At 46.2% G+C, this 72,089-nt stretch overlaps 2 protein-coding genes across 2 annotated transcripts; both read left to right on the top strand.

Annotated features, from left to right (window-relative positions):
* Positions 1-36,963: 36,963 nt before the first annotated feature.
* Positions 36,964-38,954, top strand: LOC139833719 (uncharacterized). The gene is made up of 4 exons (XM_071824065.1): positions 36,964-38,026; positions 38,129-38,372; positions 38,649-38,800; positions 38,941-38,954. Exons 1-4 carry the CDS (start codon positions 36,964-36,966, stop codon positions 38,952-38,954), a joined length of 1,473 nt encoding a protein of 490 aa, XP_071680166.1.
* A 181-nt stretch (positions 38,955-39,135) lies between these two features.
* On the top strand, positions 39,136-40,827 carry LOC127318617 (uncharacterized). The gene is made up of 3 exons (XM_071823480.1): positions 39,136-39,572; positions 39,660-39,747; positions 39,839-40,827. The coding sequence occupies exons 1-3, from the start codon at positions 39,151-39,153 to the stop codon at positions 40,349-40,351; spliced, it is 1,023 nt and encodes a 340-aa protein (XP_071679581.1). The 5' UTR covers positions 39,136-39,150; the 3' UTR covers positions 40,352-40,827.
* The last annotated feature ends 31,262 nt before the right edge of the window (positions 40,828-72,089 follow it).

The following is a 72,089-nucleotide window of genomic DNA, read 5'->3' as shown; positions in this document are numbered from 1 at the left end:
AACTCATACTAGGAGCTGGAGTGAGGTATACACATCATCATGAACAAACCAGATGGTTTTGTTCATAAATTGCACAGGCATGATCACAAGCACACAAAGGGTGAGGTGTGGTGACCCTGCATACCACTGCATGTTGTAGTATGCCAGTCGTTGATATAACATTCGCGAAGTACCATTCCACAAATATCACATCCCTCAGAGTAGTACAACAGAACATAGCAAGGTCCATAACTCATTCACATATTATTACAATACACATACACAAGTCGTCTCGAAGCTCCTCTTGGGTCCTAAGAGGATATCTCCTGGGTTCGAGGTGAACCCAACTTAACTTACAATACCATTGTCTCATTAAACAAAACATTTATTTAATCGAGCAGCTACATGGTAAGAGTTTGTGCTGCTCGGCTACTACTACTCCTCAGATATCTCTAGGCTTGTTCTTCTCCGGAAGCCTCCCCGGATCCGTAGACGATGATGTAGTCTACACCTTCAACTCCTCCTGAGAGGTCAGGTGCATCATAGCCGATAACCTCGGCTCCTTCATTGTTGTCGTAGTCCTCCTCCAGACGGTTCAGACAATCTAAGCATGGGATTTAAGAGTGGTATGAGTACGAGCGTACTCAACAAGTTCATTATAGATAAGAGGTGTTTAATGCACTAGCTACGATATTAGACCAGAAAATCTAATACCAATGCAAGTTTTAATAAACATTTCTTCAAGAGATTGCTTTTATTTCAAAGAGCTATGTCCGTCAGCCTTCACCGGTTTACTAGAACTTCATGGAGCTCCTTTCCGGCCGCGTTCGCAGTTCCTCAATCCCGGAACAGGGAGTGACAGGTCACAGTTCTTTACACTCTGCAGAGGTGTGTTGCTTTACCCATCAGAGATCTGAACCTTCGTGCCAACCGGGCAGCTTTCCCGTCCACACTTCCTTTGGTGTGAGGCCCGGTATAAGGTCTAGCCAATCATGTTCCTCCGCTACCTCGCACACCCACCCTTTGTTGCATACCCCGACCCTGGGTCCTCGTCGGTCCTCTTATACCACTTAAGGATGGACCCCGACCACGACAACAGTTTGGGACTCGTTAACCAAACTCCTTCGCCGGTAGCTGCAACCCATCATAGACCACTTACCGTGGGGAATTAGAATGGGATCCCCACCCCACCGCTTGCCCAACCTGGGTCAAGTGTCTACGGTAAGCGCATCCGTTGATGTACGAGAGGTGGAAACACTTTTGACTACTCCGTCCCACTCCAGATCTTATGGTTAACACGGGTATTACGGCACAAGAATCACTGGCGACATTTGTTGTTTAATCCAAGATGGATATAAACCCTTGCAATGGAACCTCCACCATATCAACACAATCCATGGTTCCATTGCCCACCACATAGTCATATTCATAGTTATGAAAATAGTGGTTTTGGTTTTTTATGCAATAGTGATAAACATAATACTTTGCAAGTAATTTGGTAAAAATACTCAAATGACATGAGCAAGTGATGAACTTGCCTGAACACTGCAAAGTTCTGCAGTTGGAAGGTATGGACTGACCCTTGTCCTCTTGTTCTGAAAAATAACATCATTGTCCGATAAGGGCAATGGTTAAAGAAGCAATTATGCATGATTCCATTTTTAGGGTTTGTTCCCCCCTTCCGATGTCGTTATTATTTCATGTAAGAGGTTAATACTAAGAATGATTTGGGAATACTTGATTTAGGGTAAAATACAACCTTGAAATGTTGTCAAGGTGTTTTTAAAGTCCAAATGCATTATTGGACTATTTTCATTATTGAAATTAATATGTGTGATTTAAATCAGTATTTTAAGTCATCAAATTAAGACTTATTCTTCATTGTCTCTCTGATATTTTATTTGGATAGAGAATTTTATGTTGATCTATTTTCATATTTTTAATGATTTTTTTAGAGCTATTTAACATTTCTTACATAATTTCAAAGTTTCTGTATTTTTTTGGAATTAGGAAATGACCTAAATGCCCTTGGGCCCCACCTGTCAGGGTGGCCCAACGGGTTAGGTCGCACCCGAGCCACCCTTTGGGCTCGGTCGGCCCATTCGTTCTCTCCCCTCTCCTCGCGCAGAAACCCTAATCTCTCTCTTGCTCTCGCGACACCGTGGTCGCCTCGCCGTCGCCGAATTATTCCGACCGCCACCGGCCGTCCCCGCCGGCGAGATCGGACGCAATCGAACGGCCGCACGACGGCGCGTCGATTGGTCCGCGCCGATCCGTGTTTCCTCGCCGCCACCGCTCTTCCCCAACATCTCTGCGACATGGCCGAGGGTTTCCGCGGCCACCTCGTCGCAGCCGTTGATCCTGACGCCGTGGCGTGGCCGTGTGCCCCGCCGTGGTTGCGCTGGAGCCCTGCGCCTCGGCGACCGCCTGGCTTGGCCGCGGCTTGGTGCTGCCGTGGCCGGTCCGTACCGCCGTGCCGCCATGGCAAGCTGTAGTGCTGCTGCTCCAGGTAAGTGTTCCGACACCCTCTTTCTCCTGTGCCTCTCTTCTTCCTCCTCCAGTATCCCTGGCCATGGCTTCCCTCCTTGTGAAGGTGCTGGCAGCTTGTTGTTGATGCTCTGTGCTTGGCTTATCGCTGTCGCCATAGATCCTAGCTTCTTGGGCTGTCTTTGTTCTTGCTCAATTGCTCACTGTGCTTCCTAGCTATTTCTGTTCATTGTAATCTTTGGCTGTGGTCCTCCTGTAATTGCTCATGAGCATCCAGTGATGCTCATGGCCTACTGGCATGCTCCTATTCTTTTTACTGTCACTAGGGCATACTGTGTGTGCTTAATCTTGTCCCTGGCTTGATTGTGGTGGTTAATCCTTGCATACTTGCAAGTGCCAGTGCCGATGGGATAGTTCATGTAGTTCAGATGCATGATTATGCTCAATTGAGCATTCTTGTTGGCTTAGCGGTGTGATCCAGTTGATGAATTGATATGTGCTTTTCTTGTGTATTATGATCCTTTGGTTCATCCAGCCTTTGATGTGCTTATACGGATACAATTATAAAGCCTGATGCCCTTATCTGTGATGCAATTGTTCAGTTATTTAATTATCTGTTCATGTGTTAATTGCTTAGAATGAGTTCTAGCATGCAGTAGCATGCTCTAACAAGCTTCTGGTGTTCATATGATCACCAGTTGCTTGTAACAATTTGCCCTTTGGTGTCCGTGCCTCACTTGTTGCTCACTTGTGAATCACACAGGCCTGGCATGATGTGTGCTGTTGCTTGCTTAAGCATCAATTGATGCCTGTCATGATCCATTTGATCATTTGCAAGACCCTGGTGCATCAATTGCTTGTCTCTTTTATTTATCTGTTTAACCTTGCTTGATTAAATGGATAAATAATGTGAACTGAGATTCAGTGATGATCATTTCAATGAATTTGTTAGGGCTAGCAGGATGCCAACCACTGGTTGGGTACCCTAGCCCCCTTTTGAACCCTACTGGGTGATGATATCTGTGCATGGTTTCTTTGTTGGAATTGGTTAAGTGGTTGAGGTGATCCTGGCAGTATTTATGTGCTGCCCTGGGATGGCTCCCCTGTTTGGTGGCTTTCTGTGATGGGTAGATGCTCACCGGCTTGATCCAATCTTTGGACTTCCAGTGGCTTTTGATGTTGAGAAATTCTATAGACAAGAATTTGTCTATAGTCTGATGGCCTAGCTAGCTGTAGGTGATTAGTGAGTGGGTTAGGCTAGCTATGGTTGCATTCTTGGCTGGATTCCCCTAGTTATGCATGGATTTGCATAACTGTTGTTCCCCTAGGATGTTTACCTAGTGGTCTTACCCATCTATGCTTGCACCAAATGGCCTGGTAGCCAGATGATGACACACACAGGGTATTCTACCCTTCTGTGCTCCAGTGATGCATTGTATGCTTATTTATGAGCAAGATATGATCTTGCTCAGGCTTTTGTGTGGTATACCTCACTCCAGCTCCTAGAATTAAGTGTTGTTGTAGAGGATTGCTTCTGTGATGCTTGGTTTGCTTGCCCTTCTCCTCCTTACAAGCTTGTGGTGCTTTACTCCATCTGGTATTTGCTCACAGTTGACAGTTCTTGGTGAAACTGTCCCTGGATGGTTTCTGGTGGCTTATTGTTCTTCCTGTTCTAAGTGTTCTTGGTGTTCTTGGTGTTCTTGGTGAACTTACCACTGCTGCCTGTCGATGGATGAACAAATGGCTAGGGTTTGGCTCTGTAAAGGTTATATATGGTGCTCTCTTGCATCCCTGGTCGACAGCTCCTGCTTGTCACTTTGGTGACTCACTGATGATGTGTGAGTGTGTTGTGCCGCATGCACACCCAGTGACTGGGTGTTGAGCATGCACACATGATGTGTGTGCTGCTTGTGTGTCTGTGTGAACCAGATACTTTGCACTTGGCTTGGTGTGGATCAGCTCGGCAGAGCTGTGATATTATCCACCATTTCCATTTGATTTTTAACCTGCCAAGTGGCTATGTGTCAACACCTGGATTTTTAAGTCCAGATGCCTATTATGCCGTACATCGCAATCCCAGGAATAATGTTTTTGCGAGACATAATAGTAAGTAGCATAGAGTCATCATTTATTACAACACATATTGTCTTACAACCATAGATCACATGATCCAATATTACACGAATATATTGTTCAACATCACAAACAGTAGCGGAAGCGAAGTAGTAGTGGACGATCTATTCCACAGGCAACGCTTGACGTTAGAAGACGATCCTAGTTATCGTAGACGTCCTGTTGTCCGTCATCCTGATACTGGTGCTCTCCTTCATAGTCTGGCATTTGAATAGCCAGGGCAAAGCCATGAGTACTTTTAAAGTACTCGCAAACTAATTCTAAGATAAAAACTCATTAAGTGTAAGGGGGTGCTAAGCTCTAGGTTGATTTGCATAAAGCCAAGTTTTAGTTTCATAAATCTTTGGTAAAGCCTAAATCCTGTGCTAGACTAACTCAAGTGGGAACATTAGTGTCATTCCCACAACTCATTATGGATCACCATAACGTCACCTTTCAAACCACCATTCCTTCCTCGAACCAAAACATTTTAAAGATAACGGAGATAGTATGGCCTTTCCAAGCGTCCGTAACCGTGGACACGGCTATTCGAATAGGTTTAACACTCTGCAGAGGTTGTACTCTTGTGCCACAACTTTTGATTACATCCGTCGAGGGTAACCTCGAATTATCGTAACACAGTACGCGGATCATCAATCGAAACCTTTCACTTATATATGCTAGTATGAGCACCTCTCCCCATGAGCTTGGCCTCCCGGTGGAAACCGCAGTCAACCCGGGAACTGCACAGGGCTTGGGCCGTATTTTCACCTCATTTCAACATCAATCCACAAGTAACGGAGGCAGCCGCAGCGTAACCCCTATGATGTTTGTTCAGAGGGAACCCATACTAAAATACACAAGTTTCTAGTTAAGCCCTACCCATAATCAGGTATTGTGGGGGTACTTGTATCATTGGAAAGGTATCGCATTCAAACTCAATCATCTATTTTGTCAAAAATCACCATCTTCTCTTGGTCATATTCACCTTCAAAATCTTTCACTTCAAACCATTTCACATATGTTCCCATCTAGAGTAGTCAATTTTAATTGCTTAGCACTAGCCACTATGTGAAGGGGGTGCTATCCCTAGCTTTATTTGCTTAGGCTAACTTTGATACTCTTGTTCTAATCTAGACAAGGGAATCATAAATAAAAAGGGTACTTTGAAAGAAATAAGCAAAAGCAATTGTAAGTAAAAAAAAACATGGGATAGGTAATACATAAAAGTAAAGTGTGATGGTGCCTTTGCTCTTGTAGAGTTAAGCACTTGTGTTTAGCAAGGGTTAGCTTGCCTTGAGCTGGGTAGTTATCGAAGTTCTCTTCTTCTTCCTGAGAGTAGCCCTCCTCTTCTTGGTATTCCTCGTTACTAGGGTCTATATACGAATACGAGGTATAAATACTAAACCAAGCTCACATGCTAAACTAGAGGCACTCAAAAATAGTTCACACACTAGTCCTATCATCAATCAAACATGGCATGGTGGATTATAGGATTGGTCTTCATTAGAAAGAAAAGTAATTTCCTCTCATTATTCCTATTTCTTAGATTTGATATGTAGGTCTTTAAAGGATTCCATTTCTTTGCATTACTTAATATTAAGATTTAATCTCTCCATATAATAATAGGGTATGAAATATAGGTTGACCCCAAAGTCAACATTTCATATCTATTACATGTGAGTTCAATTTAATAGAAGTGTTACACTTCACATAGTTTTAAAAACTTAGCATTTAAATGAATTAAAATCTCTAAGTATAATTCTCAAGGGTTCATTAGCCTAAGTCATTCCCCCTGGTTATTAGTACTTAGGATCAAAATTTAAATGAGAGGTAATTCTCATATTGGGGTTGAGTTTGAATTCCACTTAAAATGCTCTAGAAATGACTACATAGCCATTTTATTTGATCTAGTCCATGATCATACAAACAACAGGGCTATGTTATTGCATAATCAATTAGAGGACATCATTTGTGATTTATTAGAGTTGGAATTACTTCAAAATCTATTCTGGTTGATTTTTAAATAAAGTTTGAAGGTGTAAAAGTCCCTGTCTTGTCTTTTTTGTCAAATTAAAACTATAACGAAAATGGAGATGGGGCCAGTGGCATTGGATGGGTAATTTTATGGGCTTTCCAACGGTATAAAACTTGCTAGATTTGGTTTGGTAGAATTTAAACTATTTAAGTTTTACTAAACATTCAGCAGAGCAATTTGAATTAAAGAATAAACCAGATTTGAATTTTTGGGCTGGGCGGGAAAAGTAAATGGGCCGAAACGAAATTCGGCAGCACTTCGCAGCCCAACACGCGGCTGGCGCGCTCGGGCCGCGCTGACAGGGTGGGGGCCACCTGTCGGCGCCTATTTAAACGCCGAACCGGTATGCGAAAGAATGGCCGTAGGATTAGAACAGAGATCTACGGCTGGGGAGCGTCGTCGTCACCGACGGGATTCCGATGAGGGCACGGCGGCGGTAGGGGGTCGGGGAGCCTACCAGGCCGATGCAGGACTCAGGCAGTATGCGCGGTGAAGGTGTAGTCGATGAGGAAGAGGTTGGGAGCAGCGGCGGCGCTTGGGGTGGCGCCAATCGTCGACGGTGAGCTGCGTCCCCCGGCGGCTCCGATCTTGAAATTGCTCCTCCTCCGGCGGCAATCGAACGAGCTAAGGTGGTGAGGATGATCAGTGGTGAGAGGGGAGTCGAGTGGTGTGAGAGGAGCTTGCTGGGAGGGCCTCTATTTATAGCGGCGAGGGTGCCGTGGGGTGCGGCAAGGGCGCGACCATGGCGTGGCGGTTCCAGCGAGCGAAAGGGCAAGCGAAGGACAGGAGCGTGTAGGCCTTGTCCTGGGGATGCTCAAAGAGTAGCTGGCGCGGCAAAAGGGGGATGGGATCGCTCGGGCGAGTGCAATGTCCATCACTGGGCGCGCGGCATCATTTCGTCTCGGGCGACGGCGACGGTGCAGGGCAGGCACGGGCGTTCGTCTAGCTTGTAGAGGGTGCAGAGGCGATGCTCGACGCGGCGGTAGGGATGCAGGGCGAGGACGAGGGCGTGCAAGTGGACGACGTCCTTGCGCGTCCAGGGCGTGATCACCACGCCGGCTGGCACGTCCTGGAGCGTTTTGGACACGGGCGTTCTGGGCAGGGCCGTGCAATGGCGATCGATCCAGTGGTACGGGCGTGATCCTTATGTATCATAGATGCTCAAGGACACGAAGAAACGACGAGGGAGTGGCCAGGGAGAGGAGTGCCAAAGGTGGCCGGCATGGCATTGTTTGGCATGGTTTAGTGTTTCTCCTCCACTTTTATCAGCCATGCAAGTACTGGGCTAGAGGCAGGGGGTGTAGGGGAGGCTGATGATCACTTTGCCAAAGTGGTTTAGGGTCAAAACTGCTGGATAATAGCATGTATCACTTAGTCTAGAGGCTGCCTGCCACCTGTTCGACCAAATGCCCGCATGAACTTTTATTTTGAAATTTGAAATTCTCTTTGGTGAATCTCATTTATATAAACATTGTGATGTATTGGTGGTGGTGGCACTCAATTTGGGATTGATTTGCAAGTTTTCAAAATTTGGGGTGATCTTCTTCTCTCTCTCGGGTTCCTTCTTTGCCCTCTTATTCTGGTCAACCTAGTCAACTTTAGGGAGGGTGGTCAACACCAAGTTACTCACCTTGACATGGTCTTGGATGACCTGGCTTTAGTTGACCTTGCTTAGTTCAAGATTTGAGAAATACAGAGGGGTGAAGAGGTGAAGAAAATATTTTTGTGAGATGTGACCATTATCACATGTGTGAAGAAAATTTGATTTCTTTTGGTTTGATTCTTGATCCAAGGATGCAAAAGGGTTAGTTTATCACATTGAAGCATTTTAGAAGCAATGGGGCAAGCAAACTTGGCCCTGGGTGGAGGATTGGTTATTTTACATAGAGGGTATGTGAGTGAGAGAGGGGTTTTTCCCAATTTCTTTATTTCTCCCCAAATTAGGGTTTAGTGAACTTTGTTAGGGTTCACAAGGCAAGGTTTACACATACTAACACTCAATTTGGCAATTGCACAAAAGAAATCACTCATATGCATTTATCTATATGTGGCCCTAGATGCATAGAAAAAGTTTTTGTTAAATGCAAAATTTGAGTTTGGGGAGTTTCTCTTTCTTGTTTAATATTGTTGAAACTTGAGATGTTACAAACCCTTCCCCCTTACAAAAGATCTCGTCCCGAGATCTGAGAAAACTAGGTACTAAAGAGATCTGGGTACTCAGTCCTCATAAAGTCTTCTCTCTCCCAAGTGGCTTCTTCTTCGGTGTGGTTACTCCATTGGATCTTCAGAAACTTGATACTTCGAGTACGGGTGGTTCTGAAAGCTTCTTCCAAGATGCGAATAGGTACTTCGCGGTATGTCAGATCTGAGTTGATATCGACAGCTCGATGGTCGATGTTCTTGAAAACCTCGGTCTTCTCAGGCACTTCTAAACACTTCCGGAGTAGCGAGATGTGAAACACATTGTGCACCGCTGACATTTCTTCCGGCAACTCCAGCTGATAGGATACTTCTCCTCGGCGACTCAGGACCTTGAAAGGTCCGACATATCGGGGTGCGAGCTTTCCTCTGAGTTGAAATCTCTGCATTCCCTTAAGAGGGGACACTTTGAGATATACGAAATCTCCGATCTCGAAGGTCATCTCTTGGCGTCTCTTGTCGGCGTAGCTCTTCTGTCTTGATTGGGCTGTCTTGAGGTACTCACGAATCTTGTGAACCTTTTCTTCGGCTTCTCGGAGGATATCTGGTCCAAAGATTTGACTCTCTCCTACTTCCGACCAATTCAGAGGGGTACGGCACTTCCTTCCGTACAGTGCTTCGAAGGGGGCCATCTGCAAGCTGGCTTGGTAGCTGTTGTTGTACGAGAATTCGGCGTACGGCAAGCAGTCTTCCCACTTAGATCCATACTCTAGCACACATGCTCTCAACATATCTTCTAATATCTGGTTGACTCTTTCGGTCTGTCCATCCGTCTGCGGGTGATAGGCTGTGCTGAAATTCAGGCGAGTTCCGAGTCCTTCATGGACTTTCTGCCAGAATCGGGAGGTGAATTGGGATCCTCTGTCGGATACTATCGACTTCGGGGTTCCGTGCAGGCTGACTATCCTTGAGATATATAGCTCTGCGAGTCTCGGTCCTTGATAGGTGGTCTTGACGGGGATGAAGTGGGCGACTTTGGTCAGTCTGTCGACCACTACCCAGATGGAATCATTTCCTTTACTAGACTTGGGCAGTCCGGTGATGAAATCCATTCCTACGGAATCCCACTTCCATTCGGGGATCTGTAGGGGTTGCAACAGTCCGGCGGGGCGTTGGTGTTCTGCTTTGACTCTTTGACAGATGTCACACTTGGCGATGTAGCTTCCAATTTCTCTCTTCATTCCATGCCACCAGAATTGTTCCTTCAAATCCTGGTACATCTTGGTTCCTCCGGGGTGAATGGAGTATAGGGTGTCGTGAGCTTCCTTCAGGATAACTTGCTTCAATTCTGAGTCTGACGGTACGCAAAGGCGCTTGTTATACCATAGCACTCCTTCTTCATTTACGGTGAATCCGGGTGCCTTTCCGGCGGCTATTTGGTTCTTGATTCCGTCAATGCTAGCATTTCCTTTCTGAGCTTCTTTGATCTGACTAATCAGGGTGGGTTGGAGTTCAATGCTGGCGAGGTATCCTTCGCTAACCAGTTCAAGTCTAAACTGTTCAAACTCTTCAAACAGGCTAGGTTGCTCAATTGCTAACATGGAGTTCAACTGACACGGCAGTCTACTCAGAGCATCCGCTACCACGTTGGCCTTGCCGGGGTGATAGTGGATTTCCATGTCGTAATCCTTGATTAACTCTATCCATCTGCGCTGTCTCATATTCAGCTCCTTCTGCGTGAAGATATATTTCAGGCTCTTGTGATCCGAATAAACCTCGCATCGATTACCCATGAGGTAATGACGCCATACTTTCAGCGCTAACACCACCGCTGCTAGCTCTAAGTCATGGGTTGGGTAGTTCTGTTCATGCGGCTTCAACTGTCTTGATAGGTAAGATATCACTTTGCGTTCTTGCATCAGCACACATCCAAGAGCAATCTTGGAGGCGTCACAGTACACATCAAAGGGCTTGGTAATGTCCGGCATAACCAGTATTGGGGCTGTTGTCAATCTTAATTTGAGCTGTTGAAAGCTCTCTTCACACTTATCGGTCCATTCGAACTTCCGGTCCTTCTTCAACAATTGGGTCATTGGTCTTGCTATACTCGAGAATCCTTCAACGAATCGGCGGTAGTATCCCGCCAATCCGAGAAAGGCACGGACCTCGGTCTGAGTGGTTGGGGCCTTCCATTCTTCAACAGTCTTGATTTTTGCGGGGTCAACGGCAATTCCTCCGGCTGACAAGATGTGACCCAAGAATCCTACTTCCTTCAACCAGAACTCACACTTGCTGAACTTGGCATACAACTGATGTTCCCGAAGGGTATCTAGGACCACTTCCAAATGTTGCTCATGCTCTTCCTCGGACTTGGAGTATATGAGGATGTCGTCGATGAAGACAACCACAAACTTGTCCAGGAAGTTCATAAAGATCTTATTCATGAGATTCATGAAGTAAGCGGGGGCATTGGTCAATCCAAATGACATGACATTGTACTCATACAATCCATATCGGGTGGTAAAGGCAGTTTTGGGGATATCGGTGGCACGAATCTTCAACTGATGGTATCCTGTCCGCAGATCAATCTTTGAGAAAACTCGGGCTCCGGTCAGCTGGTCAAACAGATCTTCTATCTTGGGCAACGGATACTTATTCTTAATGGTGACATCGTTAAGCTTACGATAGTCCGTAACCAAACGAGTGGCACCGTCCTTTTTATCCACAAACAAAACTGGTGATCTCCAGGGTGACGCACTTGGTTGAATCAGACCTTTGAATAGCATATCATCCAGCTGTTTCTTCAGTTCCACTAACTCTGCAGGGTTCATGCTGTAGGCTCTCTGGGCTATAGGTCCGGTTCCGGGGATTAACTCGATGATAAACTCGATATCCCGATCTGGGGGCATACCGGGTAGATCATCCGGGAACACATCAGGATATCGACAAACGACCCTGATCTGATCCAAGGTGGGTTTGGCTAGGCTTTGGTTACAGGTAAAATTTCGGGGCATCTTTTCAGATATGTGTTCGACTATTATTCCGGTGCTACTAGTCATGGTGATGGCCTTCTTGGCACAATCAATCAGTCCATGATGTTTCGCCATCCAGTCCATTCCCAGGACTACTTCCATTCCTTTGGCTCCCAGAACAATCAAATTTGCATAGAAATCTATTTCATGTATTCTGATGGGCACATCTTTGCAAATTTTTCTAGCTTTAGTTGTTGATCCCGGTATTTGAACTATCATGACATGCTTCAAACTGATGGGTTGAATCTTACTAGTGCATGCAAAATCTTCGGTAATGAATGAATGCGATGCTCCAGAATCAAACAGCACTCTTGCGGGTATTGAGTTAACAGAGAACATACCCAGCACAACGTCTGGGGCTTCCTGAGCTTCTTCTGCATTCATGTGGTAGAGGCGGCCGTTGCGGTTGTTCGGGTTGTTGGGGGCGAACTTCTTGTTGGTGGTGACACGACGCTGCTGCTGCGCAGGGCCTGAGGTGTTGGCGGCAGTCTTGGCGAGCTTCTTGGGGCACTCATAGGAAAAGTGCCCAGCTACTCCGCACTCGTAGCAGTTGTAGGTAGACTTGTCCTTGGGGGTGATGGGAACAGCGTTGCTCCCAGTCCTTGGAGCAGTGTTGGGGTTATTGTTGGGGGCGCGAGGTGGGGCGCGGTTGAAGTTGCTGTTGTTGTTGTTGTAGTTGTTGTGTCCTCCAGACCTGGGGTTTCCTCCACTCCTGTTCTGATAACTCGGACGTGGATTCTGCATCGGGGGCTTGTTGTTTCTTGGGGCGAACCCTCCACCTGAGTTGGGACGATACTTTTGGTGGTTGCTGGGCCCACTCTGGTTCATCATACGTCGCTTGCGGTTCTCATTGGCTTGGTGTATCTTCCCCTCCATCTGAATGGCGGAGTCAACGAGTGCTTCTAAGTCAGCAAAGGGGATGTTGATCAGCACAGTCTGCATCTCATCATGCAGTCCATTCAGAAACCTCTCCTTCCTCTTCTCGACGGTGTCCGTCTCATCCGGGGCGTACCTTGACAAAGTGAGGAACTTGTCGCGGTATTCCACCACGGTCATTCTGCCTTGCTTCAGTTCCCTGAACTCATCCCTCATCTTCTTAATCAAACCCGGGGGCACATGATACTTGCTAAACTTGAGTTTGAAGTCTTCCCAAGTCATCAGGTTCCCCGCATGTAAGGCGCGGGTACTTGTCCACCAGGCACGTGCAGGTCCAGCCAGATAGTGGGTGGCGAACAACACCTTCTCGTTGTCCTCCACTCCGGCAACCTCGAGATTGTTCTCCATAGTCTGGAGCCAATCATCAGCATCGAGGGGTTCCTCTGTCTTGTTGAACACAGGTGGGTTAGTGTTCTGGAAGTTTTTCAGCTTTGACCCTGGGTGGTCGTGGTTGCCGTGGCCTTGGTTGCCCTGAGCAAGTTGTTGAAGTGCAGCTAGGTTGGCTTGCCGTTCAGCTCTCTCAACTTCTCTATCAGCCAACATCTGTTGCAACATCAGCATCATTGCCTCCTGAGTCATGTTGCGAGTTGGGGGTGCCATCTGAACAGTGATAGGGATCATGAGATAAGAGGGAAATGTCTATGGCTCATTTTGGGGTAAAATACAACTTAAACTTGATTCATAAATATAATAATATTACACACACACAAACATAGTCATGGAGGTAGCACATATTACAAGCCAATTGTTCAGGAGGGTTTTAAGAACCCTTTCAACAATCTACGATACATGGGGCGGGTACAAAGGACCAATACATAACACGGGGCGCAAGTGCTCAGACGGGACTACTCGCCATCGACGTTGATAGGGTAGACATTGTCCATCCCGGCATCGAGGTGCTCGTGGCCATCCTCGTAAGGGTGGAACTCCAGGTCGTCGTCTTCCTCCTCCTCGTAGTCGTCGTCGTTGCTGACGTAGGAGTAGCCGTCCCCCTGGATGTTCTCCCCTTCTTCTTCACCCTCCAGCTCCTGGATCTGCTCAGCTTGGGCAGCGATGGTCGCCTTAAGAGTGGCGATCCTGGCCTTCAGGCGGTTGATGGCGTGATCCTTCTTCTGGTTGGCACGGCGGAGTGCCCTGCGTTCTCCGGCGATGACCTTGATGGTCTCCGCCTGCTGCGCCAACTGGATGTGAGTGTGGTTGGCGTATTCGCGGGAGTTGTCGAGGTCGATGCGGGTCTCGCTCAGCATGAAGTCCAGATGGTAAACATGGTGGCGAAGCTGCGGGTGTGACGGCAGGTTCATTGGCACTCCGAGTGAGTTGTGCCTTGCATAGTGCACAAAGCGACTGTCGGTGAAGTCCATGAAGTTTTGCCCGCACAGACGTGCGAGTCCTTCCTGAAGTCCCCTTGCGAGACCATCCGCCCAGTTGTTCTCCCTGAAGGAGAACTGGATCCTTGCGCTCATTGGGAGCGTGAACCTCCCACGAAGGTCCACCATGATCACCCACTGAAGTTGACCACCGGGTTGGTCATTCAGCATTCCGCCAAAGACTTCCGGTGGTGGGCGCCCGAGGAACTCGGAGAGGGAGAAGAGGTCCCTCTCGAAGATGATCTCTCCACCGTTCCCCAACTGATAGAACTCAGTCTGGAGAAAGGGCTGCGCGTCCACAACGTGATCCATCTGTAGAGAGAGGAGATGATTAAGTTAGATAAGTGCAAGTGTTCCCAATTTTAATTCTATTAGAAGAAGGGCATGATTTTAAAGTTTGTAAAAGACTCTTCAAGGTAAGGAGGTGAATAAGATTTTCATAATTAGTCAATTCATGGAATTTGAAACTAAGTTTTTGAGCGTCCATTCTAACTAGGGTCTCCTAAGGTCAAACAATGGCTCTGATACCAACTTGTCAACACCTGGATTTTTAAGTCCAGATGCCTATTATGCCGTACATCGCAATCCCAGGAATAATGTTTTTGCGAGACATAATAGTAAGTAGCATAGAGTCATCATTTATTACAACACATATTGTCTTACAACCATAGATCACATGATCCAATATTACACGAATATATTGTTCAACATCACAAACAGTAGCGGAAGCGAAGTAGTAGTGGACGATCTATTCCACAGGCAACGCTTGACGTTAGAAGACGATCCTAGTTATCGTAGACGTCCCGTTGTCCGTCATCCCGATATCGGTGCTCTCCTTCATAGTCTGGCATTTGAATAGCCAGGGCAAAGCCATGAGTACTTTTAAAGTACTCGCAAACTAATTCTAAGATAAAAACTCATTAAGTGTAAGGGGGTGCTAAGCTCTAGGTTGATTTGCATAAAGCCAAGTTTTAGTTTCATAAATCTTTGGTAAAGCCTAAATCCTGTGCTAGACTAACTCAAGTGGGAACATTAGTGTCATTCCCACAACTCATTATGGATCACCATAACGTCACCTTTCAAACCACCATTCCTTCCTCGAACCAAAACATTTTAAAGATAACGGAGATAGTATGGCCTTTCCAAGCGTCCGTAACCGTGGACACGGCTATTCGAATAGGTTTAACACTCTGCAGAGGTTGTACTCTTGTGCCACAACTTTTGATTACATCCGTCGAGGGTAACCTCGAATTATCGTAACACGACGCGGATCATCAATCGAAACCTTTCACTTATATATGCTAGTATGAGCACCTCTCCCCATGAGCTTGGCCTCCCGGTGGAAACCGCGATCAACCCGGGAACTGCACAGGGCTTGGGCCGTATTTTCACCTCATTTCAACATCAATCCACAAGTAACGGAGGCAGCCGCAGCGTAACCCCTATGATGTTTGTTCAGAGGGAACCCATACTAAAATACACAAGTTTCTAGTTAAGCCCTACCCATAATCAGGTATTGTGGGGGTACTTGTATCATTGGAAAGGTATCGCATTCAAACTCAATCATCTATTTTGTCAAAAATCACCATCTTCTCTTGGTCATATTCACCTTCAAAATCTTTCACTTCAAACCATTTCACATATGTTCCCATCTAGAGTAGTCAATTTTAATTGCTTAGCACTAGCCACTATGTGAAGGGGGTGCTATCCCTAGCTTTATTTGCTTAGGCTAACTTTGATACTCTTGTTCTAATCTAGACAAGGGAATCATAAATAAAAAGGGTACTTTGAAAGAAATAAGCAAAAGCAATTGTAAGTAAAAAACATGGGATAGGTAATACATAAAAGTAAAGTGTGATGGTGCCTTTGCTCTTGTAGAGTTAAGCACTTGTGTTTAGCAAGGGTTAGCTTGCCTTGAGCTGGGTAGTTATCGAAGTTCTCTTCTTCTTCCTGAGAGTAGCCCTCCTCTTCTTGGTATTCCTCGTTACTAGCGTCTATATACGAATACGAGGTATAAATACTAAACCAAGCTCACATGCTAAACTAGAGGCACTCAAAAATAGTTCACACACTAGTCCTATCATCAATCAAACATGGCATGGTGGATTATAGGATTGGTCTTCATTAGAAAGAAAAGTAATTTCCTCTCATTATTCCTATTTCTTAGATTTGATATGTAGGTCTTTAAAGGATTCCATTTCTTTGCATTACTTAATATTAAGATTTAATCTCTCCATATAATAATAGGGTATGAAATATAGGTTGACCCCAAAGTCAACATTTCATATCTATTACATGTGAGTTCAATTTAATAGAAGTGTTACACTTCACATAGTTTTAAAAACTTAGCATTTAAATGAATTAAAATCTCTAAGTATAATTCTCAAGGGTTCATTAGCCTAAGTCATTCCCCCTGGTTATTAGTACTTAGGATCAAAATTTAAATAAGAGGTAATTCTCATATTGGGGTTGAGTTTGAATTCCACTTAAAATGCTCTAGAAATGACTACATAGCCATTTTATTTGATCTAGTCCATGATCATACAAACAACAGGGCTATGTTATTGCATAATCAATTAGAGGACATCATTTGTGATTTATTAGAGTTGGAATTACTTCAAAATCTATTCTGGTTGATTTTTAAATAAAGTTTGAAGGTGTAAAAGTCCCTGTCTTGTCTTTTTTGTCAAATTAAAACTATAACGAAAATGGAGATGGGGCCAGTGGCATTGGATGGGTAATTTTATGGGCTTTCCAACGGTATAAAACTTGCTAGATTTGGTTTGGTAGAATTTAAACTATTTAAGTTTTACTAAACATTCAGCAGAGCAATTTGAATTAAAGAATAAACCAGATTTGAATTTTTGGGCTGGGCGGGAAAAGTAAATGGGCCGAAACGAAATTCGGCAGCACTTCGCAGCCCAACACGCGGCTGGCGCGCTCGGGCCGCGCTGACAGGGTGGGGGCCACCTGTCGGCGCCTATTTAAACGCCGAACCGGTATGCGAAAGAATGGCCGTAGGATTAGAACAGAGATCTATGGCTGGGGAGCGTCGTCGTCACCGACGGGATTCCGACGAGGGCACGGCGGCGGTAGGGGGTCGGGGAGCCTACCAGGCCGATGCAGGACTCAGGCAGTATGCGCGGTGAAGGTGTAGTCGATGAGGAAGAGGTTGGGAGCAGCGGCGGCGCTTGGGGTGGCGCCAATCGTCGACGGTGAGCTGCGTCCCCCGGCGGCTCCGATCTTGAAATTGCTCCTCCTCCGGCGGCAATCGAACGAGCTAAGGTGGTGAGGATGATCAGTGGTGAGAGGGGAGTCGAGTGGTGTGAGAGGAGCTTGCTGGGAGGGCCTCTATTTATAGCGGCGAGGGTGCCGTGGGGTGCGGCAAGGGCGCGGCCATGGCGTGGCGGTTCCAGCGAGCGAAAGGGCAAGCGAAGGACGGGAGCGTGTAGGCCTTGTCCTGGGGATGCTCAAAGAGTAGCTGGCGCGGCAAAAGGGGGATGGGATCGCTCGGGCGAGTGCAATGTCCATCACTGGGCGCGCGGCATCATTTCGTCTCGGGCGACGGCGACGGTGCAGGGCAGGCACGGGCGTTCGTCTAGCTTGTAGAGGGTGCAGAGGCGATGCTCGACGCGGCGGTAGGGATGCAGGGCGAGGACGAGGGCGTGCAAGTGGACGACGTCCTTGCGCGTCCAGGGCGTGATCACCACGCCGGCTGGCACGTCCTGGAGCGTTTTGGACACGGGCGTTCTGGGCAGGGCCGTGCAATGGCGATCGATCCAGTGGTACGGGCGTGATCCTTATGTATCATAGATGCTCAAGGACACAAAGAAACGACGAGGGAGTGGCCAGGGAGAGGAGTGCCAAAGGTGGCCGGCATGGCATTGTTTGGCATGGTTTAGTGTTTCTCCTCCACTTTTATCAGCCATGCAAGTACTGGGCTAGAGGCAGGGGGTGTAGGGGAGGCTGATGATCACTTTGCCAAAGTGGTTTAGGGTCAAAACTGCTGGATAATAGCATGTATCACTTAGTCTAGAGGCTGCCTGCCACCTGTTCGACCAAATGCCCGCATGAACTTTTATTTTGAAATTTGAAATTCTCTTTGGTGAATCTCATTTATATAAACATTGTGATGTATTGGTGGTGGTGGCACTCAATTTGGGATTGATTTGCAAGTTTTCAAAATTTGGGGTGATTTTCTTCTCTCTCTCGGGTTCCTTCTTTGCCCTCTTATTCTGGTCAACCTAGTCAACTTTAGGGAGGGTGGTCAACACCAAGTTACTCACCTTGACATGGTCTTGGATGACCTGGCTTTAGTTGACCTTGCTTAGTTCAAGATTTGAGAAATACAGAGGGGTGAAGAGGTGAAGAAAATATTTTTGTGAGATGTGACCATTATCACATGTGTGAAGAAAATTTGATTTCTTTTGGTTTGATTCTTGATCCAAGGATGCAAAAGGGTTAGTTTATCACATTGAAGCATTTTAGAAGCAATGGGGCAAGCAAACTTGGCCCTGGGTGGAGGATTGGTTATTTTACATAGAGGGTATGTGAGTGAGAGAGGGGTTTTTCCCAATTTCTTTATTTCTCCCCAAATTAGGGTTTAGTGAACTTTGTTAGGGTTCACAAGGCAAGGTTTACACATACTAACACTCAATTTGGCAATTGCACAAAAGAAATCACTCATATGCATTTATCTATATGTGGCCCTAGATGCATAGAAAAAGTTTTTGTTAAATGCAAAATTTGAGTTTGGGGAGTTTCTCTTTCTTGTTTAATATTGTTGAAACTTGAGATGTTACACTATGCCACTTGGCATAACTTCTCTTTGTTGTGATTTTTGTGCAGGGATCAAGAATGGATCAAAATGGATTTGGAATTCATCACAACCAAGATCAAATGAAGATGATCTAGTGGATTTTAGACTAGGATCATTAACTTGTAATTTTTCCTATTTTCCTTTTATTATTTTGAATTTCACCAATTCTTGTAATGAGTTGTAATATTCATCTATTTCCATTATGAATATTGTAAAGACAATGTATCTTGTGTGATGATCAATAAAGCTCAAAGTTTTCCCTAATGAGCTTTACTTTATTATTATTGTTCATCTTGTTTATTATTGATCATTTACTTAATGAATTTCTTCATTTGAATTATTTAAGTAATTATTTAATGTTTGAATTTGAAATTCAAATTCAACCTTGGTTTGAATTCAACCATGTCATATCATTTAGAATTCAATCAAGTAAACTCTCCCCTCTCTTCTCAAAACCCTAAACTAGTGAAGTGAGATGCAAGTTTGTCGCACTCTCGAAACCCTAACCCTGTAAGGTGTCGAGAGAGAAACTTGTCCCCCTTCGATGCAGTTTTTGTTTAAAAGCGCGAAATTTCCCCAGAATTTACTATGCAATGCACATCCCTTTCTAAAATCTACCCCTCGATCGTCTCTAAACCTGGGACATTACAGCCTTTCCCCCTTAAAGAAAACTTCGTCCCGAAGTTGTGGTTGTAATACCTGAACAGCTCGGGGTATGTTTTCCTCAGGTCTTCCTCTTTTTCCCAGGTGGCCTCCCTCTCGGGATGATGCTTCCATTGTATCTTGCAATACTTGATCGCCTTATTTCTGAGTTGTTTCCAGCTCTCTTCGAGAATCTTGGCTGGCTTCTCAATGTACGTCAGGTCTGGTTGTAACTCAAGCTCCTCATGTGATATTGGTTCATCTGGGGTCTTCAAACATTTCCGAAGTTGTGACACATGGAATACATTATGAACTTGAGCTAACCTTCCCGGTAAATCCAACTCAAAGGCTAAACCTCGATTCTGACTCAGTATCTTGAAAGGTCCTATATATCTAGGACTGAGTTTCCCTTTAACTCCAAATCTCTGGAGTCCTTTCATCGGGCTTACCTTAAGATAAACCATATCTCCAACTTGTGGCTCCCATGTCCTTCTCTTTTGATCGGCATAACTCTTTTGCCGACTCTGGGCTATCTTGAGCCTGTCTCTGATAATGTCAATGATTTGTTGTTTTTCCTTGACATAGTCAGGGTTGAACTCTTTGCTTGCTCCGACTTCATACCAACATATTGGTGATCTACACTTCCTCCCATACAGAGCTTCAAATGGTGCCATCTTGATGCTGCTTTGATAACTATTGTTGTATGAAAACACTGCTAAAGGTAGATGCTCCTCCCATGATCCTCCGAAGTCTAGGGCACAAGCCCTAAGCATATCTTCTAAGATCTGATTGGTTCTCTCAGTTTGTCCACCTGTTTGTGGATGATACGCGGTACTATAATCCAACTTGGATCCTAAAGCTTCGTGAAGCTGCTTCCAGAATGCTGATGTGAACACGGATCCTCGATCCGATACTATCTTCTTAGGCACTCCATGCTTACTCACGATCTCTTTGATGTAAAGATCGATAAGTTTCTCTCCTTTATCCTGCTGGTTTACCGCTAAAAAGTGTGCACTTTTCGTCAACCGGTCCACGATTACCCATATCATGTCCTTCTTTTTATTAGTCATGGGTAGTCCGGTGATGAAATCCATCCCTATTTCCTCCCATTTCCACTCTAGAATAGGTAGAGGTTGTAACTTCCCTGCCGGACTCTGATGTTCAGCCTTCACTCGCTGGCAGGTATGGCATTCTGCCACATATTGTGCTATCTCCCTCTTCATGTTATTCCACCAGAATAATTCCTTTAAGTCCATGTACATCTTTGTACTTCCCGGATGTATTGAATATGGTGTTTGATGAGCTTCCCGGAGTATTACTTCCTTAATTTCAGCAATATCCGGAACGCAAATTCTTTTCTGGAACCATAAGGATCCAGATTCTCCTCGGTGAAATTCTGATGGCCTCCCCTCATCTATTCTTCTCATCTCTTCTACAATGAATGGATCGTCCATCTGACCCATCATTATCTCATTCTTCAAGTTGACATTCAACTCATCGGCTACTTGCAACGCCGATAATCCTTCATGGGCTTCCTTCTCCCGAAGTTGTATTTGGGCTTGGCTTATTTCCTTCCTCAACTCCGGTGATATTTCTTGTTCCACTCCTCCGGTGCTTTTCCTACTCAGGGCGTCTGCTACTACATTAGCCTTCCCTGGTGTGTAATTGATTGTCAGATCATAATCCTTGATCAATTCTAACCATATTTTCTGCCTCATGTTGAGTTCCTTCTGAGTGAAGAAATATTTGAGGCTTTTATGATCTGTATAGAGCTCACACTTAGCTCCATAGAGAAAATGTCTCCAAGTTTTTAATGCAAACACGACAGCTGCTAATTCCAAGTCATGTGTTGGATAGTTCACTTCATGAGGTCTGAGTTGCCTCGATCCATAGGATATCACTTTCCGATCTTGCATGAGTACGCAACCCAATCCATGTTTGGATGCGTCACAGTACACGGTGTAATCCTTGCCAACTTCCGGAACTGCTAACACCGGTGCCGTGGTGAGTTTCTCCTTCAGAGTTTGAAAACTCTTCTCACACTCCTCTGACCACACGAATGGTGTATTCTTCCTTAGTAACTTTGTCATAGGTCCTGCTATCTTAGAGAATCCTTCAATGAATCTCCGATAGTATCCTGCCATTCCTAGGAATCCTCGGATTTCCTTGACAGTCTTGGGTGCTTCCCATTCTAGAACTGCTGCTACCTTACTCGGGTTGACAGCGATTCCATCCTTGCTAATGACATGACCAAGAAATTCCACTTGATCTAGCCAAAATTCACACTTACTGAATTTGGCATAAAGTTGGTGTTCCCTTAGTGTTTGCAACACTAACCTCAAATGTTCGGCATGTTCCGCCTTGTTCTTGGAATATATCAAGATATCATCGATGAATACGATGACAAACTTGTCAAGATATGGCATGAAAATCTTATTCATGAGATTCATGAATATTGCTGGGGCATTGGTCAATCCAAAAGGTACTACAAGGTATTCATGGTGTCCATACCTTGAGACAAAGGCAGTTTTCGGAACGTCCTCCTTCTTGATCTTTATCTGGTGATAACCCGATCTTAGATCAATTTTGGAAAAGACTCCCGCTCCTCTAACCTGATCAAATAGATCTTGTATTCTTGGAAGTGGATACTTGTTCTTGATTGTGACGTTGTTCAGATTTCTGTAGTCTCCGCACATCCTTCTTCCTCCATCCCTTTTATCCACGAAGATCACAGGTGATCCCCATGGTGAAACACTCTCTTGAATGAATCCCTTTTGTTCCAAGTCATCCAGTTGCTCCTTAAGTTCTTTCAACTCCTTAGGCCCCATTTTATATGGTGCCTTGGCAATCGGAGCTATTCCTGGAATTAGGTCGATAGTGAATTCTATCTCCCTATCTGGTGGCATACCAGGTAATTCCGCAGGAAACACATCCTGGAATTCATTTACTACAGGTATATCTTCTAACTTCACCTCCTTCATGCTATTCAGCTGTAGCTCCACTTCAATCTGTGTATGTTTGTCGCCTTGGTAGATCATTCTACCTCCATCGGGACTTTTCAATGACACCGTCTTGTTCATACAGTCGATCAATGCTCCATTAACTTCCAACCAGTTCATACCAAGAATGACATCAATGTCCTTCATCGGTAAAATGAACAGGTCCGCGTCAAACGCGCACTTATTGATCATAATGACTTGTTTTTGTTTGACATGGTTTACTACTATCGTTCCCCCCGCAGAAAGTATGGTTATGGGTGTATCTAACTTAGTGCAACTAATCCCATGTTTGATGATGAATTGTTGAGAAATGAATGATGTAGTTGCACCAGTATCAAAAAGTACTTTGCCAGGATGAGTGAGTATCTGGAGCGTACCTATCACCGCCTGGTCAGAGTTGACCACCTCCTCCAGACTGGTACAGTTCAGCTTGCCGAAGGGCTTCTTATTCTTCCAGTTGCCTCCGGTATTTCCTCCTCGGCTTCCTCCTCCTCCTGACTGACCTCCTCCACTATTCTTCTTGGGGCAATCCTTCAGCATGTGCCCCTCCTGACGACACCCAAAGCATATGATCTTGGGTTTCTTACAATCCTTCATGACATGTCCTTTGAATCCACAGGAATGGCATATAATCTGATTTGCAGACTGATATCCTTGGTTCCTCCTCTGATTGCTGTTGTTGTTGTTGTTGTTGTTGTTGTTATACCGTGGCTTGAAACTCAAGCTGGTATTGGGCTTGTTACTAACAAACCTCTTAGGCTCATACTTGGCCTTCTTCCTCTTTTCTTCTTGCAGTTGTTTGAAGTCATCTTCAAGAGTGATGGCTGCATCCACCAACTCTTGGAATTCCGTTGCTCTCATCATCCGTAGCTGCACCTTAAACTGGGGACTTAACCCCCTCAGAAATCTCTTTTTCTTCTTGTCCTCGGTGTTGACTTCCTCAACAGCATACCGGGACAGCTTTGAAAACTCCCTGACATAGGTCAGGATTGCCTTGTCCTTCTGCTCGAGACTCTCGAACTCTCGACGCTTCAGTTCCACAATACTTTCAGGGACATTGGATTCCCTGAACTTCCTTGCGAACTCCTCCCAGGTAAATACCTTTCCAGCCGGGTAAACGGCTACAATATTGTCCCACCATGATGCTGCAGGTCCACATAACAGATGGGTAGCATATCGAACCTTCTCTTGGTCATTGCATCCAACAGTGTTGAGCTTGCGCTCAGTATCCATCAGCCAATCTTCCGCATCCATAGGCTCTGGCGCGTATGCGAAAGATATCGGCTTGGTGTTTTGGAAGTCTGCTAATGTGACTCCCTGGTTCTCAGGTCTCTCCACCCTATTCTGCTGCATCAGATCCTGAAGGAATTTGTTCTGCAGCTCCAGTGTTACACGCTGCCTCTCTTCCGCCAGCTGCATGTACTGGATAAAGTTTTGCTGCGTCATGGGTGGTGGTGGTGGTGGAAACTGATCTCTGGCTGCACCCTCAGCCTCTTCCTTTTCCTTTGCTTCGCGCTCCATGCGCTGCGCTTCCGTCTCGTTTCCTAACGTTCCCGACATAATCCCCCTAGTTCTGCAACACAAGATGATACTCATAATTACTCCATGCGCAAGTTTTCTGAGCTCAACTTTGTGCACAGAACTAGTCACGCAATGGAAATCAAGAAGCAAATCCAAATCATACAAAACATATACCCTGTATATACATACATAAGTGGTCTTATTACAATACTCAAGTCGATGTGAGTATGCAAACTCACTTATTAAAGTATATGTACAAATTTATACAAATATTACAAACTATAATACACGTGGTACTTGTGTATTATAGCCACGCCTCCCTTGGTGGACTTCTAATCGGTCTTCACTCCCGGTACATTCCAGGCTTCCATCCGGTCGAACGTGTCGTCCTCCTGATAGACCCTGGAACATAAGGTCTCCCCGTTGGCTTGTAGTCCGAATCCGATGATGACCCTAAGGAGAAATCAGTGTTCACAAACTGATCGTTGAGTGCATCATAGTCCACCCATCGGGTGTACTCTCCTGTAGCCCCACCATAAGGGTTACCAAAACCCATACCCGACTCAACCTGTGTCGGATATCCTCCATCCACTCCTTCATTACTAGGATAACTACGGTTCCGGGGTTGTTGCATCATCGTTCATCTCTCCATCATAATACTCAGTAGTACTATGGGTTCCAGTATCATTTCCCCAACGCCAACCCCTGGAATTCTCGATTGGAGTCTCGGAACGCTGGTTGTTTCCGGATTCCTCTCCGCCTTCGTATCCCCCATAGGAACTACCCAGGTAGTTCCCAGGTGTAGCAGGTGTAGGTTCACGTGCAAGTGGATCAAAGCTGATGTAGTCACCAGCTGAATAAACTGGTGTGTGCACTACATTATCCATAGGTTCTTTCTCCCTACTCTCCTCCTTGGGTTCGGTAAATTCCTCTAGCATCGTATCAATAGCTCCTATCAGATGATGATTCAGCTGAAAGAGTAATGATATGAAGTTACGGCTATTATCCATATATTTTGCCGCTGCTATGGGTTTGCGTTTGGCGTATTTGTAGTGGTTGAGCATGGGATCTTCCTCCTCCTGATTATGAGGAATATGGGAGAACTCGGAATCCATAAGCTCTTTTGTCTTATGTTCCCGTATGTCGGTTATGGCTCTCATAACAGCTATATGATAGGCTGTGTTGGTTGTCCTAGCTTCTCCAGCTGGCATGACTATGCTCATTCCCAAAGATTCGGGAAGTCGCAGTCCTACTCTGCACTTGGCCAACACCGGTCCATCATAGAACATGTACTTCTTTACTGGAATCTGGGGATCACACCCAAATTCCAATAGCATGGCTCGTAGGATATCAGCAAGTCCTCCTTGGTATTCGTTCAATGTGGAATCCATAACTTTCACGTTTCTTCCCGGTCGTGCACTTGCCATGTTGGCTGTAGAAATAGAAAGATTATAAGATTAGTAATAATGCATCATAATAGAGATAATAAAGAATTATCGCACTAAAAGATATGATTGTTGTATTCTCAATTGAATATACACCATATTTTTAGAGAATTCTTTACTAATCCTATTTGACTCCTAACGTTTGGTCCCATTTACTAGGTTCCAACCTAAGGTCAAAGCTTTTGCTCTGATACCAACTGTGGTGACCCTGCATACCACTGCATGTTGTAGTATGCCAGTCGTTGATATAACATTCGCGAAGTACCATTCCGCAAATATCACATCCCTCAGAGTAGTACAACAGAACATAGCAAGGTCCATAACTCATTCACATATTATTACAATACACATACACAAGTCGTCTCGAAGCTCCTCTTGGGTCCTAAGAGGATATCTCCTGGGTTCGAGGTGAACCCAACTTAACTTACAATACCATTGTCTCATTAAACAAAACATTTATTTAATCGAGCAGCTACATGGTAAGAGTTTGTGCTGCTCGGCTACTACTACTCCTCAGATATCTCTAGGCTTGTTCTTCTCCGGAAGCCTCCCCGGATCCGTAGACGATGATGTAGTCTACGCCTTCAACTCCTCCTGAGAGGTCAGGTGCATCATAGCCGATAACCTCGGCTCCTTCATTGTTGTCGTAGTCCTCCTCCAGACGGTTCAGACAATCTAAGCATGGGATTTAAGAGTGGTATGAGTACGAGCGTACTCAACAAGTTCATTATAGATAAGAGGTGTTTAATGCACTAGCTACGATATTAGACCAGAAAATCTAATACCAATGCAAGTTTTAATAAACATTTCTTCAAGAGATTGCTTTTATTTCAAAGAGCTATGTCCGTCAGCCTTCACCGGTTTACTAGAACTTCATGGAGCTCCTTTCTGGCCGCGTTCGCAGTTCCTCAATCCCGGAACAGGGAGTGACAGGTCACAGTTCTTTACACTCTGCAGAGGTGTGTTGCTTTACCCATAAGAGATCTTAACCTTGGTGCCAACCGGGCAGCTTTCCCGTCCACACTTCCTTTGGTGTGAGGCCCGGTATAAGGTCTAGCCAATCATGTTCCCCCGCTACCTCGCACACCCACCCTTTGTTGCATACCCCGACCCTGGGTCCTCGTCGGTCCTCTTATACCACTTAAGGATGGACCCCGGCCACGACAACAGTTTGGGACTCGTTAACCAAACTCCTTCGCCGGTAGCTGCAACCCATCATAGACCACTTACCGTGGGGAATTAGAATGGGATCCCCACCCCACCGCTTGCCCAACCTGGGTCAAGTGTCTACGGTAAGCGCATCCGTTGATGTACGAGAGGTGGAAACACTTTTGACTACTCCGTCCCACTCCAGATCTTATGGTTAACACGGGTATTACGGCACAAGAATCACTGGCGACATTTGTTGTTTAATCCTAGATGGATATAAACCCTTGCAATGGAACCTCCACCATATCAACACAATCCATGGTTCCATTGCCCACCACATAGTCATATTCATAGTTATGAAAATAGTGGTTTTGGTTTTTTATGCAATAGTGATAAACATAATACTTTGCAAGTAATTTGGTAAAAATACTCAAATGACATGAGCAAGTGATGAACTTGCCTGAACACTGCAAAGTTCTGCAGTTGGAAGGTATGGACTGACCCTTGTCCTCTTGTTCTGAAAAATAGCATCATTGTCCGATAAGGGCAATGGTTAAAGAAGCAATTATGCATGATTCCATTTTTAGGGTTTGTTCCCCCCTTCCGATGTCGTTATTATTTCATGTAAGAGGTTAATACTAAGAATGATTTGGGAATACTTGATTTAGGGTAAAATACAACCTTGAAATGTTGTCAAGGTGTTTTTAAAGTCCAAATGCATTATTGGACTATTTTCATTATTGAAATTAATATGTGTGATTTAAATCAGTATTTTAAGTCATCAAATTAAGACTTATTCTTCATTGTCTTCAAAAATTCTCTCTGATATTTTATTTGGATAGAGAATTTTATGTTGATCTATTTTCATATTTTTAATTATTTTTTTAGAGCTATTTAACATTTCTTACATAATTTCAAAGTTTCTGTATTTTTTGGAATTAGGAAATGACCTAAATGCCCTTGGGCCCCACCTGTCAGGGTGGCCCAACGGGTTAGGTCGCACCCGAGCCACCCTTTGGGCTCGGTCGGCCCATTCGTTCTCTCCCCTCTCCTCGCGCAGAAACCCTAATCTCTCTCTTGCTCTCGCGACACCGTGGTCGCCTCGCCGTCGCCGAATTATTCCGACCGCCACCGGCCGTCCCCGCCGGCGAGATCGGACGCAATCGAACGGCCGCACGACGGCGCGTCGATTGGTCCGCGCCGATCTGTGTTTCCTCGCCGCCACCGCTCTTCCCCAACATCTCTGCGACATGGCCGAGGGTTTCCGCGGCCACCTCGTCGCAGCCGTTGATCCTGACGCCGTGGCGTGGCCGTGTGCCCCGCCGTGGTTGCGCTGGAGCCCTGCGCCTCGGCGACCGCCTGGCTTGGCCGCGGCTTGGTGCTGCCGTGGCCGGTCCGTACCGCCGTGCCGCCATGGCAAGCTGTAGTGCTGCTGCTCCAGGTAAGTGTTCCGCCACCCTCTTTCTCCTGTGCCTCTCTTCTTCCTCCTCCAGTATCCCTGGCCATGGCTTCCCTCCTTGTGGAGGTGCTGGCCTGCTGTTGTTGATGCTCTGCTGTGCTTGGCTTACTGCTGTCGCCATAGATCCTAGCTTACTGGGCTATGCTGTTCTTGCTCAATTGCTCACTGTGCTTCCTAGCTATTTCTGTTCATTGTAATCTCTGGCTGTGGTCCTCCTGTAATTGCTCATGAGCATCCAGTGATGCTCATGGCCTACTGGCATGCTCCTATTCTTTTTACTGTCACTAGGGCATACTGTGTGTGCTTAATCTTGTCCCGGGCTTGATTGTGGTGGTTAATCCTTGCATACTTGCAAGTGCCAGTGCCTCTGGGCTAGTTCATTTAGTTCAGATTCATGATTATGCTCAATTGAGCATTACTGTTGGCTTAGCAGTGTGATCCAGTGATGAATTGATATGTGCTTTTCTTGTGTATTATGATCCTTTGGTTCATCCAGCCTTTGATGTGCTTCTGGATACAATTATAAAGCCTGATGCCCTTATCTGTGATGCAATTGTTCAGTTATTTAATTATCTGTTCATGTGTTAATTGCTTAGAATGAGTTCTAGCATGCAGTAGCATGCTCTAACAAGCTTCTGGTGTTCATATGATCACCAGTTGCTTGTAACAGCTGCCCTTTGGTGTCTGTGCCTCACTGTTGCTCACTTGTGAATCACACAGGCCTGGCCTGATGTGTGCTGTTGCTTGCTTAAGCATCAATTGATGCCTGTCATGATCCATTTGATCATTTGCAAGACCCTGGTGCATCAATTGCTTGTCTCTTTTATTTATCTGTTTAACCTTGCTTGATTAAATGGATAAATAATGTGAACTGAGATTCAGTGATGATCATTTCAATGAATTTGTTAGGGCTAGCAGGATGCCAACCACTGGTTGGGTACCCTAGCCCCCTTTTGAACCCTACTGGGTGATGATATCTGTGCATGGTTTCTTTGTTGGAATTGGTTAAGTGGTTGAGGTGATCCTGGCAGTATTTATGTGCTGCCCTGGGATGGCTCCCCTGTTTGGTGGCTTTCTGTGATGGGTAGATGCTCACTGGCTTGATCCAATACTGGACTTCCAGTGGCTTTTGATGTTGAGAAATTCTATAGACAAGAATTTGTCTATAGTCTGATGGCCTAGCTAGCTGTAGGTGATTAGTGAGTGGGTTAGGCTAGCTATGGTTGCATTCTTGGCTGGATTCCTCTAGTTATGCATGGATTTGCATAACTGTTGTTCCCCTAGGATGTTTACCTAGTGGTCTTACCCATCTATGCTTGCACCAAATGGCCTGGTAGCCAGATGATGACACACACAGGGTATTCTACCCTTCTGTGCTCCAGTGATGCATTGTATGCTTATTTATGAGCAAGATATGATCTTGCTCAGGCTTTTGTGTGGTATACCTCACTCCAGCTCCTAGAATTAAGTGTTGTTGTAGAGGATTGCTTCTGTGATGCTTGGTTTGCTTGCCCTTCTCCTCCTTACAAGCTTGTGGTGCTTTACTCCATCTGGTATTTGCTCACAGTTGACAGTTCTTGGTGAAACTGTCCCTGGATGGTTTCTGGTGGCTTATTGTTCTTCCTGTTCTAAGTGTTCTTGGTGTTCTTGGTGTTCTTGGTGAACTTACCACTGCTGCCTGTCGATGGATGAACAAATGGCTAGGGTTTGGCTCTGTAAAGGTTATATATGGTGCTCTCTTGCATCCCTGGTCGACAGCTCCTGCTTGTCACTTTGGTGACTCACTGATGATGTGTGAGTGTGTTGTGCCGCATGCACACCCAGTGACTGGGTGTTGAGCATGCACACATGATGTGTGTGCTGCTTGTGTGTCTGTGTGAACCAGATACTTTGCACTTGGCTTGGTGTGGATCAGCTCGGCAGAGCTGTGATATTATCCACCATTTCCATTTGATTTTTAACCTGCCAAGTGGCTATGCCACTTGGCATAACTTCTCTTTGTTGTGATTTTTGTGCAGGGATCAAGAATGGATCAAAATGGATTTGGAATTCATCACAACCAAGATCAAATGAAGATGATCTAGTGGATTTTAGACTAGGATCATTAACTTGTAATTTTTCCTATTTTCCTTTTATTATTTTCAATTTCACCAATTCTTGTAATGAGTTGTAATATTCATCTATTTCCATTATGAATATTGTAAAGACAATGTATCTTGTGTGATGATCAATAAAGCTCAAAGTTTTCCCTAATGAGCTTTACTTTATTATTATTGTTCATCTTGTTTATTATTGATCATTTACTTAATGAATTTCTTCATTTGAATTATTTAAGTAATTATTTAATGTTTGAATTTGAAATTCAAATTCAACCTTGGTTTGAATTCAACCATGTCATATCATTTAGAATTCAATCAAGTAAACTCTCCCCTCTCTTCTCAAAACCCTAAACTAGTGAAGTGAGATGCAAGTTTGTCGCACTCTCGAAACCCTAACCCTGTAAGGTGTCGAGAGAGAAACTTGTCCCCCTTCGATGCAGTTTTTGTTTAAAAACGCGAAATTTCCCCAGAATTTACTATGCAATGCACATCCCTTTCTAAAATCTACCCCTCGATCGTCTCTAAACCTGGGACATTACATGAGGTAACCCTGTTTTGATCATCATTTGGTCAGAGACCAAGTGTAACCTGGTAGAAATGGAAAGGACCAGGGATCAATCAAGCCTATACCCATGGTTATGCCAACCAGAATAGTGGTAGCATCTTCCAAATGGAAACATGAAAGAAAACCATCCCAGAGACTTATCCAAGTATAACCAGACCACACTAGCCCTTTTAAGACCATCAGAATATAGACATTTATATGTCTATTTTCATTTCAACATCAATTATACTGGAAGCCCATGAATTACTACCAATAATATTGCACAGTAGCATACAGAAGAGGTAGGAGCAACCTTTACTAGCACACCAAGCATTGCTAGGGTCACAACAACTACCTAGCCACACAGAAAAGCCACAAAAGAAGCATATCATCACTCCAAGGAGTTCATGCATCACAGGAGGTGCCAACACATGTTGGTTTCCATCCAGATAGGGCATATGATGCACCAGATCACTACTGCATCAGGTAGATCATGTCTGTTGTCAGAAATAGAAGCCAAGCTTCACTGACAAGCATAGATAAATAAAACAACACGCACACAGATACATCCAGAGGTAGCAAATTCCTCAATCAACCACCAGTTTTGCTTTCACAAGCAACAGCAACCACCAGTACTTGGTGAGGAGCTGGATTCACAAGCAACAGCAGCATTTGAAATGAATCCATATAAATTTATAAGCCAACAGGAAGCCCTGATGATCACAGGATCATCCAAAGCCACAAATTAACCAACCATTGCATCACAGATAATCAAATACATGAAATATAATTGTAACCAGTAGCACACCAACAAGATGTGGAGTTATTTAGCCAATACACAAGCTAAACTGAGCTTTACAGTGAAGAAAAGCCCAAGAGCACTACATAGATAGCACTGGTTCTTGCAAATTTGCAAGGATCACACACAGCAATCAAGCCAGGGGCAAGAACCCAGGGCCAAACATGATTATCCAGTAACAGCAACCACAGCTGGAGCAGCATGGCAAGCCATGAGCATCACAGCTTGCGCATGAGCAATTATAGTGGCAGCACAGAAGAAGAGCTAGCATGAGCATGAGCATAGAATTAGCAGTACAAGCATAAGCTAGAAAAAAAAGAGAGCATCAATACAAGCACACGAACTAGAGCAAGGCCATGGCAGCAGCAGTAGCGCAGCAGCATGCCTAGCCAGCACGACGCAGCAGCTAGCACAGCACCAGGGCTGGCATAGCGCAAAGCCACCGAAGCGTAGCAGCAGTAGCACATCAGCAAGGCAAGCATCTCCACAGGGAGAAGTCGGCCAGTGGCCGATCTAGACAAAGGGGAGGAGAAGAGGAGAAAGTAGAACAGGTAACAGAGGAGGAAAGAGGAGGAGAAACTTACAGGCGAAGCAGATGAGCACGACCGTGGCGGCACGGCGGCACACGCCGGGCGACGGCGGCGCCAGGCCAAGCCAAGCCTGGTCACCACATCACCGCAACGCCGGCATCACCACGGCGACGCCACGGCGCCAGGGACGCCGATGAACAGCGGACCTCCACGGATCCGTGCGGCCGAGGCGCAGACGCGTTGGGGGCGAGTCGAGGAGGACACGAGCGTCAGATCGACGCGTACCACCATGTCCGCCATCGAGAGGCGGTCCAGATCCGCACCAGTTCGTCGCCGATGATGGCCGGAGACGGCCGGAGCAAGGCGGCGACGGCGGAGGCGATTTTGGTGTTGCGGGAGCCCGAAAGGGGATTAGGGTTACGGAGAGGAGGAAGATGACGCGACTGGGTCAGTTGGACCGATCCCAGTGGGCTGGTCCAACCTAACCAGCTCGGCCACCTGACAGGTGGGCCCAAAGGGCAAATCAGTCTTTTCACAATTCCATTAAAAAACCAGAAACTTTGAAATTAAATAGAAAATTTATAAGAGCTCTAAAAAAAAAAAAATATGAAAATTGATCAGCATAAAATTCTCTATCTAAATAAAATATCAAAGAGAATTTTTGAAGACAAATAAGAATAAGTCTTAATTTGATGATTTAAATAAGGATTTAAATCACACATATTATTTTCAATAAAGAAAATAAGTCCATTAATGCATTTGGACTTTAAAAACACCTTGACAACATTTCAAGGTTGTATTTACCCTAAATATAGTATCTCCAAATTATTCTTAGTATTAAACCTCTCACATGAAATAATAACAACATCGGAAGGGGGGAACAAACCCTAAAACTGGAATCATGCATAATTGCTTCTTTAACCATTGCCCTTATCGGACAATGATGCTATTTTTCAGAAACAGAGGACAAGGGTCAGTCCACACCATCCAACTGCAAAACTTTGCAGTGTTGTGCAAGTTCATCACTTGCTCATGTCATTTGTGTATTTCTATCAAATTACTTGCAAAGTACTATGGTTATCACTATTGCATAAAAACCAAAACCACTATTTTCATAACTATGAATATGACTATGTGGTGGGCAATGGAACCATGGATTGTGTTGATATGGTGGAGGTTCCATTGCACGGGTTTATATCCATCTAGGATTAAACAACAAATGTCGTCCAGTGATTCTTGTGCCGTAATAACCGTGTTAACCATAAGATCTGGAATGGGACGGACTAGTCAATTGTATTTCCACCTCTCGTACATCAACGGATGCGCTTACCGTAGCAGTTGTGTCTGGCGGAACAACCGGAGGGTGGGGATCCCACTCTAATTCCCCACGGTAATGCAATGCTTACCGTAGCAGTTGTGTCTTGCGGAACAACCGGAGGGTGGGGATCCCACTCTAATTCCCCACGGTAATGCGGTCTATGATGGGTTGCAGCTGCCGGCGAAGGAGTTTATGGTAGAGCCCAGAACTGTTGTCGTGGTCGGGGTCCACCCTGAAATTACGGGAATAATGGGACCGGCGAGGACCCAGGGTCGGGGTTTGCAACAAAGGGTGGGTGTGCGAGGTAGCGGAGGAATATGATTGGCTATGACCTTATACCGGGCCTCACACCATAGGAAGTGTGGACGGGAGAGCTGCCCGGTTGGCACCAAGGTTAAGATCTCTTATGGGTAAAGCAACACACCTCTGCAGAGTGTAAAGAACTGTGACCTGTCACTCCCTGTTCCGGGATAAGGAACTGCGAACGCGGCCGGAAAGGAGCTCCATGAAGTTCTAGTAAACCGGTGAAGGCTGACGGACATAGCTCTTTGAAATAAAAGCAACCTCTTGAAGAAATGTTTATCAAAACCTGCATTGGTATTAGACTTTCTGGCCTAGTATCGTAGCTAGTGCATTAAACACCTCTTATCTATAATGAACTTGTTGAGTACGCTCGTACTCATCCCACTCTTAAATCCCTTGCTTAGATTGTCTGAATCGTCTGGAGGAGGACTACAACAACCCTGAAGGAGCCGAGATCATCGGCTATGAAGAACCAGACCTCTCTGGAGGTATTGAAGGCGTAGACTACCTTATAGTCTACGGAACCGGGGAGGCTTCCGGAGGAGATCAAGCCTAGAAGCATCAAGTAGTAGTAGTAGCCGAGCAACCCGAACTCTTAATACTTAGCTGCTCGAGAGAATAAATGTACAACTTAATGAGACATCTATATTGTAAGCTAAGTTGGGTTCGCCTCGAACCCAGGAGTATTCCTCTTAGAACCCAAGAGGAGCCCCGAGACGATATATGTATGATGTTTGTAATATTAAATGAATGAGTTATGGACCTGCTATGTTCTGTTGTACTACTCTGAGGGATGTAATATTTGCGGAATGGTACTTCGTGAATGTTATATCAACGACTGGCATACTACAACATGCAGTGGTATGCAGGGTCACCACACACTTGGACCTTCTTTAAGTAAGTGCAAGCAAGTTTTAGAAGTGGTGTCCTATTTTGTTAAGTTGGATGTTGGAGCTGTGCACTTGGAACTTGGTTTAAGTAAGTGCAACCAAGTGGTTGGTGGTACCAATTAAATCACTTTTGATGCTGTATAACTGTATATAAAGTATGCTTGCTATCTGTCCTTGTGGGCATATCATATGCAATATGCAAGTTTGAAACTTCATAACTGTTTTGGATGAATCACCAGATTACTTTCGTCTTACAAGTTGATCGAACTTCTAATTATCTCATTCCCAAATGGGGTCTGCATAATTTCAGTTCACTCTACGCCTCTACGGTTCCTCAAGTGCTTGACCTTTCTGGAGCAATTATATTATCGGCGTGCCGGATCCGGCCGGATCCCATCGCTAGTTTTAGTGTGAAAAGGCAGAATGGTTACAGCCATAGTTCATATCAGGGATTACATGGTGGCAGGCAGATCTCAATTCTTTCCTTTCATTTTTGGCGCTGTCAAGGTTCGAGTGTTACCGTCAAACACATTCAGAGAGAGTAATGCTTCTTTCTCAAACACTCGGAGAGAGCAATGTGTGATGTTCAAGAGGGTCCTGAAGTTCAGAGATGCATGATCAGAGATGTCAGGACGAGTGTGAGTCTTCTATTTTTATGGAATGTCACACCGGGCAGCACTGATATTGCTGTTGCATGAGAAAAAAAAAGGACACAGCAATTGGTGAACAGGCTCTACGAGCTGTCTGTCTCAGAACCAAAATGTAGTTTCGACAAGAATACGCATATTTGAAATTTTGTACAGACTTATGAATACTGGATCACAAAGTCATAGCTTTTGTAAAATTTCCCTTCCTGGACACACAAGCAAACCATCTGTGTTGGCACTTCTATTTATCACCATCGTTATTGGTGCTGGAGTTTTCATTCTGGAAAAAAACTCTATATTAATTTTGGGCTAACAGTCTGGGCCTCTAAATTTTGGGCTGAAACGGTGAGTCAAATTAGACAATTACGAAAAAAAAGCCAACCTAAGACAGCTTCTCCCGTCCTTCGTCTTTCATGCCGCTGTGACCGCCCTTCTCTCCTCATGCAGCGCCGCCGCTAGGATTCTTCAACGGCGGTGCGTCCTCCTCACCCCCCAACGGCGGTGCATCCTCCTCATTCCCAACCGCAAGGTCAGCCCCCGTGTGCAATTTGATCAACTTCTGGGACGGATTTCGTTTTTTCCTGCATCCTACTCATCGATTTTGATTTGGCAGATTTGATGTGAACAACACCAGGGCAAAAATAGGGACGAAGTGAATCATGTATTGCATATACGTCTCAATCCCAATACTCCCAATAGGGGCATACACATGCAGTGGTGATTCTTGAACGAAAACAGAGGGTAGGCTCATGCTAAATTAAATTACCTTCAACAAAATTAGTCTTGTGCAAAATTTTTTCCTTTTGAACCGTCTTGTGCAATTCAGATTATGTACCAATGCATGTGTATGCGTGTATGCTGGGCAAGTCATCCCAAAATAGTAGCGATATAATTTCCTTATGTGTTAGTACTATAGTTTGGCTCAGTACTAGCGCACCATAAGGCCCAGGTGGGAGCTAAGCAGCAAAAATACAGTTCGTTCATTCCCATTTCTTCTTCCTGTCGAACTACCTGGTAAAACCGCCCCTGCACATATGAGAAGTAATGTATGCTATAACTGAATATTAATGGTAACTGAAAAACCTTGGAGACTGGTACTGATGATGCCCACATCTTTGACTTGCATATTGTCCTGATTTTCATCTTGTTCTACATTTATATCTGTATGTAATAAAGCCTATGCAATCTGAAAAAACAAAACAGAAACAACATTTTAGTCTTCTGAATTTTGGGCAAGTTATATCTGTATTTTTTCTTTATTTTACATCAGCTGCACCTCAGACTAGTTTTGAGTCTGTTTCCTGCCTTGTCGACGCATGTAAGCTGCAGTTGTGCGTCGCCATCCAGGTTCAGTTTGGGGAATTGGGGGCTTGGCAAAATATATAAGCGTCTACTCATAAGTGGTACTAAACTTTCTTAAATTCTAAAGTTCAAGCTTTAGAATTTAAACCAACCTGGGAAAATATATAAGTTTCCTACCCTTTTCTCCCTTGTACTGAATGTACTTATAAGAACATGATGAACAACATGTGGTCAGTCATCTAGTTTAATTATTTTTGGGGATGCTGGGATCTGCTTTGTTTTCCTTTCTTGGGATATTCTCTTAAAATACTTGATCATAATGCATAGTGATGATGCTCACTGTAATTCAGCCACTAATGCAGCCGCTATGTTTTTTTACAGGACTGACTTTACGAACACAAGGAAAAATGACAGGAGATAAGAGCTGGATGGATAAGGATAGAGATTCTGCTGAGTGGCAAACTGGCCTGAAGGATTTCATGAGGCTCGCTTTTCCTGATGCTCGTCCAAATTCAACTGCCCCATGCCCATGTAGGAAATGTCTGAATAATGCTCGGAGAAAAAAGAGGGATGTTCATAGTCACTTGCTGCACAATGGTATGGATCCGGCCTACACTAATTGGATATACCATGGTGAGCAACCAGATGAGGGCAACATTTCTGATGATTCTGATGATGAAGACGCTGTAGACGATGGTGCTGGGTTGTGTGACATGCTCAATACTCTCATTAGGGGCACCAACATGGGAAGCAATGCAGATCATGATGAAGGTGCAGGAGACATTCATGTGGATGATTCTGGCAGTGAAGGAACGAGCCAGGAGCCAAATGCAACAGCCAAGGTATTCTTCGAGCTATTGAAAGAGGCAAAAAAAGAGTTGTACCCAGGTTGCGAGGATGCCACAAAGCTATCTTTCATTGTGAAGCTTTACCAAATCAAGTGCGTGACTGGGATGACCAACAGAGCATGCGACTTGATTCTCCAGATGTTCACGCAGATGCTGCCAAAGGGTCACTGCATTCCTACTAATCTCGCAAAAGTAAGGAAGGTGATCCGCGATCTTGGGCTTGACTACAAGAAGATACACGCATGCGTTAATGATTGCGTGCTATTCCGTGGTGAGCATGCTAATACAGAAGAATGCCCTGTCTGTCATGCTTCACGATGGAAATTTACTCCTACAACTGACGAAGACAATGTATCAAGACATAAGAAGCCAGTGCCACAGAAAGTTTTATGGTATTTCCCACTGATTCCAAGACTGCAAAGGCTGTACATGACAGAAGCTATGTCATCGCATATGAAATGGCATCATGAGGGTCGTCTGGATGATGGCGTAATGAGGCACCCTGCAGATTCGAAGGCGTGGAAGTATGTTGATAAGAAATATCATAAGAAGTTCTCAAAAGATGCTCGCAGTGTTCGACTTGGCCTTGCTTCGGATGGATTCAACCCCTTTGGGCTCATGAGTATATCACACACTACATGGCCTGTCATTCTTATCCCTTATAACTTGCCACCTTGGATGTGTATGAAACAACAAAATTGGATCATGTCAATGATTATTCCAGGGCCAAAGTCAGCAGGAAATAACATAGATGTGTACTTGCAGCCTTTGGTGGATGAACTGAATGTTCTATGGGAGGATGGTGCTTACACATATGATGCTGCAACCAAAGAAAATTTCAGGCTGTATGCATGCTTGTTGTGGACCATCAATGACTACCCAGCTTTCGCAATGCTGAGTGGTTGGAGCACAAAAGGAAAGCTGGCATGCCCTTATTGCCACAGACATACAGATTTCCTATGGCTCAAGTATGGTCGAAAGCATTGCTACATGGGACACCGACGTTTTCTCCGCAGGAACCATAAATGGCGTCGAAACAAGTGTTTGTTCAACAACAAAACAGATGATAGGGAAGCTCCGGTACCACTTACAGATGAAGAAGTTGTACAACAGCTTGATAGCATTCAGCATGCACCATTTGGGCGATCAAATAAGAGAAAGCGACCGGAAACTAATAGCTGGCATAACTGGCGGAAGAAAAGTGTATTTTTCCAACTCCCATATTGGAAGCACTTGATGGTTAGGCACAATTTGGATGTTATGCACATCGAGAAGAACATCCGCGACAGCGTTCTTGGGACTTTTCTTGAGATGGATGGGAAATCAAAGGATGGTGTGAAGGCTCGTCTTGATTTGGAGTACTTGAAAATTAGGAAGGACCAGCATCCAAAGCCCGGTAAGAACAAGTATGAAATAAAGAAAGGTTGCTATGCTTTAAAAAAGGAAGAGAAGATATTGCTCCTCAAAATTTTGCAGAGCATTAAGATGCCCGATGGATATGCTTCACACATTAAACGATGTGTGGTCCTCGATCAGTGCAAGATTACTAGACTCAAAACTCATGACTATCATGTTATATTTCAGAAACTTCTTCCTATTGCATTGCGCAAGCTTCTGCCAGAGAATGTTCTTAACCCATTGCTTCAACTGAGTAAATTCTTTTCTGATTTATGCTCCAAGGAGTTAAAGGATGAGGATTTGGTGAACTTGAGCGAAACAATCCTAGAAACTCTATGCCAGCTCGAGATGATCTTTCCACCTGCATTCTTTGATATTATGATGCATCTGCCAATTCATCTCGCTGAAGAGGCACGATTGGGAGGGCCTGTCTTGTACAGATGGATGTATCCAATTGAGCGATACTTGCGTACGCTGAAAGGATATGTGCGTAACAAGGCTCACCCAGAGGGTTCTATTGCAGAGGGGTACATACTCGAAGAGTGCATGACTTTTTGCAGTCGATTCATTGATGGCATGCCTACAAAGATAAGTCAGTCCGAACGCCATGAAAATGGACATGCAGATCAACCACCAACAGGGATTACCATAATGAGTACAGTTGATTACTCCAAGAAAGGTTTTGCTCTTGAACAACTATCTTTGGCTGAGGTTAATGACATGAGGCATTTCATACTAACAAATTGCGGGGACACCGCGCCATGGGCTAAGTAAGGATATAGCTATGTACTTATATTATATCATTCTTATGTGCATTAATAATGTCGTGTTGAACTAACTATCATTTCTCTTTGTAGGGAACATCTCGAGGAGCTGAAAAGGAACAATTCTCGTAATCCTGATAAGCGACACAGGCAAGAGTTTGTTGGCTTGTTTGAGAGAAGGGTAAGTTACAGTCACATTTTCACTTATGTTCGTAGTAATGACGTACCAGCGATGCACATTTCACTGACATGTACACAATTCCATGAAACAGATCACTGAACTCCACAAGGATGGGAAGGTCCACAAGGATGGGAAGGTCACCAATCTTATTTATGCACTAGCCAAAGGACCTGACCACCTAGCTCGTGTTTACAACCGTACAGTTCTGAATGGATACTTCTTTCGGAATTCCTACATAGAGCAGGACTTGAGTACCCAAAATAGTGGCGTCGTAGTCAAGGGCGATGAAGCCACAGGAAATATTGATTATCATGGGGTGATCAAGAAAATCATATTTCTTGACTATCCACCTGATAAGGAGGTTGTACTATTCCAGTGTGACTGGTTTGATGCGCCACCTGCTAATAGAACTCAGAGCAGGGGGTATAAGAAGGATAAATATGGAATTATTGACCTTCGCACTACTGCACACCGATTCAAGGAAGACCCTTACATTCTAGGTCTCCAGGCTCAACAGGTTTTCTATGTGAGAGATGTGAAGAACCCTGATTGGGCAACTGTTATTAAAATGAATCACGCAATTTGTTTGCTCCTTCTGTTTTAAATGGTGTTGGCCTTGATGAAGCTGCTGAAGCCGATGAAGGCGGTGACGCAGACGTACTGGATGTCGTCGATGCGGAAATTACAGTGCCAGAAATTACTGTACCTGAAGAGATCACTAGTTGGTGCAGAAACGATGATGAAGGATCCAGCGTTGATGCTTCTGTCATCAAAAGTATAAAACCTGTTGAGTTTGAAGATGTTCACTCCGAATCTGATGATGATATCGATGATGATGATGCTTACATAAATGATGGCCATGTTGCTCCTTTGGGACAAGAAGAATTGGATGATGACAACGGGTTCTTTGTGTAGTTTCAAATATCTTGGTAAGAATTTTCACATGTTATTTCTGAAGTTTTTTTCATCTTTATCCGTGAGTAGTATCTCTCCTAAAGTTAAATCTCCCTGTGAGGTGCTACTTATCTGTTATTCTGCTAGCTTAGCATGCTTATCTATCCCACATATTGCTACTATGGTATATGTCCCAGCTCCGCATGGTGATGATGTTGTTTGTTGCCATGTGCTGGTTACTAACCCCCGGCTCAATCCTGATTACACTTGTTGCAACTGCCGTAGCAGCTTTGATGTTTCTACTGTAGGCTGGCATGCAATCTGGGTTGTATTTGTAGTTCTAATGTATTTCAAGTGCCATTTGTAGCTTTGATTTTCCAAGTGTAGGCTGTATCTGTATTTCTAATTTATTTTTTGAGATGTACCTCTGAATGTTCTTAGCTTAAATGCAAAGTCAGGTTTTCTATTTTGGATGTGCTTTTCCTTCCTGTTTTTGGGAGTTGCTTCTTTTTTGCGAAAAAACACTAAGCAGCTTAAATCCCAATTCATGCACTGTTTTTGTTACTGTAACATGTGTTTACACATGTATGAGATCTGACTCCTCCGTTGCGCTATGGGCTTGTTTTTCTGAACTTTAAGCAATGTGGCTGAGTTTTGGAAAGGTTTGGTCCAAATATATGTACTTGTAGCTGATGGCTGAGTTTTGGACAGTATGTACATTTTGCTCATTTAAACAAAAGTGAAAAAAATTAATTTAAAGTGAAGGAGTATATATCGAAAGGTAATAATGTATTGGCCCATCCTTTGTTGTGCGTCACGGTTCGCCACTGCATGTCTGGACTTTTTTTGTGTGCCTGCAATGTTCTATTTTTTATACTGTACATGATGCTACATGTTTTAATATCTCATTTTCTGTACTGTTGCACGGGGAGGGAATTCTTGTCATGTGGTTTTGGCTCCTGTTGTGTCCTTGTACCGTTGCGAAGCTACAGAAGAGGCCAGATGCGTGCGTATGAATTAGCTGCTATGAATTTCTCCTCAATGCTTATGAATTAGCTATTTTCCTGGAGTCCTATAGTTAAGAAATAAGTGATTTTGCTGTTTGAAAATTTGTCCAAGCAATGGATGTTTTCATCTATGTAATTATTACCCGTTGGTGTACTGAAGTCATATAATGGATGAGAATTTGTTTGTCCAATGCATCACTTTATGAGTTTTTAAGTAAAATTGTTTCATTCTTGTAATGGATGAGAATTTGTGTTTTCCCAAACTAAGTTGTGTACTGGCAGATGCTAAAGCATTATGACATTCAGTATTTAAGGTTATCTGCATGTTTACTGGCAGATGGTAAAGCATTGTGGCATTCAGTATTGAAATTTTGGTTTGTATGTAAGGTTGTGTGCATGTGTACTGACACATAGCAACATCAGGCTCTGATGGTGTTTTGATTTTTTTAGCATGTCGGCTGACTACAAAATACGTGTGTCTCTAGTTTGTACCACAAATTAAGAGTAGGCCGGATGGTAATCGGTCCGCTCCAGTGTGCTCATGTTAGGTGCAGGGTTCGAATCACGCCTTTGGCAATTAACTTTTTCCTCAGTGGAAAAAATCACGAGAGTTCCAAAACGCGTGTAGACATACTAAAAACTATTTTTTTCTATACTCCTTACAACAAGCAAGCCTTGGCTTGTTGGTAAGAAGCTCTAGCCTGCACATGTGAGGTTCAGGGTTCGAATCCTGCCTTTGTCAATTAAGTTTTGCCACAATGGAAAAAACACGAGAGAGTTGCAAAAAGCGTGTAGTACTACAAACTAGTTTTTTTACTCTTCAGGCTCTAGCCTGCACATGCGAGGTGCGAGCTTCAAAACATAATTCATCTTTTCAATAAAGAAAGAAAAAAATCCATGATTGTTGCAATATCTTATATATTACCATGGATACGGAACTTGTTGCAATATGCAAATAATTATTGCAACGAAATGGGGTTGAGGCAAAGTACCGGTATTGCGACAAATTAGAATTTTGTTGCAATACAATCTATTGTTTTGCAACAATGTGAATACTTAGCGCAACATGGGAAAACGTTGCAATATCTTTTCAAATATTTCCACGATTTTATGCTTTTGTTGCATTAGCTAGGCTCTATTGCAACAAGGTGGCAAGTTTATGCAACGAAGCGTAATTGTCACAATAGGACCAACATATTACAATGCCGCTATGTTTTGTTGCAATAAACGCCCTCTTTTGCAACAAAAAATGTGACTACCACGTCAAAACTAAATTGTGGCAATACATGGAGGCTGTTACCACGAATGGGGGTTTCGTGGCAATATTGCGTTCTATTGCAACGAAAATTGTCCATTGCAATAATTATTGTTGCAATAGACCAGATTTCCTGTAGTGTTTCCCTCCGTGAGAAACCAAGGTTTATCGAACTGGTAGGAGTCAAGGGCCACGTGAAAGTTGTTGGTGACGGAGTGTAGTGCGGCGCAACACCAGGGATTCCGGCGCCAACGTGGAACCTACACAACATAATCAAAATACTTTGCCCCAACTTAACAGTGAGGTTGTCAATCTCACGGGCTTGCTGTAAACAAAGGATTAAATATATGATGTGGAAAATGATGTTTGTTTGCAATGAGCAGCAGAGAACAATGATTGCAGTAGATTGTATTCAGATGTAAAAGAATGGACCGGGGTCCACAGTTCACTAGTGGTGTCTCTCCAATAAGAAATAGCATGTTGGGTGAACAAATTACAGTCGGGCAATTGACAAATAGAGAGGGCATAACAATGCACATACATATCATGATGAGTAATATGAGATTTACTTAGGGCATTACGACAAAGTACATAGACCGCTATCCAGCATGCATCTATGCCTAAAAAGTCCACCTTCGGGTTAGCATCCGCACCCCTTCCAGTATTAAGTTGCAAACAACAGACAATTGCATTAAGTATGGTGCGTAATGTAATCAACATAAATATCCTTAGACAAAGCATTGATGTTTTATCCCTAGTGGCAACAGCACATCCACAACCTTAGAACTTTCTGTCACTGTCCCAGATTCAATGGATGCATGAACCCACTATCGAGCATAAATACTCCCTCTTGGAGTCACAAGTATCAACTTGGCCAGAGCCTCTACTAGCAACGGAGAACATGCAAGATCATAAACAACACATATATGATAGATTGATAATCAACTTGACATAGTATTCCATATTCATCGGATCCCAACAAACACAACATGTAGCATTACAAATAGATGATCTTGATCATGATAGGCAGCTCACAAGATCTAACATGATAGCACAATTAGGAGAAGACAACCATCTAGCTACTGCTATGGACCCATAGTCCAAGGATGAACTACTCACACATCAGTCCGGAGGCGATCATGGTGATGTAGAGTCCTCCGGGAGATGATTCCCCTCTCCGGCAGGGTGCCGGAGGTGATCTCCTGAATCCCCCGAGATGGGATTGGTGGCGGCGGCGTCTCTGGAACTTTTTCCTTATCGTGGCTCTCGGTAATAGGGTTTTTGCGATGGAGAGTTTAAGTAGGCGGAAGGGCATAGTCGAAGGAGGCACGGGTGACATAGGTAGCCCCAATGGGCCTGCCAAAGATGGTACCCGGGGTTTACTGAAGGCCCACGACTCGAAGAATAAGAAGAATCGGAAGCCCAAGTTACTATTAAGGAAAGCTAGAGTTGTATTAGGAAATAATACTTTTAATCTTGCGGGATGAGTTGGAAACCCTCCCGGACTCTGTAACTTGTGTATTACGAATCCCTCGTCTCCGCCTCCTATATAAGTGGGAGTCGAGGGACAAAGAAAGCATCGATTCATTTTCTAACGAAACCCTAGTTTTCATATCGTCCAGCACTTTTTGGCTGAAACCTTCGTGATCTACTTGCCCTCTACTTCCGACTAAAACCCTAGTCTACAACTTGTAGGCATTGATAAGTTAATCCCTTGTCAAATGGCGCCATCTGTGGGAATTAGAGGCATCAAGGATCTGATCTCGATGGCATGTTCAAGATCGTCGACTTGGTCAACTGCAAGCAACGCGATGGACAGAGGTAAACAGATCGAAACTGGTCTAGTCGATTTTTTTCCTCACCCGCCCTCCCGTTTGGATGCATATGCGTATCTGGAGGAGCCTATGGAGATGACGTTCGGAAGATTTCACTTTCGCGTCGAGAAAGAAGGAGTATATCGTCTCGAAATTCCGATCTCATCGGGATTATCAGCGGTCGATCCTGATTTTTCAAGTTCAACATCGTCAATCGAGTCAGGCGACGAGGAGACTTCATCGCCACACTTCATCAGCACTAGGGCAAGCGAAAAACTCGCCAAGATCTTCAGCGACATGTCCTTCGAGTCATCTGCGGACTTCGATATAAGCGATGACTCGAGCAGCATCGACAACTTCAACTTCATCGACAGATCCACTACTGTTGGAAAGGTCTTCACCAATCTCTATGATGGTGTCACCAAACCCAGTAAGGTTCAGAATCCAAAATATCATCAGATTTATGCCATCGGAGAACCAAGTCGCGATCAGGAGGAGACGTCAGAGGATTTCGACGATTTGGGAAATCCATACGTTAATCCCGCTGACCTTAGGCGAGGTCTAGGCACTAAATATCTTGGGCCTACACCGCGTTTAAGGGTTCAACTTCCACAAGAAGCGTGGGATAGAGCCGCAAGAGCTATGGATGGTACAGAACCAATGACTACAACTGCTACGTCGGAAGAATTGCAAGCATACCAATATAGACTCGCCCGCGTTGGAAGAGAATTGGAAAAACAGACAGCTGCTCTGAATAGAAGAAGGGAGGCAGCTTCCGCATCAAGCAGGCGAAGGGCGGAGTTAAGTCGACATTCAGGAACCTCGGGAGATAGTCACAGAGAAGCTCGAAACAGAGCAAGATCTCGGCTGCAAAATATACCTTAGGCTGATAGAGAAAATCTAGTTCAAAACCTCGACATGTCCTGTATGTCGATAGACACGAGGGGGAACATCATCCCTAAGACACCGGAAGCTGGGTATATGGCGATGCAAGCCTTCATCCTCGCATCCAAGCCACCTCCCGGAGATCCAAGAGAAGCATTGTACAATATGGCCATGGCAGGAGTCGGAGCCATGGGAACGGCGTTTGTAACTTCGCCTCCAGAAGGATCAGCAAGGCAAAATAGTCCACGACCTACAGCAGCAGCACCAGGTCCCGAGAGAACAAGTGGAGCAAGAGACACAGCAGCACAAGCACGGGTGGACAGAGCACGACAAAATAGAAGAGAACATCGGCACTCCCCAGAGATAGATGACGAGGATATGTGTGGGCTGCCGTGGTTTACAAGGAGGGTCCGTAAAACTCGAGTTCCTTCAGGGTTTAAATTACCCGATAACTTCAAAAAATTTGACGGCCTGCAAGATCCAGAGGATTGGCTAGTTGATTATCTCGAGACGGTGAAGCTGATAGGAGGAACCAGAGCAACAGCCATGCAGAGCATCCAAGTACAGCTGAGTGGAGCCACGCGATCTTGGATAAAGAAGCTTTCTCCGGGTTCCATCGACAACTGGGACAACTTTGAGGATGTATTCGTCAAGAATTTCCGATCCACCTGCAAAAAACCCGCGTCACTAGAAGAGTTGAGAGCGTCTCGACAAAAGCATGATGAATCAATGAGAAAGTACATCCAAAGGTGGAACATCATTAAAAACTCGGCGGAGAACATATCTGACGAGAGAGCGATAGATGCGTTCGTAGCTGGAATTGGACGAAGAGATTTTGTCGAAGATTGGGGAGAACCGACCCAAAGACAGTATCAGCGTTGATGGAGATAGCAAACAGGTGGGCAGATGGAGAAGATGTTGTTCACAATAAACGGCATAGCTCACCAGAGGAGGACCGTGGTCGAAATTTTCAAAATAGACGACGATTTTCTCGACAATTCTCGAGTTATGACGCTCCTGGCCAAATCTCGGCTGGGTTTCGAGGAAGCGCTGGAGGAAGCAATAGAGATGAATATAAAAGGAGTAGCGAGCAGCGAGGCGACAACAGAGAAGATTCCCGAAATAACAGGCAAAATAGTGGGCCAAGATTCCAGAGACCTTTCGTATCTCCCAAGGATATGATGAACGGGCCGTGTCAGATGCATTTTTATCTCGACAGCAATGGGAAGAGACAGTTAGGACATCTGCAAAAGGATTGTCGAAATTTACAAGCAATGCTAAGGTTTGCAGGGCAAGCCAATGCTCAGGCGACAAATAGAAATCCTCAAGGGCCCAGGAGTGAGATCCACTTGCCACCTCCTCCCGCAATTACGGACGAAAATCGACACCATCTCAGAATAGCGGTAGCACCACAACCACCTCCATACGTTGATCCTAACTCCAACGGAGCGGTCTCGATGATTCAGAAGGGTAGGCCGTCCAATAGAGCTCAGAAAGTAATCTCACGACAAGTGTTCATGGCAGAGAAGATGCCTCCACCAACGATTGAGTACCTAAATTGGTCAGGGCAAGACATTGGCTTCACAATAGCGGATCACCCGCAGCAAGTTCCTCGACCAGGCCAGTCAGCACTTATCTTACTAGCAGTAATTGCAGGATTCGACATATCTCGAGTATTCATAGATGGAGGCAGCAGTCTAAACCTTATGTACGCAGATACGCTAAGGAAGATGAACATATCTCTAGCAAATCTGAAACCAATCGACACACGTTTCCATGGTATCACGCCAGAGAAGCCGAGTTATCCATTGGGGAAGATCAATCTTGACGTTCAGTTTGGGACCCGAGAAAATTACAGAATAGAAAGGCTGGAGTTTGAAGTCGTGGATTTCCCGTCGCAATATCACGCCTTGTTGGGACGACCAGCATATGCTAGGTTTATGGCGGTACCACATTACACATACTTGTTATGGAGGTTACCTGGACCTAAGGGACCAATCACAGTCAAAGGAAGCTTCGCGTTAGCCGATAAATGTGACAAGGATTTTTATCGACTGTCAGAAACTTTCGGGATGCAAGCAGAATACATGGCGTCAAGGCTCACAACTGATTATGATGTGCTGCCAGATGTAGGGAGGCCTAACAAAGAACCAACCTTTAACACTGCGAAAGATTCCAAGGAGGTGCAGATTCACCCGACAGATCCGAAGAAAACGACGTCCATCGCAACAGACATGGACCTCGCATAGGAAAGCGCGCTCGTTGAGTTCCTCCGTGAGCACTGGAAAATCTTCGCATGGTGTCCAGCTGACATGCCAGGAGTACCCAGGGAACTTGCCGAGCACCACCTAAACTTGGATCCAATAGCGAGACCAATTAAACAACCTTTGCGGCGTTTTTTGGAACCAAACCGCAAAGCTATGCTGTCAGAGATTGATCGACTCGGAGAAGCTGGTTTTATTAAAGAGCTGCATACAGAGGCCACATGGGTAGCAAACCCAGTGCTGGTCCCGAAGAAAAACACTAAAGTCCTTCGCATGTGTGTCGACTTTACGTGTCTCAACAAGCACTGTCCAAAGGATCACTTTCCCCTACCAAGGATCGATCAAATTATCGACTCCACAGCAGGATGTGAACGTCTTTCCTTCCTGGACGCATATTCTGGTTATAACCAGATAAGGTTGAAAGAAGAGGATGAGGTTAAAACAGCGTTCATCACACCTTACGGCGTGTTTTGCTACAGAACAATGCCCTTTGGTCTGAAAAATGCGGGAGCAACATATCAGCGGATGATGCAGAAGTGCTTAGCAACACAGATTGGGAAAAACGTACAAGTGTACATTGACGATGTCGTCATAACATCAAAAAAGGGGCAACACTAATCGAGGACCAGAAGGAAACTTTCGACAACCTCGACAAGTTTTGTCTCAAATTGAATCCGACGAGGTGTTCTTTCGGCGTCCCTGCAGGAGAACTTCTCGGGTTCCTAGTCTCAGCAAGAGGGATTGAAGCTAATCCAGAAAAAATTCAAGCTATCGTAACAATGAGGAAGCCAACAAAGTTGAAAGAAATACAGCAGTTAACTGGGCGAGTCGCAGCTTTAAGCAGATTCGTCGCCAGGCTGGGAGAAAAGGTGTTACCGTTCTACGCTTTAATCAAGCAAAGAGAGAAGTTCCAGTGGAACGAAGAGGCAGATAGAGCTTTCGAGGATCTCAAGCGCACAATTTCGACACCACCAATCTTGGTGGCGCCTAAAGAGAAGGAATCCCTCCTGTTATATATTGCAGCTACACCTCAGGTGGTCAGCACGGCACTCGTTGTCGAAAGAGAAGAGGAAGGAAAACTCCATGGAGTACAGAGGCCGGTATATTTCATCAGTGAAGTTTTATCGCCTTCAAAACAGCGGTACCCGCAGTACCAGAAGCTAGCATATGGAGTGTTTACAACCGCAAGAAAATTGCGGCACTATTTTTTGGTGCATCCGATAATAGTGATCAACGAGGCGCTTTTATCCAACATACTAAACAATCCAGAAGCTACGGGTCGTGTCTCCCTTTGGGGAATAGAACTTTCCCCTCGGGACATACAGTATGAAAAAAGAAAAGCAATAAAGTTGCAAATTCTGCCAGATTTCATTACAGAGTGGATGGAGTTACAAAATACAGGACCCCCGGATTTATCGAGAACTTGGACTATGAACTTTGACGGGTGCAAGAGGTTAGAGGGAGCTGGAGCGGGCGTGATACTCATATCACCTGAAGGCGACAAATTAAAGTATGTCTTACGGATGACGTTCCCAAACGCGTCTAACAATGAGGCAGAATACGAAGCTCTTATACACGGGATGAAGATGGCGAAGGCTTGTGGTGCAACTCGACTAAAAATATTTGGCGATTCACAATTGGTGGCTCAGCAAGTCATGAACCAATGTGATGTAGTCAATGATAGCATGGTGGCATACAAAGAAGTGTACAACGAGCTAGAGAAGCTATTTGATGGATGCGAAGTAAATCACATCAGCAGGATGAGTAATGATGAAGCCGATGTTCTTGCAAACATCGGGTCACAGTGCCTCGCAATTCCACCAGGTGTGTTCTGGGAAGAGATAACCGAGAGGTCTACAAAGCCGAAGAAAGCACAGAAGAAGCAGAAAGATGAGAAAACCTCGATGGTTCCTAAAGAAGCACTAGAAGAAGAAGAGGAACAGGAACTAGTGATGATGGTGCAGATTCCATGGATGCAAGCGTACATATCATACATCCTAAGGAAAGAAATACCCGACGACCCAGTTGAAGCAAAGCGAGTTATTAGACGATCCAAAGCTTTTACGGTGGTCAAAGGGGAGTTGTACAAGTGAAGTATTTCGGGTGTGTTGCAAAGGTGCGTCACACCCGAAGAAGGAAGAATAATTCTGAAGGACGTACACGAGGGAATATGTGGTCATCACACAAGCAGTCGAGCTATAGCGGCCAAGGTTTTCAGAGCTGGATTTTATTGGTTGACAGCAATCGAGGACGCGAAGGAGATAGTACGAACTTGTGACGCGTGCCAGAGATTTGCCGCGAAGCCACATTCTCCGGCAGCGGAGTTGATGCCAATACCGTTGTCTTGGCCCTTTGCTCAATGGGGCCTCGATATGGTGGAAAAGTTACACAAGGCCTCGCCAGGAGGATACGAGTATATGCTCGTCGCTGTCGACAAATTTACCAAGTGGATAGAAGCAAAGCCGATAAACTCACCAGATGCAGCGTCGGCAATAAATTTCGTGAAAAGCATTGTCTTTCGGTTTGGAGTACCCCATAGCATCGTCACGGACAATGGCAGTAATTTTACATACTGTGCAGAGGTAGGCATCAAATTGCACTTCGCGTCAGTTGGGCACCCGCAGACCAATGGTCAAGTCGAGAAAGCCAATGGTATTATCTGCAATGGTATCAAGAAGCGCTTGCTAGGACCATTTGAAAAAGCTCGACATACTTGGCCAGAAGAGTTGCCGAGTGTATTATGGAGAAAGCCAATGGTATTATCTGCAATGGTATCAAGAAGCGCTTGCTAGGACCATTTGAAAAAGCTCGACATACTTGGCCAGAAGAGTTGCCGAGTGTATTATGGAGTATTCGAACAACACTAAATACAGCGACACAGGAGACTCCGTTTTTATGGTCCATGGAGCCGAGGCAGTACTACCGATAGAAATAGAGCATGATTCTCCAAGAGTCACGGAGTACGAGGAAGAAGCTTCCAGAAAAGCACTAGAAGACGATGTCGACGCACTTGACGAAGCTCGAGATGAAGTACTATCACGGGTCACCAAGTACCAGCAAGACTTGAAAAACTACCACAGTCGACGTTTGCGGCCAAGATCTTTTCAGGTTGGAGACTTAGTTCTACGACTCAATCAAAACAGCAATGAAAAACTCGAGTCGCCATGGCTTGGCCCTTACATCATCACAGAAGTAATCGAAGGAGGAGTGTACAGGATAAAGGACAAGAAGACGGGGGCTCCCGAGAAAAACCCCTAGAACGTGGCGCAGCTAAGGCGTTTTTACACCTAGAGTCGAAATATAGTCCTCCTTGTAAAAATACAATGTACTGAAACGCCCGCGAGTTTTCAGACGCACTCTTTTCCTTTCAGGGCACCGAGTGGGGCTGAAAGGTTTTTAATGAGGCGGGCTCGTGGTGCTGCAATATAGTAAAAGATATTGGTGATATGCATCTTTCTTCATCGACAGGCTCGGGGGCTCATAACCCGTGGCAACAAAATATATATACTCTCGCAAAATAGTAAATTTATCGAGACGTAAAAATAAGCTTGAGTTCCGGCCAAAGGCTCGGGGGCTTTACAATATAGTTTATACTTTACAATATAGACAACTTCATCATCAAGAAAAATTCGACGCAAAAAATATATATGACTTCCCGCAATATAGTACAACTCAGTTGCTACCTAATATATCATCTATGGTTACACCTTTGTTGTTTACAGTACCAGTCGTATGTTCAGCATAGCTACCTTTTACAAAGAACTCAGAGTCCATCCGAAGAAGTTCATCCATCATTTCTTCGGCTACAGGAGTTACAGTGTCGTTGATTTTATCAATGTTCCTCTTTCGTTTCGACTACTTGGCCAGGCACTTGGCGACAATCTTCGTCAGATCTAATTTCGGGTAGCAGATCTGTATCATAATCATGGTGAATCTTGCCCCAGCAGATAGTTGAGCTCGCACAAAATTATGGATACGAGGAGCATCCCGGAACTTCTCCATCAGAGCAGGAAGAGTGTCCGGTGTTTTGTTCCGAGGAAACATGGTACTATAAACTAGAGCCAAGGTTCTTGTACAGAAATCAAGGAACTCACGAACTTGACAAGCGCGGTCCTGGAATCTGACAATTTGTCGGGTGCGTTTTGGAGTAGCCCAGAACAGAGAACCATGGTCAAGTGAAAGATTAACAAGGAGATTTGTCCTTGTGTCTACCCGTTGGTCCTTGGCAGCAGTGTCTAGAAAGGAACCTATTTGGTGACAGCACAAGAATTTCAAAGGAGGAAACAGGGAAAAAAATAGAGGAAGTTTTGGTTTGCAAAGCATACCTGTCATATCCAAACTTGCTTCAGTCATCAACTCGAGCATAAAATTCTCTCGGGTGGTAGCCTTTGCGGCTTCAGAAACGGCGGCTTCTTTGGCAGCTATGGCCTCTTGAGCCTGCTGCAGTGCAACTTTCTCCTTTTCGGATGATTTTCGAGTCTGGTCCATTATTATAAGTGTTTGCTTCTTCATATACTGAAGCTGTTGACGAAGTTCCTCCAAGTCTTGTGCTGAACCCCTACTCGAATAATCTTCACCAAACTCATTATCAATAGGCGTTTTCTTCGAGTGGGAGGAAGCAGGAAAAACATCGGAGGGACGATGAGTTGAAGTGTAGTTATCAAATATCAACTGAAAATAAAAGTTTTGACATCAATCATCAATCAAAATAGATTTCCATTGATTCTCAAAGTATTCACAAGGCATTACATAAGGAGGATATGCTATCAAACTAATAAGATAGGTGTCGCCAAAGCTACTCTGGCGACAGCATCAAAAGAAAAGAGAAAACAAAAGAAAGATAGGGTGGTCTACTTGACCTCCGGCTTGGACGAGCTGGGAGCAGGAGTTGGCTTGCAGCCAAGAAAGGCAAGGATTGGCTTTGAGTTTGGCTTGGCAGCCTTAATCAAAGATTGCCATTTTTCGTCTCCATCTCCTTTATATCGCCTACTTTGGCCCAGTCGACGTCTTGTTGGCTGTCAGCAACCAGAGCAATGGTGCCTTCGATGCCAATCTTCAGGCCTTCTTGGCGAAGTTTGAGCCCAAGATCTTCTTGAGAGTTGAAGCACTTGGCGAGAGCTGTGAAAATCTTGGGCTCTTCTTTCTTCGGGAAGAAATAAGGAAAAAGACGCGACAAACCTGCTCTGGCTTCAGCAAGGCCTTCGCGTGCTTCCTCTCCATGAAATTCAAGAAGAGAAAGCTCGTCAAGAAACTGATCACCTTCAGGACATTCCAAGTCAAAGTCTTGATGTGTTTTCCCTACAAAGAAGCAAAATAAAGCTCGTCAAAAATTGCGCAAGGATAAATTTGACAACTCGAAGAAGTAGCAGAGATTTGAGTACTTACTAACAAAACGTCGACTCTGCGACTGCAAACGACTGAGGATTTCTTTTTCACGAGCAGCTTGCTCGGCTATGTTGTCGCTCAAAGAAGTTTCGGCGTCATGAAGTCTTTGTCAAAGATCTTCGACAGCGGCAACGTCTGCTTCAGCTTTCTTACGAGCCTTTTCACTTTGCTCCAGTTTACGAGCAAGAGAATCAACACGCTTGTTGGCCTCTTCGAGATTTTCTGACAAAATAGTCGACAGCAATCAAAGTCATGATAAGAAATGATGGAGAGGTCATTTACCAGAAGAAGTAGCAAAATAGTACCTTCGACTTTTTTAGCATGGTCACGGTACCCGACGAATTGGGTACCGAGACGGATGAATTCCTTCATCAAAGGCTGACAAAGAAAGATAGAGAAAGAAACATCAATAAGGTAAAAAAGTTCGACAGCAAAAAGTAAAAGAGAAGCGAAAAACAAAGAAGAGTCGATAGCATTGAAATATTCGGCACATAAGAGAAGACGTGAACAACTTACATCATCCAAAGAAGGAGTCATGGAGCTACCAAGTAGTAAGGTAGGCTCTTTGGTCGTCTCGACCCTAGCCCTCTTTGGCGAAGGGGCACGGGGGCTTGCAGGTGGAGTTGGATGTTCGATGTTTTGCTGAGGAGGCGAAGTTTCATCTCCATCAGGCTGAGCTTCAGAGACAACTAAAGTACGCGACGTACTCATTCGAGCAGTCGCGTCAATAGGCTGATCTTCATCCTCGTCACCACTACAATAAAAGGCGACAATATAAGAAACAACATAGATAAAAATATCGAGAAGAAAACAACAAAGAGCAATAAGAATTTACGAGCTGACAAGGGCATCCTCGTAAGGATTGAAAGTTGTCTTCTTTTCAGAAGGACCAACTTCTTCGGCAGGAGGTGCGCCGGCCTTGGAGGTGCCAGAATCGGCACCTTCGTCCCTTCTCCTCTTGTTCCTTGGAGAAACATCGGAAGGAAGGGAGCGTGTCGAGGCAGTGGCCTTAGACTCGGCTTCTTTTTCAGAGGAAGTCGCGGATTTTTGAGAACCCGCGACTTCACTCTCAGGGCGAGAAGTACCACGGTTGTCATCGGTGACAATAGTCCGTTCTTCGACTTCCCCACCTTCAGGAAGAGGAGGAAGAGAAGCTAGAACAGGGTGGTTCTGCAAAAAACAAGGAGTGTCGACAAAAAAGTTATGCAACGGACGCTAGCAAGATAGTAGTCGACAAATACTAAAAATATCGAGAAGACAAGATAGTAGTCAAGAGAAAAATTACCTCGGGAAGGGCGTTGGTGCCACTATATGGCTTAATGCGGCAAGAGGATGGAATAGTATCCTTCTTGCTGAGCGACGAAATTCTTCGGATCAGCTTCTCCAAATCCTTCACAGGAAGGTCTTTGGAGAGCCTGTCGACATCTTCTTCACCAACATACATCCAAAGGGGATTTTTGCGAGCTTGTAAAGGCTGCACTCTAATCCTAAGGAAGTAGGCTGTGATCTGGATACCCGACAATTCATTGCCTCGGGTGTTCTGGAGCTCATGGATGCGAGTCATCAGCGCCTCTGTCACCGACTTCTCTTTTTTGGTGGCTTCAGTGTCCCAGGAACGGCGGCAAAGAATCTTGGCCCCTCCGTCGAAAGGAGCAATATTGTACTCCACTGAGTCGGAGCTTTCTTCGTGCACATAGAGCCATCTTTTGCGCCACCCCTGGACGGAGTCGGGGAATTTGACGTCGAAGTACTCGACATCAGAGCGAACGCAAATGACAACGCCACCAATGTTGTAGGCGACGTTGTGGGAGCCATTGCGGCGGAGGCAGAAGATACGCTTCCACAGAGCCCAATTAGGTTAGACTCCGAGGAAGCATTCGCATAGGGTGATAAAAATCGACACGTGGAGGATGGAGTTGGGCGTCAGCTGATGCAGCTGCAGCCCGTAGACAAAGAGGAGACCACGAAGGAACTCATGGATAGGGGGAGAAAGACCGCGAATGAGATGGTCAACGAAACTGACCCGATCTTCGATTGGAGGCGATGGATAGCTTTCTTCCTTGGGGAAGCGCAGGGCGTTCTCCTTCTTCGTGAACCCGAGCTTCTTCAGCAGGTTCATATCTTGATTGGAGATTTTGGATCTCTCCCACTCCAGATCTTCAGCGGCCATCTTAGACTCGGGCGTGCTGTGCCTGGTGAGCCGCGCACGCGGTGGCATCAACGAGAGTGGATGAGAAAAGCGCGAGCGTGGTTGAGCTCAAGAGTTGTGGGGCGCAATGGAGGATTTTGGCAAAGGAGAGCAGAGGAGCGGTGCAAGCGAAAGTGTGGATGGAGGAAGACGACGACCTTAAGTAGAGGTGCGGTGAATCGATGCACCGTTGGATGGAGAAATTGTGAGATAGATGGTGTACACGTGGACAAGGGGTAAAAACGCAATTTCACTGAGAAGAGAAGGAACAGGCGTTACAGTGCGTGCGCCAGGAAAAGTGGAGGATGTGTGTCCCCCACATGCACGACGTGTCAACTTGATAAGAAATTTGGGCCCGCAAGACAGAGAGAGCCCAGTCCTCGCGTTTTCCCGATACAGTGATCGTGGCTATCGTCAGCAGTGATGTCACCTTGGTAAAAGAAAATCTCGGCTATGAAGTTTCATAAGAATGGCGACAGCAGAAGATTATTGGTTATTCCGAGAGCCTTTTGTCAAATACAAGTTTTTGATCAAATGCTCGAGGGCTACTTTGGAAAAATAAAAAACTCGAGAATGACAAAATAGAAATGGCGAGAGCCTATGATCAAATACAAGCATTTGCTCATAGCCTCGGGGGCTACTCCCATCGGGAGCGCTGGTCGCGCACCCGATAGGTAAGAAAACTTCGATAAAGAAGGAAAATATAGCAACGTAAAAGCGTTGAGCCTACACCCAAGCACAAGTCCTTGGCTGTAGCCTCGGGGGCTACTCCCATCGGGAACGCTGTTCGCGTGCCCGATGAAATTATAAAAAAGAGAGAAAGAAGGAGAAAAAGTGAGCATATTTCGAGTTATGTAAATAACTCTACATATACTCGCATCGGGAGGGCAATATAAGTCATCCGTTGACTCAATAAAATGTTCTATTCCAACAGCCGAAAAAGCACTCGACAATATATTTTCAGAGCGCCAAAGTTGCGAACAATCTCTGAATGCCGCAAAACTTTGCGAAGGTAAGACCCCAGATCCGTTCTGAGTGGCGTGGCGCCGTCTCTGACGTCGGTTTTCTACTTTTTTCCGTATCAATAGATACGAAAAAAATCCTAACGAACACGTTAGGTACCCGATAAAATATTACTGGGACTCGACAGAATGGTAAGACCTTAAGCGGCACCTGTCGAAGTTTACACCAGTATCCCGAGATCATGTCCAGGGATGTGATCTTGAAGTAGGTTTTTGCGGATTGCCACTAGAGCAGTTAACTAGTACCTAATCCGTCAGATGAACTAGCCCCAACTACCATTATCCCTGTACAATATATAGTTACGTATCCAAAGATATGTGATAAAATTCGGCAGAGCTATTGAATGAATATAAAGTTGGAGATTTACCCTGATTCTGCGATTCAAGAAAAATCTCGGGGGCTACTGACATAGGTATCCCCAATGGGCCTACCGAAGATGGTACCCGGGGTTTACTGAAGGCCCACGACTCGAAGAATAAGAAGAATCGGAAGCCCAAGTTACTATTAAGGAAAGCTAGAGTTGTATTAGGAAATAATACTTGTAATCTTGCGGGATGAGTTGGAAACCCTCCCGGACTCTGTAACTTGTGTATTACGAATCCCTCGGCTCCGCCTCCTATATAAGGGGGAGTCGAGGGACAAAGAAAGCATCGATTCATTGTCTCAAGAAACCCTAGTTTTCATATCGTCGAGCACTTTTCGGCTGAAACCTTCGAGATCTACTTGCCCTCTACTTACGACTAAAACCCTAGTATACAACTTGTAGGCATTGATAAGTTAATCCCTTGTCAACGGGGGCCCCACACCATAGGCCGGCGCGAGCCCCATGCTGGCCGCGCCGCCTTGTGGTTTGGCCGCCTCGTGGCCCCACTTCGTATCCTCTTCGGTCTTCTGGAAGCTCCGTGGAAAAATAAGACCCTCGGCGTTTGTTTCGTCCAATTCCGAGAATATTTTCTTTGTAGGATTTCTGAAACCAAAAACAGCACAAAACAGGAACTGGCGCTTCGGCATCTTGTCAATAGGTTAGTGCCGGAAAATGCATAATAATGATATAAAATGTGTATAACCATGTGAGTATTGTCATAAAACTAGCATGAAACATAAGAAATTATAGAAACGTTTGAGACATATCACAGACCACGCATCTCCCGCACACGCCGACGCGCTAGGAGGCCGCGCACAGCAGCCTGCAGCCTCACCGACGCCGACGCATGGCGGGTAGCGATCAAAGACGGAAGCGATGACGGCGAGGGTGGGAACCAGACTTGTTGGATCGGAACTCCTGCCGGCGTGGTCGTAGCTGGCCCGAGGCTGAGTGGCGGCGACACCGGCTGCTGCTGCGGGGCCACGGCCGCGACGGGACTGGGACGGCCACGGCAACCAGGGCAGCGGCGGCGCCGGCTGCTGCAGCGAGGCCACGACCGCTACGGGGCCCGCGAGGGGCTGAGACGGCCACGGCAACCAGGGCAGGGTGGTGGCGGGGACTTTGGCTGAGACCGCCAGATGCGGCGGCTGCCACGGCAGGAGCAGCGGCCCGATGGTGGCGGCTAGTGGCGCGGTCGGCGGCGGCCGGGAGGGACCGGCCAAGTAGAGGTGGATCTCCTGGACCGCGGTGGAGAGATCGCGGAGGGCTGCGGTGATCTCCGCCGGGGAGAGAACGGCAGGGACGTCGAAGTGCGGCGGCGGCGGGTGGGAAGAACTCGGTGGAGGGTTGGACATGATCGAACCCGTGAAAGCTGATACCAATTGTTATGGTGCTGCTAGAGGGATGGCGCGAGAGGGCCGGCCGGGGGCCTTGCCCACGGCCGATGGCAAGAGGGAAGGGATTTCCTTCTTAATTCTTGCTTGATTAGATTGATACGTCTCCTCTCCTTATATAGAGAGGTTTACTTGACCCCTAAGCAAGCCCCCTAAGCAAGCGACCATTATCTCTAATTAACCCTAAGACTAATGGGCTATAGCCAGGCCCATGACGTACTCTAACAGAGTATATGAAAAATCTTTTGTGAACATTTTGGTCGTAAAATATTCCCACAAATTCATCGTTTTTGTTCGAAATGTGAACTCAAAATCTTCGATCCGTTTACATCCTTGCCTTTAAAATGTGTCACTCACTCTTCCTGTCGGCGGCCTCCTTGCATCTGCACCATGCCTCCATGTGAATCAACTCTAGGTTGCATCCACGTGTCACCGCAAATGCGGAGGAGGAGCATTCCTCACAGCATAGTAGTGTTGGGGGGAAGCACATGAACCTCACGAGGCCGACTCGAAGGAGCACACTCCAAATGAGGAGGGGCTGGCCAGGATTCAATAGGGCAACTTGGAGGAGCAGATTATGCTGGAGGAGGAGTCCATCGCGTCGGCTCGGCATGGGGAAGAACCTGAGCATCGCGTGGCGGATGACTCCTTCGAGACTCTCCGCAAGGACCGACTGCATGCATAGTTGTGCGTCAAGAAGAGAGGTAAGAAGGACGTCCGTGCAACAGGCTTGTGGAGCTATGGGTGACCACGCTCGCAAGGTGCACACAACTAGTGAAACAAAAAGCATCGTGCTCCAGCGGACACTTCGTCGATGATGCCAAGGCATCAGGCTCCGGATAGGGCATAGCTGTCGACGATGATGAGGCATCAGACATCGGTAACGTCCCCTCTGGTGCTCAGAAGTACAATCAGTATAGTGATTTACAGTTTTATTAGACCCTATATGTGTATGTAATGTGAAGTTAACACCGATCTCTTTGTAACAAGAAGGGAAACCATTTTAGTTGGTTCCCTTGTGTTCGAAGCCAAAAATATATTATGAACTCTTCTTCAAAATGAAATGTGTACGTTGCTCAGCAAATTTACTCCCTTTTATTTATTATGCTCAAATAGTTGCAGAGAGAAAGACCAAAACTGAAAGTGCAAATGTAATGCAAACGGCTTTCCACGGAAAAAACATTTGTTATGTATTTATAAATCACTTCGTGTGTGATGCTACACATATGGCTTACCAAACTTCAACGGTGTGCGATGCATCGGAAACCCAGACGGTTTACCTAGAGTAAAGCTTCTCTGAAAATGGACCTATTTGGACCAAGTAAACCCAACCCTAACTTGGTTTTGAGATATATAAGGACTAGCATGGTTCCCGTCTACACTCAATCCATAAAAGCGGCCACTCTAGATTCAGGAAGACGCAGGGCACACCTTGTTCGCTCTGGTCACCTGGCCGGTGAGGTGGAATCTAGCTATCTTCTAGAGCCCTACCTCACCGGAATGTAGATGACCTCTCCGGTGATTTCTTCGTCGTTTGCGCCAGCTGGATCGCGTGGTCGAACGCCGGTCAAACCGACTCGTCCTCACGAGCTCGATCAGCTTAACGCGACTCCTGCGCCGGCTGGATCGCGTGGTCTTCTCATGCATTTTTATTTAAGTCTACTACCAATGTTATGTGTAACACAGTTAGCATGGTCAGATCCACTTGAATGTTGTGCTAGGATGTGAGACCGATGTTTTGCTCATTAGCACAGTTAGCAATGTCGGATCTTGTGTTAGAGCTAGGTGTTTTATGATCGGATGTGTAAGCTAAGCTACCTTGATATATTTGTTATGTTGTATGCTAGAATTACATTGCTCGCTCTGTATGTTACATGTTGTGGACATGGTATTAAGTATAGTTTGATCTATATGTTCATGTGTACAACATGACTCTACCTCTCATCTTATAAAAGGGATTGTATTTTGGTGACACTGCATAATATTTGATTGGATGATTAGGACCAATAGAGTCTCATGTTTCCCACCCAATCATTAAGACACCAACCTTTTTTACTTAACCAGTTTAAGTCTAGTTATCATTTGTTTGATATGTTTTCATTCTAGCTCCAAAGATTTATTTGTGTAGTATTTTATTATTGGAAGAATATACCGAGGTTGCTCCTAGGAGAAGCTTAATTACGATCTCTACTACGGATCTAGTGCCGTCAAAGGCCCAATCTGACCTGATTCTTTTTGGTCCAGAATGCAGGCCGTACAATTAAATGGGCAGCCCAATGAAGGGACCCATTTTGAAGCCATTTTTCCTTGCCTCAGTATTTGCACGGCTAGCCCTGCATATATACTCATCTCTCTAGAAGCACGGCCGTCACATCATTGGGCAAGCAGTGTCAAATCCAATGTCGCAACGTCAACATTGTACTTCTGACGACTCTACGGTATGTGTGTGTGTGTGCACAAACGTACATCAGTAAATCATTGCAACATTACCGTGTACACTATGCGTGAAGTTTCAATTTTTTTTACACAACGAGCATTTACATCGCTGGTACGTTTGCAGTAACATATATTTTACATGGATAGGCTTTAGCTAGCACGGTACATTGCTTCAGTACTTAAGCATCCCCAGTCAATTGGCCGGTTCCGTGCGTGTTGCTCGTTGGATCAGTAGACCGGCGATACGGGCTACTACTAACATATATAGATGCATTTCACGCGCGCGTCCTACGTACATACAAAATCATTGCCCGTTCTTGGTAATTTCGATGATGCACAAGCACAGCGATTTTCATCGGCATGGGTTCTGTTTGGCGGAGAGCTCACACTGTAGCGTCTTAAAGAAGCACTCGACGAATTTCGGCCTTTTGTCGTAATCACGTTTTGAGTGTTGGGTGTGTGTGTGGGGGTGTCCCAGCCTTGTATTAGGCTTGTAATGTAAACTTATTTTCAATCAATGAATCGAAACACAAAGCTTTTTGCGTTTTCGCGAAAAAAAAATAGCCTTAGGGCATCTCCAATGGAACGATGCATATTGGACGTTTAAAATGTCTGCGCGCATCCGTTTTCATCGGCCTAAATAGTCAAAATCGACCGCGCGTATGTTCGCGGCGGGGGTGTCTCCAGCGGCACAACGCATTTTTTCGATTTTGCATTTTTTCAACATAAAAAAATAATTTACATAGTAAAGAAAGGAAAATATAAATATAAAACCTAACGCCTGCGCCTACTCGTCGTCGTCGATCACAACGAAATCTAGTACCGGCCACGGCCAGTTGGGAACCGGCGGAACATACGCCGGTGCCGCCAGCAGTGGTGGAGGTGGAGCAGCCCACGCCGGTGGTGGAGGTTGAGCAGCCCACGCGGGTGGTGGATGTGGAGCAGCCCACGCGGGTGGTGGAGGTGGAGCCGCCCACAGATTGTACGACGGAGGTGGAGGCGGTTGTTGCGGTTGCGGGGCCGAGTCCTCGAGCGCCCGTCGTAGGGCCTCTTCCTCCGTGAGGCCGGGCGGCATGATGCCGGTGGCGTACCGGGATAGCGGTGGCTGCCCCGATCGGTCCACCTCCGAGATGAGGATACCGAGCCTCTCGATCTCGTCGTCCTTCATCGTCGCCGGGTACTTGAACTCTCGGCCCTCCGCCATGGCCACCTGCCATTCGTGGAAAATGCAGGCGACATAGTCGTCGCTGTCTTCCTTGGCCTCCTCGTTGTGATTGGCCAGCGCGTCGCTGTCGTCGTCGTCCTGTGGAGGCGTTGACGGCTGATGTGTTCGATGATGAGACATCCCTATTACCGAGGAAGCCCACCTGCCTCTTCAAATCCTTCTCGTTCTTGCGCAACGTGCGCCATCTGTCGGAGTCGACGGCGAAGGCAGGATCGACGCGAAAGTCCGGCAGCAGGTACCGCCGCCTGCGCTGGATCTCGGCGCTCCTGGGTGGCTCGCGCGTAGGCACATGCGGAACATGCACCCGAAGGTGGCTGAGCCGCCAGCCGTCGCCAGGCAGGTGCACGTCCCACCAGCCGCGCACGGCGTCCAGTTCTTGTACATGAACCGCGCCACCTCGACGGGCAGCGGCACCCTATGCGTCCGCTCCGCCTTCTTGGTGCCGCTGCCGGATGCCTCGGAGCAGTGCTTCTTCTTTCCCATTGTTATGTGGTGGCGCGCGGCGATGAGGGGTGGGAGTGGAGGTGTCGCTGGTGTGGGCAATGGCAGGGACGGTGCCGGTCGACTTTTAAGGCCGGGCGCGCGTGGGACACGATGCTATTGATAGGCGCAGAAGCCCAACCGGCACCCGCCACCCGCCGGTGCGCGTGCAGAAGAGGCAGCCGTGATATTGATGGCGAAGGTTGTGGCGCAAATGCGGAAGCGATGCGCTAGATACAGCCCTATTGCTCGCTCGCTGCCAGACGGACCCGGTGGAAAAGCGAGCGGTCACTTGGGACGTTCGCCGCAACGCATCCCAGGCGCAAATATACGTCGCGTCTCCACGGACGGCCCGATAAATATGCGTCCGGCCGCTGGACCTGATTGCTAACGCATTTTAGCCCCGCGGAGACGCAAACGGTCGCTCAACATCCGTTTGCGTCGCCCCGTTTGCCTTACGCAGAGTCCTAATACTAGCATGGAATCACGACGTATCTCCTCTTTCATCACACTCCCGAAGGCCAGCAACAAATTAAGAGAGCTAACTGTTGTCTGCTTAATCCCAACGGAAGATTTAGGTGTCATGATGTCAAGCAGGTCGACAAATGGATCATGCATATGCTTTGCTTGGAAGCAACAAAGCAGATCGTAGTACGTTGTACAGATGCTAAGCTTCTCTCGCTAATGTTTTCATTGCTAATGCTTGGTACCCAACCACACATGCTACGAGTGCTTGTGTAGTTGTGGCTCTGTATGTACTGTAGGTCCAAGAAAACAAAAACTGTCCATGCCTGCCTATCATAAGGCCATCATGGTCGATCTTTTGTGTGCCAGTGCCATACACACAAAAGTCTTAAAGAAGAAAGAGAAGCAAAGGGGATGCATTGGTAAGCCTACAGTGTTACCGAGCAGGAGAAATGAAGGAGCTCAATCACAAAGCAATGGATTGCGGAATCTTTTGCGAGTCTTTCTAGCCGCTCTTTTCACCCTCTGCGTTAATGCAGGGAATCTTGCTCTTTATTACTAGCTAGTCCGCTAACACGCCGTATGTTGTTCAGATCTCCTTAACATGGGTACCTAGCTGATGTTGTCATCCCTCTGCCGCAAACATGTTAGTAATTCCATATGTTTCTTCAGATCTATCTGTCTGACGAAGTAAAGTCCTGTCCTAGGAAAGTACTAGCAGAAATATAATTATCGCGTGGATCGAACAATTCTTGAAAATGTGAGCAATTCTTGAATGATTGCTTGATTACTAGTGGAGAAGAGGCCTTAGAAGCAAATGTCCCAAAGTCTTTGAAAGCCAGAGGCCAAATGGGGGCATTGGTGGTTCGTTTTTGTCCACAAGGCGACCCCACTAAATGGCGCGCTGTCTGTAGTGGCCTTTGGATCCGGTTTGTATTACAAACCGGGACTAAAAGTCCACGCCGAAGCAGCCAGGTAGTGTCGAGCGTGGGAAACCTTTCGTCCCGGTTTGTAATACAAACCGGGTCCAAAGGCCCCGCCTCTGGCTATATAACCTTGCCCCTGCCCAAGGGTCCAAACACTTGGCCATTTTTTCACTTTCTTCACAAGAGGGATGTATTGCTCTCCTCTCTTCTTCACATGCACAAGAGGTGTTCGATGAAATGCTTAAGAGGATTTGCCACTTGAGTTTACACAAATCAAGCCACACTTAACTTGCTTTTTTCTTCTTCATCGAGGTTAACAATTTTATCCTTTTCATCTGCAATTGATAAAATACATGTGTATATATACATCGTGATGTTCTGTAATGGTTTTGATCAGCTTAATTATATCATGCAGATGAATCGGCAATGGATGTACATTGACCGACGGTTTGACGAGTTCACTTCGGGCCTGGATAATTTTATGGCCGTGGCGGAGGCAAACAAACATGGTGGCTTCATGTATTGTCCATGTGTTGACTGCAAGAATACCGTAAATTACGCTCGCTCGAGTCTCATTCACAGCCACCTTCTGCGATCCGGTTTCATGCCCAGTTACTATTGTTGGACCAAGCACGGAGAAAGAGGGGTTATGATGGAAGAAAATGAAGAAGAGGAAGAGGATGATGACGGTTATCCCAATTTCCCTGAATACGATGATACTGCAGAAGGCAATGAAGACAATGAAGTAGAAGATCAAGAGGCACCAGATGAGCCTGCTGATGATGATCTTGGTCGGGCCATTGCTGATGCAAGGAGAGAATGTGAAACTGAAAAGGAAAGGTTGGCCTTCGACAAGATGATAGAAGATCACAACAAATTGTTATACCCAACTTGCGAAGATGGCCATAAAAAGCTAGGCAGCACACTTGAATTGTTGCAATGGAAGGCAGAGAACGGTGTCACTGTCTCAGGATTTGGAAAGTTGCTGACAATAATTAAGAGGAAGCTTAGGGGTAACGAATTGCCCGCCAGTACGTACGAAGCGAAGAAGATTGTCTGCCCTCTAGGATTAGATGTGCAAAAGATACATGCATGCATTAATGACTGCATCCTCTACCGCGGTGAGTACGAGAATTTGGATGCATGTCCGGTGTGCACTGCATTGCGGTATAAGATCAGACGAGATGACCCTGGTGATGTTGAGGGCGAGCGCCCCAGGAAGAGGGATCCTGCCAAGGTTATGTGGTATGTTCCTATAATACCACGGCTGAAACGCTTGTTCAGAAATAAAGAGCATGCTAGGTTGTTGCGATGGCACAAAGAAGACCGTAAGAAAGACGTGATGTTGAGGCACCCTGCTGATGGCTCCCAATGGAGAAAAATCGATAGAGAGTTCCCAAACTTTGCACAGGATGCAAGGAACTTACGGTTTGGTCTAAGTACAGATGGCATGAATCCTTTTGGAGAGCAGAGCTGCAGCCATAGCACCTGGCCTGTGACTCTTTGTATATATAACCTTCCTCGTTGGTTGTGCATGAAGCGCAAGTTCATTATGATGCCAGTGCTCATACAAGGCCCGAAGCAACCCGGGAACGACATTGATGTGTACCTGAAGCCATTAGTCGAAGAACTTCTACAACTGTGGTCCCTAGCAGGTGTACGTGTGTGGGACGAGCACAAGCAGGAGGAATTTGACCTAAGAGCGCTGGTTTTCGTAACCATCAATGACTGGCCTGCTCTTGGTAACATTTCAGGACAGTCAAACAAGGGATACAATGCATGCACGCACTGTTTACATGAGCTCGAAGGTGATTATGTTGAAAAATGTAAGAAGGTCGTGTACCTGGGGCATCATCGATTTCTTAGGCTTACCCATCCCGTAAGAAAGAAAGGCAAGCATTACAACGGTGAGGCTGATCACCGGAGGACGCCTCCCCATCGTGATGGTGTTGATATATTTGGTATGGTCAAGGATCTAGATGTAATATTTGGAAAGGGTCCTGGCGGACGGTCTGTTCCGAATGACGATGCCGGACACGCGCCCATGTAGAAGAAGAAATCTATATTTTGGGATCTACCCTATTGGGAAGTCTTAGAGGTCCGCTCTTCAATCGATGTGATGCACGTGACGAAGAATCTTTGCGTGAACCTGCTAGGCTTTCTGGGCGTGTACGGGAAGACAAAAGATACACCAGAAGCACAGGAGGACCAGCAACGTAGGAAAGACCCCAAAAAACTGCATGAGAGAGTTAAAGGACGTCATTACTCCAGCTACGCTCTTACAAAAGCAGAGAAGGAAATATTTTTTGAATGTCTGAGCAGTATCAAGGTCCCGTCTGGCTTCTCCTCCAATATAAAGGGTATAATAAATATGGAGAAGAAAATATTCCAGAACCTGAAGTCTCATGACTGTCACGTGATAATGACACAGTTGCTTCCGATTGCATTGAGGGGGCTTCTACCGGAAAATGTTCGACTGCCCATTGTGAAGCTATGTGCATTCCTCAATGCAATTTCTCAGAAGGTAATAAATCCAGAAATTCTACCGAGGTTGCAGAATGATGTGGTCCAATGTCTCGTTAGTTTTGAGCTGGTGTTCCCACCATCCTTCTTCAATATTATGACACATCTCCTCGTTCACCTGGTCGATGAGATTTCCATTCTCGGTCCTGTGTTTCTACACAATATGTTCCCCTTCGAGAGGTTCATGGGAGTCTTAAAGAAATATGTTCATAACCGTGCTAGGCCAGAAGGAAGCATCTCCAAGGGCTATGGAACAGAGGAGGTCATTGAATTCTGTGTTGACTTTATTCCTGACCTTAAGCCGATTGGTGTTCCTGAATCGCGGCATGAAGGGAGACTAAGTGGAAAAGGCACGCAAGCAAGGAAATCAATGATATGTAGGGACAGGATTTCTTTGACTCAAGCACACTACACAGTTCTACAAAGTTCCACCTTGGTGGCTCCGTATATCGGTGACCACAAGAACTTTCTACGCTCCCAGAACCCGGGGCAGTCGAACAATTGGATTAGACGTGAACACATGTCGACTTTCGGCGGTTGGTTGCAAAAACATCTCCTGAATAACAAAGATATTGAAGATCAGTTGTACTTGCTGGCCCAGACACCATCTTCGACTGTAGTGACTTTCCAAGGGTACGAGATAAATGAGAATACATTTTACACGATCGCCCAAGATAAAAAGAGCACCAACCAAAACAGTGGTGTCCGATTTGATGCAATAATGAATGAAGGCCCAAATGACACATATTATGGTTACATAGAGGATATATGGGAACTTGACTATGGACCTTCTTTTAAGGTCCCTTTGTTTAGGTGCAAATGGGTCAACAAAACAGGAGGCGGGGTTCAGGTAGACAAGTTGTATGGAATGACAATAGTGGATCTCAACAATCTTGGGTATAGAGACGAATCATTCGTCCTAGCCAAGGATGTGGCCCAGGTTTTCTATGTGAAGGATATGTCTACCAAACCAAGAAAAAGGAAACATAAGGAAACAAATACATCAAACGATGAGCCAAAGCGCCACATAGTTCTTTCTGGAAAAAGAAACATCGTGGGAGTGGAGGACAAGATAGACATGTCAGAAGATTATAATCAGTTTGATGAAATTCCACCCTTCAGAGTGAACATTGATCCAAGCATCAAGTTAAATGATGAAGATGCTCCATGGTTACGGCCAAAGAAGATTAAATGATGAAGATGCTCCATCATCAAGTTAATTGAAGAATGTTCATGGCACAAATGAGTATCTCAACATGGCAATCAATTTCCCATTTATTTTTGTGTAATCATTTAACTGTATGTAAGATATTAAAAGTGGAGATGCGCCACGGGAGATTTCCCAACCCTTTCCCCAACACTGTTAGATGAGATGTAGTCGTTCAGGGGCTTGCAGGGAAAAATTACAAGGCGCGGTTTCTGAAGATGTCGTACGGCGTGTGCACCAACGACATCTTCGAGAAACTGCGCCACAGGAGATTTCCCAACCCTTTCCCCAACACTGTTAGAGGTGATGTAGTCGTTTAGGGGCTTGCAGGAAAAAATTCCAAGGCGCAGTTTCTGAAGATGCCGTAGGGCGTGTGCACCAACGACATCTTCGAGAAACTGCGCCACAGGAGATTTCCAAACCCTTTCCCCAACACTGTTAGATGAGATGTAGTCGTTTAGGGGCTTGCAGGGAAAAATTCCGAGGAGCAGCTTCCGAAGATGCCGTAGGGCGTGTGCACCAACGACATCTTCAAGAAGCTGCGCCACGGGAGATTTCCCAACCCTTCCCTTCATCCATGGGAATGAAACTCTGCTTGGCTTGTTGATCTGCTTGGCAAGGCGTATCGATGCTCCTTTTATAGGCACGTCACCTCTTCTACTTTGTCTTGTTCCTTCGATAGGGCGTCGTGCGCTACTTGCTTTATCTCATCGAGTAGTGAGTCCACCCATGCGTTCTTATCCTGCCGACATCTTTAGTCCCGGTTGTACCCACCAGCCGGGACTAAAGGTTACCCACACGTCCTTATCCCACCGACAGTTTTGTTAGATGACACAAAAAAGGATCTTTCGTCCCCGTTGTACCCACCAGCCGGGACTAAAGGTTACCCACACGTCCTTATCCCACCGACAGTTTTGTTAGATGATAAAAAAATGATCTTTAGTCCCGGTTGTACTCACCAGCCGGGACTAATGTTTTCGGAGCCACTGCGTTCCCGCCTATTTTTCTTCCCGCACTTTCCACTCCTTCCCGCCTCCGTCCTCCCGCCATTTTTTCACTATATATATGTTGGCTTGGCCTCCATTTACATATCACATCTAGACTCATATCTGCAAACCTCATCACCAGGTCACATGGCTTCCATCGTATCTCTAACCCTCCGGGAGGTGGAGGCGCTTTGCGCGTCGAACTACCCCTGCCCGCCGGGCTACCGCGTCCCTACCGGCTGGTTGCTGAGCGTCGGAGGCGTACCGGTCCCTCCTGTCCCTCTAGGTGTGGCGCGCGAGATGGACATCACGAACCACTAATACTTCGAGCTCACGCCAGAGCAGCGGAGGAATCTCCAGTGGCATCCCGACTACAGCCCGACTTGGGAAAGCTTCTTCATCAATCGGCGTGAGAGGGCGCTTGCCAGGCACGAGGAGGGCGGCCCGCCTCCTTCGAACTTCAACGAGGCCGGCCGTCGGCTGTGGTGGCGCGGCCGGACTCTCCAGGGCGTCATGGCCCACCGTGGCCCCCGCCTGCGCTACCCTCAGTCCCAGCCCACGCGTGCTCTCCAGCCGAGGTTCGACTACCGCGACCCCGATGCCAACGACGATGATGACGGCGACTACGACGACTACAGTGGCGAGTACTATAGGGCTAGGCACGAGTATGACTGAATGACTCGAACAATCGAATCTGGCCATGTATCTTAATTAATTTTCAGTTGAGCTCTGTACTTTAATTCCATGTATCTGGCGGGAAACTTTTCTCATCATCAGCGTCTGCCACAACGACTTTATTGAAAATACAATTAAAATAGATAAACAACTAGTCTAGTCGATCTACTCGTCGTCGGAGGTTGTCTCGGTCCAAATGTCGTCCCACCGAGGGTCGTTGTCGGCCCAAGTTGTATTCGGGTTGTCGAGCTCGAACACGGTGACGGCCCGACGGTGGCGCCTGTTGGACCTGCGATGTGCCCGGAGGTCAGTGAAGAACGCGGCGGTGTTGTCGACGTCGTTGGGGAACTGCGCCCTCCACTAGCGCATCAACTCCTCGTCGTGCTCGGCGATGGCGATCCGGCGCTGCACCTGGCGGTGGCGGCGATGGTCCTCGTCGTCGACGAGGCACGGCGACGGTCCTCATCGTCGACGAGGCACAGCGTCGGCGCGAGGAACTCCGCCTCCTCTAGCGATTCGACGTCTGGGAAGTTCATGTCACACCGTGGCCGCCGAAATCGCCATGCGGCCGCGTCGTAAGCGCGCGCCGCCAGCTCCGGGGTGTTGTACGTGACGAGGGTGAGCCGGAAGCCACCGGCGCGCATCTCGGTGTAGAACCTACCGTTCGGACGCGCACGGAAGCCGGACGAGCCGCGACGGCGCGGCGGCATCCCGGCGACGAATGAACGGAGGCGACGGCGACATGTGGTTCCGCGCGCACGCGGCGCTTTATAGCACAGCGACGCGGCAAGTTTGGCGACAGGTGGCGCGGGGAAGCGGCGGGGCGTGGCACGTGGAAGCGGCGGCGACAGGTGGCGCGGGGAAGCGGCGGGGCGTGGCACGTGGAAGCGGGATCTACACGTCGCACGGCGGTGGCGGTGGGGCGAGGCACGTGGAAGCGATGGCGACACGTGGCACGGGGAAGGGACACGTGTGGTGGTGGCGGTGGTGGCCAGTACATGGCGGTGGCGGTGGTGGGCAGTACACGGCGGTGGCCAGTACATGGCGGTGATGGTGGTGGCCAGTACACGGCGGTGGCGACGGTGGCCTGTACATGGCGGTGGCGGTGGCGGCGGTAGCCAGTACACGGCGGTGGCGAGGGTGGCCTGTACACGGCGGTGGCGGTGGCGGCGGTGGCCAGTACACGGCGGTGGCGACGGTGGCGTGTACATGGCGGTGGCGGTGGCGGCGGTGGCCAGTACACGGCGGTGGCGGCGGTGGACACGTGTGGCAGTGCGGTGGCCAGTACGTGGTTTTTTTTATTTGAAATAAGGCGGGAACAAATTTTTTTAAAAAAAATGGCCTTTGGTCCCGGTTTGTATTAAAAACCGGGACTAAAGGCCTTTTTCGCGCGCGCAGCAAAAATCGCAGAAAAAATGGCCTTTAGTCCCGGTTTGTATTACAAACCGGGACCAAAGGGGGGCCTTTGGTCCCGGTTTGTAATACGAACCGGGACCAAAGGTGGGGCAGTATATAAGCCAACACTTCGTCTCCGCGGAGATCAATCCCGCGGAGACGAAGCATTGGACGCCGCCAAGCTGCCGAATCGCCGCGCGCCATCGCCGCCGCCCTCCGCGCGCCACCGCCACCGCGCCCGCCGTCGCCGTCGCCATCGAGCCCGCGCCCGCCGTCGCCGTCCACCGCTTCGTCTCCGCCACCGCTCCGTCGCCGTCCACCGCGCGCCCGCGTCGCCGCCGCCTCGACCTCTCTGCCCGCCGCGTCGCCCGCCGCGCGCCGCCGCCTCCTCCTCGACGACCGTCGGCCGCCGCCCGAGCCGCCGGCAAGGTAAGCCCCGCCGGCCACCGGCCTTCTTTTTTTCAAGTTTTTTTTGTTAGATTATTTGTTAGTTAGATTATTTGTTAGTTAGATTAGTTAGTGTAGTTAGATTAGTTAGTGTAGTTAGTGTAAAATAGTTAGCGCAAAAAAACGCCGGCGCCCCCCAAATAGAGGATGTACGCCGGTGCCCCCTTACGCGGTACTGCCGGCGCTCTTGCCGTCGCCCCCCCCCCCCCCAATGGCGGATGTTGTGTCGGCGCCCCCTTACGCGCTAGTGCCGGCGCTTTTGTCGGCGCCCCCCAAATAGAGGATGTACGCCGGCGCCTGATACGTCCAAAACGTATCTACTTTCCCGAACACTTTTGCTATTGTTTTGCCTCTAATTTGTGTATTTTGGATGCAACTAACACGGACTAACGCTGTTTTCAGCAGAACTGTTCTGGTGTCTTGTTTTTGTGCAGAAATCCAACTTTCGGGAAAATCCTCGGAATTTATGCAGAAGGCCCTATTTTCCCAGGAAACTGATGGAGCCAGAAGGACAAGTCAGGTGGAGGCCCGAGGGCCCCACACCATAGGGCGGCGCGGCCCAGGGGGGGCCCGCGCGGCCATGTGGTGTGGCCCCCTCGGCCGGCCTCCGACGCCCTCCTTCGGACTATTTATCGGCCTCAACCTAAAAACGCACGGAGAGAAGTCGAAGTCGCCAGAAACCCTCCAGAACACCGCCACATCGCGAAACTCCATCGCGGGAGCCAGAAGTCTCCGTTCTGGCACTCTACATCAACCAGTCATGTTTCCCCCATCCATGTGTGAGTAATTCCCCCGCTGTAGGCCGAAGGGGATGGTAGGGATTTGATGAGATTGGTCATGTAATAGCATAAGATTGTTAGGGCATAGTGCCTAGTGTCCGTAATTGGTACTTTGATGATATTGTTGCAACTTGTTATGCTTAATGCTTGTTGATACGTCTCCGACGTATCGATAATTTCTTATGTTCCATGCCACATTATTGATGTTATCTACATGTTTTATGCACACTTTATGTCATATTCGTGCATTTTCTGGAACTAACCTATTAACAAGATGCCGAAGTGCCGATTCTTTGTTTCTGCTGTTTTTGGTTTCAGAAATCCT

The sequence above is a fragment of the Lolium perenne genome, chromosome 7 (genome assembly GCF_019359855.2).
Source record: "Lolium perenne isolate Kyuss_39 chromosome 7, Kyuss_2.0, whole genome shotgun sequence".
Taxonomy (NCBI): domain Eukaryota; kingdom Viridiplantae; phylum Streptophyta; class Magnoliopsida; order Poales; family Poaceae; genus Lolium; species Lolium perenne.
This window is presented reverse-complemented; position numbering and strand designations above follow the sequence as displayed.

Excerpts from the sequence above, each read along its gene's own strand:
- LOC139833719 (XM_071824065.1), top strand. The coding sequence starts at position 36,964 with ATGACAGGAGATAAGAGCTGGATGGATAAGGATAGAGATTCTGCTGAG. Across the intron at positions 38,027-38,128 it reads CAACCCCTTTGGGCTCATGA|GGCCAAAGTCAGCAGGAAAT; the intron begins GTATATCACACA and ends TGATTATTCCAG. Across the intron at positions 38,373-38,648 it reads ACAGATTTCCTATGGCTCAA|GCACAATTTGGATGTTATGC; the intron begins GTATGGTCGAAA and ends CTTGATGGTTAG.
- LOC127318617 (XM_071823480.1), top strand. The coding sequence starts at position 39,151 with ATGATCTTTCCACCTGCATTCTTTGATATTATGATGCATCTGCCAATT. Across the intron at positions 39,573-39,659 it reads GACACCGCGCCATGGGCTAA|GGAACATCTCGAGGAGCTGA; the intron begins GTAAGGATATAG and ends TTCTCTTTGTAG. Across the intron at positions 39,748-39,838 it reads TTGGCTTGTTTGAGAGAAGG|ATCACTGAACTCCACAAGGA; the intron begins GTAAGTTACAGT and ends TCCATGAAACAG.